We start from the raw sequence: 72089 nt of genomic DNA, 5'->3' as shown, positions 1-72089 counted from the left end.
TACGATAACGTTCGCGCATACACCGCTGTTGTAACTAACATGCTCTACAGAGTGCTGACATCTTGCCTTCGCCTTCGCCCGCATGGGACACTCCAGTTTCGCGCACACAGCATTCATTGTCCCTGTATTGACGGACCGAGTGCAAGAAGCATGTAACTCCGTCCCACAAACTGACATCCGGCACCTGTACAATACAATATATACACGTTCGCATTCTTGGGGTCAACATTATGGCGGTTCACTGGTTATCAACGTCCCAGCACTCCACATTTGCAGTGGCTTATCTCACGCTTATATTAACCTGTGATACTGCGATTTTAATACCTAAATATATTACCTAGACATACGTATTTCGTAAATGTCATCGCTTTACATTAAGCATTTTCTGGTGTTGCTATTCTTTCCGTCAGTGTAATAATTGCATTAGTCTGCTTCCAGGAAGTGTTATACACTGATGTGCACAGACTGTGAGAACGATGGTACGACCTTCCGTGGGGAGGACCGTAACTGAGAAGTGCCCTTATTGTCGGGACAGTCAGTTACTGACGCGAGTATGAGACTGAGCGAACGGTATCTTGCTCCCTAATATTCATACGAATGTCTGTTTTCAGTCCAAGCCGCCAAAGCGTTTTCATCACGAGAACAAGAGTTCCCTAATGATGTCTGTTCCTATCGAACTGAATCACGTCACCATTCTTCTATGGTCACCTGACTGTAGTAATAACTATTTGTAATTTATAACAACTTTTCTGTCAATAAGTTGTGGCAGTCGAAGAGATAAAAACATTTGACGAATTTTTTTTATGACAGAGAAAAGTGATATACAAAGATCAGTGTTGTTTATAACATGCAATCTGACGTGAGAAACACTTTCAGTAGGTGTAAATCTTTTCAATACGTCGATTCGTACAGTTCTCAAGTATTGAAATATTTTTCTATTGTGTAACACCAAATCTGCTATTTGTTTCTTGGCTGACTGTTTTTACGCTTTGCCCATTGCAGAGAACAAAGCTTGTTATGAGTGGGCGTGTCGAATGAGGATAATAAAGGTATCATTGATAATACTTACATATTTTGTATGTGGGGTACACTATGTGCGGACAGTTCTTTTTACGTCATCACACTTAAATGTATCTAAGACCTGCGTTACAGGATGTCATAACTGTAGTTATACTTTATAGTATTATGGTATATGTATGTGCGTAATATATATTTTCTTACTGTGGTATTGCCATGGTGCAGCATGATGTGATCCACGTTACAACGATATTTTATGTGCAGTGACGAATTTGTTCTTATTGGTTATGCTATGTGTCTCACTGACGTATTTATAATGGTTGTTACCGTAATTTTGACAGATGCTGATCGAATAATTTTATTAAAGACCTTGTTTAATCTCTGCTATATTAAATTTCTTGTAAACTGCGATGTGATGGTCCACTGTGCCTCACACAAATAACTTAGGTGGTATTACTACGATGACGAAGTAAACTGAATATCTGAGCAATCATATTGGACCATATAATACACTCCTGGAAATGGAAAAAAGAACACATTGACACCGGTGTGTCAGACCCACCATACTTGCTCCGGACACTGCGAGAGGGCTGTACAAGCAATGATCACACGCACGGCACAGCGGACACACCAGGAACCGCGGTGTTGGCCGTCGAATGGCGCTAGCTGCGCAGCATTTGTGCACCGCCGCCGTCAGTGTCAGCCAGTTTGCCGTGGCATACGGAGCTCCATCGTAGTCTTTAACACTGGGAGCATGCCGCGACAGCGTGGACGTGAACCGTATGTGCAGTTGACGGACTTTGAGCGAGGGCGTATAGTGGGCATGCGGGAGGCCGGGTGGACGTACCGCAGAACTGCTCAACATGTGGGGCGTGAGGTCTCCACAGTACATCGATATTGTCGCCAGTGGTCGGCGGAAGGTGCACGTGCCCGTCGACCTGGGACCGGACCGCAGCGACGCACGGACGCACTCCAAGACCGTAGGATCCTACGCAGTGCCGTAGGGGACCGCACGGCCACTTCCCAGCAAATTAGGGACACTGTTGCTCCTGGGGTATCGGCGAAGACCATTCGCAACCGTCTCCATGAAGCTGGGCTACGGTCCCGCACACCGTTAGGCCGTCTTCCGCTCACGCCCCAACATCAAGCAGCCCACATCCAGTGGTGTCGCGACAGGCGTGAATGGAGGGACGAATGGAGACATATCGTCTTCAGCGATGAGAGTCGCTTCTGCCTTGGTGCCAATGATGGTCGTATGCGTGTTTGGCGCCGTGCAGGTGAGCGCCACAATCAGGACTGCATTCGACCGAGGCACACAGTGCCAACACCCGGCATCATGGTGTGGGGAGCGATCTCCTACACTGGCCGTACACCACTGGTGATCGTCGAGGGGACACTGAATAGTGCACGGTACATCCAAACCGTCATCGAACCCATCGTTCTACCATTCCTAGACCGGCAAGGGAACTTGCTGTTCCAACAGGACAATGCACGTCCGCATGTATCCCGTGCCACCCAACGTGCTCTAGAAGGTGTAAGTCAACTACCCTGGCCAGCAAGATCTCCGGATCTGTCCCCCATTGAGCATGTTTGGGACTGGATGAAGCGTAGTCTCACGCGGTCTGCACGTCCAGCACGAACGCTGGTCCAACTGAGGCGCCAGGTGGAAATGGCATGGCAAGCCGTTCCACAGGACTACATCCAGCATCTCTACGATCGTCTCCATGGGAGAATAGCAGCCTGCATTGCTGCGAAAGGTGGATATACACTGTACTAGTGCCGACATTGTGCATGCTCTGTTGCCTGTGTCTATGTGCCCGTGGTTCTGTCAGTGTGATCATGTGATGTATCTGACCCCAGGAATGTGTCAATAAAGTTTCCCCTTCTTGGGACAATGAATTCACGGTGTTCTGATTTCAATTTCCAGGAGTGTAAAATTCCTTACGTCAAAGTGTGTCAGAATTACGACGAAACCTGCGATAGATAAGTCAACACAGTGTAATGAAGGTACCACAGTAATAACATATATATTATGCACATACACAAACATAATACCGTAGAGTGTAGCTACAATTGTGACATCCTTCAACGCAGGTCTGAGATAAATTTAAGTGTGGTGAGAAAAGAAGAGCTGTTCAGACCAAGTATACTCCAAGTGCGAAACACGAAAGTTATCATATGAACCATACTATCAGTGATAAGTTTCTTAACCTCATTGGACATATCCGCTCATAACAAGCTTTGTTCTCTCTAACAGGTGGCTTGTGAAAATGGGCAAAGTCCATTTATTCGGAATTCCTGAAAGCTTTGGGGGAAATGAGTAGAACCTGTCAGTCTGGAGACATATCACACTTAGCAGATTTCAGGGAAAACATGATCCACACAATCCCGCAGGTAAAAAGGGAAGATAAATTCGAAAAATATGCGTAGTTGGCTTACTGTGTCATGCTTCTAAGTTTCCGACAAGAATAAAATACAAAAGATTGGAAAAGGAAATGGAGGAGCTGTTACATGAGAAACAGTTTGATTTTGGGAAAGGTAAAGGCGTCAGAAGACGTTTCTCACGTTGCGTTTGATAATGGGGGCAAAATGTGACATGTATCAAGACCATTCGATTTGCAGACCTAGAAAAATCTTTCCATTGAGTGAAACAGATGACCAGTTTCGAAATTCTGAGGAAAATTGAACCTCGCTGTAGGGAATGGCGGGTAACGAACAATATGTAATGAACAGAGTGGGAACAATAAACCAAGAACGAAGTGTTAGGATTAAGATGAGGGTAAGACAGGATGCTCGCTTTCGCCCCTACTGTTCAGTATATGCATCGAGGAAGCAATGACGGAAATAAAAAAGGAAGGATGTGGGATAGGTCTTAAACTGAGGCTGAAAGGATGCTCACAATAAGATTCATGCTGCTATTGCTATACTCACTGAAAGTGAAGAATTGCGAGATCTATTGAATGGAATGGCCAGTGTAATGAGTTACGGAACACGGATTAAGAGTGAATCGAAGTACTACGAAAGTGGTGAGAAGCAAAAACGATTTTTTACGATAAACTTAACATCAAAGTTAGGGTCCGCAAAGTATGCGAAGGAAAGGAATTCTGCTGGCTTGGAAGCAAAGTAATACATTTATTTAATGGAAATAAAAAAAAACAGAACTTCATAGGTCTGAGGCAGGTTTATACCTTGCTCTACCGGTTTACTATATTAACCTGTAACTCATTATATATTTTCTTTGCTGGCACCTAGAGGAAGCGGACAAAGAACGGTTGCTAATGTTTCACAGACTGCACGACGTTAATTGTTCCGCACTGAAGCCTTAAGACCATCAGAACGATGCGCGAATAATTCTGCCGAAAAGATATTAGCGAGCAAGTTCTCCGGAGCCGACATACACGCAGTCCGCAGTGTAACTCAACTGCTAGACTGCCACGTCCCGCAAAATCTGTCACTGCCTCGGAAACCATTGTCAGCGAGCAAGTGCTGAACTTGGCTAAGGTAGCTGCAGTAACTAGATACATACGTAATCTACGATGAAGTAATTCGGCATGCTTGAGACCAGACTCTCATTAATATATGAACGTACGAGTGTGTGGGATCTTCACAGATTCATACAAGCACAGGCATATAAATGACTAGCTATACGACCTTGTTTCACAACGGAAGTTACAGAAGGGTCTTTGCATACAGTCGCTTTTTAGGGTTGCGTGCCTCAGTCGGTAAAAACTGAATCATTCTAGGACGTTTTGTCAATAAATTCCTTTTTCCTAGCCAATAATGCAAATACAAATGAAAACAATGGAAAGAAGCAAAAAATTTCCTTAAGTTTTTAATACACAAAGCGACATCAGCAAGTACGTACAGCAAGCCAAATAAATTCAACTAATTAGTTCAGCTACTTTTACTCTCTATGTAATTGCTATCCTTGGAGATAACGAATCGACCTCGTAGCATATTTTTCATATTTCCACTCAATAATGTTTCACGAACGTTTTATGGAATATCCCTCCTTATTAACCTATCAATTCAAAATTATTGACCGCCATCGTGTGACCCTAGTCATAATAATAAGATTTTAAGGAAATAGTTTCTGAAGTGTTTAAGAGAGATTACTGGGAACAAGTGTACAATAAGGTATTCTCAAAAATAATTTTTATATTCTCTGCTTATCTGGATGTTGAAACAGTACAGTCACACACGGTAACATGCAAAATGAAAAGGAGTACCACGAAATTTCGAACAGTCCACAGCAAAATGATATGAAAGAATACGTAAAATAAAATGGTCACCAGTCCAGTTGATCAGTATCTGTTCGTTACGTAACCGATAGTCATAACAGCAATAATTACGTATTTTTTAAATAATTGTGTGCAGACATAAGGTTCACACACATGTAACCAGCGCAAAAACGGTACAAACCAACAGTGAGGAAGTGTTTCCAACCGCTTTAAACTAATAATAAATTCGGAAGTAATAATTTGAAATAATAAAGAAGTGATTGTTACTGAAGTATCTGAATAGAAAAAGCTTTCTATTAGGGCAATAATTATGTAACCTCACAGTGAAACCTTCCCGTCGAATAAATAAAAGAAATAATTCCACTTAATGTGTTAAGAAAGAGAATGGAACTTTTGGTGCCTTGCAGCTCTCCTGTCTGGACTTGCTTTGACAACGTCTCTGATCTGATAGTCTTCAGCGTACACAATGTTGTACGCCTTATGCTTTTATTGGTAGCACTATTAATGTGACTAATCAGAAGGAGATTATTTCGACGTGAACACACAAGCTTACGCCGTGGCACTTAGTACTGGTTATCTATGCAGTGAACCTGAAAATATACATATATATTTCCCTTACCTTTTATTTTATTGGGTCGCCTCTGGATAATGTCATCTGACTGCATGTCTGAATATACTCACTCTGATCTATTGTTGATGATTATTTGGGATGGCATTTACAAATATGTGAGCTAAAACTATACTTTATATTCATTTGCTTTTTTGATTGAAGTTAATAGTGCAAAATTCAATGCCATTATTAAATTAAAAAATTGAGAAATCTCAACAAAAGCTAAATCTTGTGGTTACTGTGTTCAATGGAAAATAATACGATATTGACTGAGATAAAGTGATGTATTTTGAAAATGATTGAATATAAATTTTTAGTTCTTTATAATGATTCAATTTATAAAACTTTAGTTTCAGATAAAACAGATTAAAAATGTAACAACGAGCTTACAATATGCAGTTAGCGTTTAAATACCTTTGATGTCTTCCAGTAATATATAGCTGGTGGCGAACAGGCACACCGCTCTGTCTCTACACACAACTTCACTGCTCAAAGGTTGACTCAAGAGTGTTCTATCGACAATGCTGCTCTCTTCTCGCCACGCTCCGTATGTATAAATGCCCGGGCTGTCCCGCCAACAAAGAGTTTGGTGCAGATACTTCACTGTCATCATCGATAAGCAACGAACTTAAATAAATTTCACAAAACATTTTTCTTACACACTATAATTGTTATTTACATATTTCGTAGCTTATAAATATTTTTCCTGGCCTGTTTAGTTTTCTGTTGACGTATTTCAACAGTAAAGTTTACTTATATGTGCAGAACTCATGGATTTTGCAAAAGCAGCTTGTTGTAATTTTGTATCTTAAATAATTTTGGAGTCACTTGCGTGAATAAATAACAGATGAATTTGAATAATATGTCGAAGATAGAGTAAATTTAAGCACCAGCAAGAGAAATGTGCGAATTTTAATTTGTCACTAATGGACTTACTTTACCTTACTTCTCATTTAAATTGTGATAACGAACATTGTCTCCGATTGTTATGGAATTGAATACTTAACTTACTGTGGCGTCATTACTGTCAGCCTTTAATCATATTTTCAGTAACGAATCAAAGCTGGCAGTATTACTCATTTTTAATGCTGTCCTTCGTTAATGAAGAAAACTCCGATTTTCTACAGCACGAAAGGTACGTGACCGAAGTCAAGCTGCCAAAGACATAGGCCCTGTTCTTCTAAGTCATAGGAGAATGAAGAGATTAGGGGGCGGAAATTTTAACATATAAAAAGTGTTATGCGTCACAACATTCAAGGTCTGAAAGAAAATAAGCAGTGTTTCTGCTCGTTGGAGTCGTTGAGACGATGTCTTCGTTGTCTTGTCATATGCTTTTTTAGCCTATATCTACCAGGCATACTTTATTATGGACCAGGATTTTGATGTTGCTGGATCATTAAACATCTGCCCACGCTTGTCACGCTGGTTGCGCCCCATAATTAATAATATGGTCTCACACTGACTTGACTTTGAACTCTAAACACAACTTGCGCGTCCACACAATCAAGTGTTTAACTATAGTACCACGCATTGACTCTGAAGTCACGCAGCAGCATCCAGATACGACAAAAAGTTTTAGATTTGCTCTTTAAAACAACCATACAGAGTTCTTCTAACATTTCCTATCAGTTATCTAAAGCCATCGAACCACTATAAAATACATTGTTTTACTAAGGTAACTGTAGGGAAAGAAGTAGATTAGAAAACGTCCAGCAAATAATTGCGCAGGTTGGTTGCAATTACTACCTGAGATGGAAAAGGTTAGCAAAGCAAGTTTGAATGTAACCTAAATTCGTTTCTCGTGGACAACTTCGGTCTTATGGACAAGTTTTTATTCAAACACTGGTAGTCCGTAAAACCATTTTTTAAGTGTTGCTGCATAAATAGGACTAACAGGTAATAAGTTTCAGAAAGACTTTTCCCTATAGAGTGCAGGGAGCGCTAGATTAAAACTATGTGCTAGATCGAGACGCGAACTCGGGACTTTTACATATAGCGGGCAAGTACTCTACCACCTAAGCTACCCAAGCACGAGTTACCAGTCCTCACAGATTTACTTCTGCCAGAACCCATCTCCTACCTTCCAAAGTTCACAAAAGATCTTCTTCGAAACTTGCGTGACTAGCACTTCTCGAAGGTACGAGTCTGGGTCGTGTAGGGGCAGCTCAGTTGGTAAAACACTTGTCCTCGAATGCAGTTGTCCCGAGTTGGAGTCTCGTTTCGGCACACAATTTCAATCTGCCAGGATGTTTCACATAATGTGCTCTTTAATGTTAACGCTGCTCATGCATACATATGCTGTAAACTGACTGGTTAGACGTCATTTAGATAAAAGAATTGTTAAAATGATCTGTGGAACCAGTGTCTAAGTGACCTAGTATCATGCATAGGTCTCAATTTGAGGAATGAAATTTTCAGAACGTACGTTTGGAGCATTGCATTGTTTAATAGTGAATCATAGACTCTGTGAGCACTTGAACACAAGAGAATCAAATCATTCCAGATGTGGTACTACAGAAGAATGTTGAAAATTACGTGAACTGATAATGGATGAGGTGGTTATCAACAGAATCCGCCCAGAAAGGATCATATGGTAAACACTGACAAGACTAAGAGACAGGATGATATATGTATGAAAACATCAGAAAATAACTTCCGTGGTACTAGATGGAGCTATAGGTGGTAATAACAGTAGGGGAAAGACAGAGATTGGGATACAGAGAAGAAATAATTGAGAACATAGGGTGCAAGCGCTATTCTGAGAGGAAGATGTTGTCACAATATAGGCATTTATGGATTCGTAGCTGGACGCATGAGGCCATGAATTAAACGCAAAAAGCCATAAGTTGTGACTTTTGACTAACATATTTTACCCGAAGTCTACATCTACAGGTGTATCTCAGGTCATGCTGACGTCTGCATAACATCGTTAACAGTTCAGTTCGTTTTATATTGCAAAATGTAATTATACTTTTTACTGAGGTTCACTCACATAATATCCTTTTTCAGCGTCAAAATATCTGATCACTGTAAAATACCAAATGGGAAATCGAAGGTCAGTTATAATGATCAGAAAGGTAGAGGCAGAAGCGGTCACAAGTTGTGCAGAGCAGGTGATCTAAAAGACGCCCGTGCCGCTGCACGACATCCCCTATGGACCGTCAGATAAGCTGTTCTATATATTATGTAATGCGGCACTGTTTTTCTGTCTTTTCGAGCTCTATCTCTGATGAGATTTACTTCGATAAATTTTTGGAGTGATTTGTTCGGAACTTTGAAATTGGAACGATGAAGGACCGGTGTGCCCTCATTATTGGCTGTCTTCAGTAATACCGTCCGTGTCAAATATCGGGTGGGGCGTGAAGTGATGAACTGAGCTATACTTCGATGGTTGATTTATGATCTCCACTTTTCACGAGCAACTTCTGTGACTCAACTTTATAAGCGGCACTAACAGACAATTTCTTTCGGATTTGTAGAAGACCCCTGTTACGAAGGAATTCTTCTTTCATTCCACTTTTGTAAGAAGTGATCAAATGAAGCCTGCAACAACTAGGGAAATTTGCATTGCCGCAACATTGGGACGGCTGTATTCATAACAGAAGAGAGTGATTTCGTAATAGAGGAAAAACAGAATGACTTCACCGCAGGCCGATCCTTTGTGAATAAAATATTTACCATAAAAGAGAGAGTTAAAAACAGAAGAATAAGCTGAAGATGCACACATCTGATTGTCATAGATTCACAAAGAACATATGACACCGTCCAATTACAAAATCTATATCGATATCTACACAAGAGCATGAAATATAAGATACATGTTATTGCAATCAAAAATGCTTAAGACGGATTAGAAATAAGAATTAAAACATGCAATACTATTGATGCATGTCAAACGCATTTGTGCATGAAAGTTACAATGTCAGATAAGGATTCCAGTATGCAAGAAATAAGGAACGGGACAATGCAAGCAAAATACACAATTCATTAGCTAGATTACATTCTCTGGTCCGATAGAACCAAGAGACGGACAAAACCTAAAGTTGTATTAATTAATAGCACAAAGCATTTGTTTAAATAGTGCAAAATTTTGGAGGAGAAAACAAGATATAAGAAGATTTGAAACTGTCCATATGGATTTTCTGAGAAGTTCTGAAGTTTCAAAGTGAGAGAAAATCCTAAATCAGGAAATAAGGAAGCGAATGAAAACTCTTACACAATACCGAAGAGACGGAAAAACTACGTTTAAAGTGGTATGGAATATGATGAAGTTAGGGGATGAACGATGGCCGAAAAAAGTACTGTGTTGCCAACCTCCATAGAAGAGGAAAACGGGAAGATCCTGTGCAGAACGGAAAAATCAATTAATGCAGAATATGGAGCGAAGGAATTAGAATGGAGATTAATACAGTAATCAAGACACTTCGTTGAAAGGGTGAGAGAATGGCCGCAAGAACTGTAAACAATTCACAAATACCAAAAATATATTAAAATCCCCACCAGCCCATCCCCACATACCTTTCAAAGCGTAGCGTTTTGCGCGCGGCACACAGCAACAACACAACCTCATGAGACGTCTAGCAACGATTACAACAAGGCCACACAATAATATACAACAATGATACACCTAATCATTGCTTCACTGCTTTTGACAAGCGTCACGCAGTATACAACTAAGAGAAGCGTAGCCAGAATCCTGGATGTTTTCATGTTTTGGATTCTTGCTTCCTTATATAGTCTGCATGTAGACTCCTCTTAATGAAAGCAAGAGTAGAAAACATCTGTACTTACTAGAACACTGGCCATACACAATCTACATACGGCTTTGGAACGAAGTGACCTTTGTGTAATCGTTACTAGATTCTCATACACTCGGGCTGCTGCAGGATATCGTGTGCACAATGCTACCTTATGGAAGGTATGTGGGAGTTGATGGGTGGGTGTTTTAATGGTACTAGCCTTTTCCCCCCAGCTTCGTTCCTTCCCTGCCTCTTCCTCAGAAGATGCAATCATCCCACCGCTTCTTTCACTTTATCTCCTCCTCCACTCGATCTATTCATCTTCTCTTCTTCCTCTCTCTTTTGCTATTTTCTCCACCCTCTCTCTCAGTCAATGTTTTCCACCCTCTCCCTTTGAGCAAATCCTCTGCCCCCTCTCTCTTTCATTTCTGCCTCCCGCCTCTGCCTTGCCAATCTCGCCACTGCCCCTTTACATCTTACAGCTGCCTCATGCATACTCCCTCTTTCCCTATCTCTATTTCTTCCCACTTCTCACTCTGTCTATCCTCTCTTCTAGCCGTCTCAATGTATCCACAGCCATACTCATCAGCATGTGTAGCTCCTGAAATTCAGTCAATGAAGTAGGCAGGTCATGCAGGGTAGGCTCTGATACGCAGGCCGCCATGTAAAGCAAGAAATGAGGGCAGCCGACATGTCAGAGGCCAGAAAACCGTTTCTTGTCTCCAACATCTAGTCGGCCCTGCAAGGCAGATTGATTTGCCAGGCCAATACTGTTTTCGCACAGCATGTCTGCTGTGCAGCGCAGCCTACAATAAAGTGACTGGAAAAAACATATTTTTGCTCATATCTCTGTACCTATTTAATTTAGGGGGTTATAAAACCGATTGCATTGATACTCTTGACATCTCCTGTTTCTGTACCAAATTTGGTTCAAATTGATCTTCGGTTTGGGAGGAGATTCCAGACAGCCTGGACAGGCTACAGTGGCTGTTGTGCAGTGACCAATTTTCGTCCAAAGCGCTAGGCGAGTTTGTTCGTTTGTTCGGAATGGGAAACCGACATTCTTTGACTGCCTTTGGCTGTCTGGTGACGACAGAATCTACATCTACGTGATTACTCTGCTATTCACAATAAAGTGCGTGTCAGAGGGTTCAATGAACCACCTTCAAGCTGTCTCTCTACCGTTCCACTCTCGAGCGTCACGCGGGAAAAACGAGCACTTACATTTTTCTGTGCGAGCCCTGATTCCTCTTATTTTATCGTGATGATCATTTCTCCCTATGTAGGTAGGTGCCAACAGAATGTTTTCGCAAACGGAGGAGACAACTAGTGATTGAAATTTCATGGAAGATCCCGTCACAACGAAAAACGCCTTTGTTTTAATGATAGCCACTCCAATTCACGTATCATGTCTGTGCCACTATCTCCCCTATTTCGCGATAATACAAAACGAGCTGCCCTTCTTTGTACTTTTCGATGTTATCCGTCAATCTCACCTGACGCGCATCCCACACCGCACAGCAATACTCCAGAAAAGGCGGATAAGCGTGGTGTAAGCAGTCACCCTAGTAGACCTGTTGAAACGTCCCCTTTGAACAATTCTTCACGACTGTCCTTAACCTGACACACAATACTTTGTTAGCGCAACGCAATCTGACTTTCAAAATTCCCTACAAAAGAATGGCCCTGACTAACATTAAACTATACCTTTCACAAATCACTTACCTCACAAAAATCTTCGTTACTCAAGCTACTGCAATACAGCGAGCGCCACTACTGCCAGCTAAATAAAAGATTCAAACTACTAAAGGCACTAACTACTGATAGGGATAGTTAGCAAATGAAAGATATTAATAGAGAACAAACAATGTATTTACCTTAATATCATCACAAGTCATAATATATATATCAGTTCATGACAAATTGCAAACCTCCGCCATCTCTCTCCCCACATCCACCACTGCTGGCGGCTCACCTCCAACTGCGCAACGCTACGCGCTGTTCACAGCCAGCTGCCTAACACTACAATGGCGAGTATTACAACAATGCAAAGCAGACACAGACTGCCCACAGCACAGCCAGTGATTGTCATACAGAGGTGGCGTTACCAATAAAAAACCTAAACAGCCTACTTACATAGAGAAAACATAAACAGCCTACTTACACTGTTGCACCTTTTAAGTGTTCTGCCAATGAATCGCAGTCCTTGGTTTGCTCTACCCACAATATTATCTATGTGATCGTTCCAATTTAGGTTATTTGTAATTGTAATCCCTGAGTATGTAGTTGAATTTACAGCCCTCAAATTTGTGTGACTTATCGCGTAATCGAAATTTAGCTGATTTCTTTTAGTACTCATGTAAATAACATCGCACTTTTCTTTATTCAGGGTCAATTGCCACTTTTCGCACCATACAGATATCTTATCAAAAACATTTTGCAAGTCGTTTTGATCATCTGATGACTTTACAAGACGGTAAATGACAGCATCTGCAAACAATCTAAGACGGCTACTCAGATTGTCTCCTGTGTCGTTAATATAGATCAGGAACAATAGAGGGCCTATAACACATCCTTGGGGAACGCCGGATATTACTTCTGTTTTACTCGATTTTCGTCTGTTACCAAGAACTGTGACCTTTCTGACAGGAAATCACGAAACCAGTCGCACAACTGAGGCGATACTCCGTAGGCACGCAGTTTAGTTAGAAGACATTTGTGAGGAACGGTGTCGAAAGCCTTCTGGAAATCTAAAAATAGGGAATCAATTTGACATCCCCTGTCGTTAGCACTTATTACTTCATGAGTGTAGAAAGCTAGTTGTGTTTCACAAGAACGATATTTTCTGAATCCGTGCTGACTATGTGTCAATAAATCGTTTCCTTCGAGTTACTTCATAATGTTGGAATACGGTATTTGTTCGAAACCCTACTGCAAATCTACGTTAGTGATATAGGCCTGTAATTCAGCGGATTACTCTTACTTCCCTTGAGCAATTTTCCAGTCTTTAGGTACGTATCTTTCTGTGAGAGAGTGGGTGTTTATAAATACTAAATATGGAGCTATTTTATCAGCATACTCTGAGAGAAACCTGACTGGTATACAATCTGGACCGGAGGCCTTGCCTTTATTAAGTGATTTAAGCTGCTTTGCTACACCGAGGATATTTACTTCTATGTTTCTCATCTTGGCAGTTGTTCCTGATTGGAATTCAGGAATATTTACTTCGTCTTCTTTGGTGAAGCAGTTTCGTAAAACCGTGCTTAATAAATCTGCTTTAGTGGCACTGTCATCAGTGTCTTCACCGTTGTTATCGCACAGTGAAGGTATTGATTGCGTCTTGCCACCGGTGTGCTTTATGTATGACCAGAATCTCTTTGGGTACTCTTCCAGATTTATAGACCGAATTTCGTTGTAGAAATTATTAAAAGCATCTCGCTTTGAAGTACGCGCTATATTTCGAACTTCTGTAAAACTTTGCCAATCTTGGGGATTTTGTGATCTTTAAAATTGGCATGCTTTTTGCGTTGCTTCTGCAACAACGATCTTACCCGTTTTGTATACCACGGGGGATCAGTACCATCACTTATTAATTTATGTGCTATATATCTCTCAACTGCTGTTGATACTATCTCTTTGAAAATGTTCCACAACTTTTCTACACTTACATGATCAGATCGGAAGGAGTGAAGACTTTTTTAAAAAGACGTTAAGGGCATTTTTATCAGCTTTTTTTAAAAATATATATACTTTGCGTTTCTTTTGCCTAGCAGCAACTGCCTTGTGGTCGCTAATCCATGTATTCGTTACAACACTCACTATTTGTCCAGGATTATTTGTTGCTAAAAGGCCAGGTATGTTTTCGCAACCATTTACGCTTCGAGTGGGCTCATGAACTAATCGTTCAAAATAATTTTCTGAGAAAGCATTTGGTACAATTTCGGATGATGTTTTATGCCTGCCGCCGGCTTTAAACGTATAATTTTTCCAGCATATCGAGGGTAGGTTGAAGTCACCACCGACTATAACTGTATGAGCGGGGTACGTATTTGAAATGAGACTCAAGTTTCAGCAACTATGTCTTCTGAGTCGGGGGATCGGTAAAACGGTCAAATTAATAGTTTAGTCCGATTGTCAGGTATAACCTCTACCCATACTATTTTACATGAACTATCTACTTCAATTTCTCTGCAAGGCAAACTACCTCTGACAGCAAATAAATACTCCACCACGAACTTTATTTAATCTATCCTTTCTGAACACTATTCGTTGGCTTGAAAAAATTTCGGCTGAACTCATTTCCGGCTTTAGCCAGCTCTCTGTCCCTACAACTATTTGAGCTTCAGTGTCTTCTATTAGGGATTGGAGCTCTGGTTGTTTCCCAACTCAGCTACGACAATTTACAACTACAATGCCAGTCGTTTCTACAACTACCTTACTGTGTTTTACCTGCCTATTCTTAGACGGACGCCCCTCCTATGGTTCCCTGAGACCATCTAACCTAAAAAACCGCCCAGTCCCTTCCACACAGCCCCCGCTACCCGTGTAGCCGCCTCCTGTGTGTAGTGGACTCCTGACCTATTAAGCGGAACCCGGAAACACACCACCCGATAGCGCAAGTCAAGAAATCTACAGCCTACTCGGTCACAGAACCACCTGAGCCTCTGATACAGACCCTCCACTCGGCTCTGCACCAAAGGACCACAGTCGGCTCTATCGACGCTGCTGCAGATGGTGAACTCCGCCTTAATCTCGGAAGCAAGACTGGCAGTCTTTACTATTTCCGTTTGCCGCCCGAAACCAGACAGAATCTGCTCCCATCCAAAGCGACACACGTCTTTCGTACCGACATGAGCCACCACCTGCAACTGGCTGCACCCTGTACTCTTCATGGCATCCGGAAGCACCCTTTCCACATCTGGAATGACTCCCCCCGGGAATTCCCACGGAGTGCACACTGGCTTCCTTCCCCTCCTTGGCAGCCATGTTCCTAAGGGGCCCCGTTACGCGCCTAACGTTGGAGCTCCCAACTACTAGCAAACCGACCCTCTGTGAATGCCCAGACCTTGCTGGCCGAGAAGCTTCCTCTGGAACAGGGTGGTTGACTGCCTCCGGCTCAGAGACATCGTCAGCCACAGAGAACACCCGAAACCTGTTCGTCAAACGAACCGGGGAGGCCCTACGATCGGCCCCTCGGAAGTTTTTCGCTGCCTGCCAGACTTTGGAATGATCTCCCACTCGACCACGGGTGAGGGGTCAACCTCAGCGCAGGCAGTACCCGTGGTGGTCACAGCAGAGGACCGATCGGAGGACACGTGGGACGTGCTCAATGTCCCTCGAATTGGCGTGTCCGATCCCCCACAGTGACGCTCCTTGGCAGCAGCCTCAAGCTGTGTGACGGAAGCCAACGCAGCCTGAAGCTGTGAGGGAAGGGTCGCCGGCTCAGCTCGCATCTGTACACAACAATCACGTTTCCTATCCATTACTGCAGTCGCTCCTGTTTGAAGCTCGTAAAAATATGTAGTAAAATCGAAATGAACGCCCTGCAGTCTTTCTCAAAAGATTTTATAGAAGCTATCCTGTAAAACAATTTCATGTAGCCAATAGATTTGCAGTCTGCAGGACACTCATGAGGAGAACATCAGTAATGGTGGTAGGGCAAGGCGAAGTAGGGAAAATGCCAAGTACTTGAGCGTAAGTGCCGCTATAAACTGAAGTCAACAGTCTCATTTTTAGTAAATATTATGTGGAGCCTCTCCATGCCCACACTTGCTTGGTGACCATTCAAAAGAATCTACTGTCCCCTCTGCACTGGTTAGTATCCAACCAGAAATTCGCTGAAAATACAACAAAAACAGCAATTTATTTTCTCCTGGTTTGCGAAAGAATTATGAAACGATGATTTATTAGGCTTATTAAGTAATTAAGGGAAAGTAAGGTCAATAGTGGTCCGCCCGGTTAGCCATGCGGTCTAACGCACTGCTTTCCGGGCGAGAAGGCGTGCTTTCCCCTTATTCCGCTTCAGTTACACTATTTCGGCGATTGCTGCGCAAACCCTTTCTCCATGTACGCGTACACCATAATTACTCTACCACGCAAACATTGGGGTTACACTCGTCTGGTGTGACACGTTCCCAGGAGGGGGGGAGGGGGGGGGGGGGTGGGCGGCTGGCCGAATCGCACAATAACCCTGGGTTCAGCTTGGGGCGGTGGTCGGGTGAGTGGACAGCTGTAGCATGTTGTGGGGTTGTGTACCACTGAGGGTTACGGCGGAGACGAAGTCTCCCCGTCGTTTCTAAGTTCCCGGTTCCACACAATACAATACAATAAAAGGTCAGTAGTAGCTTGTGAAAAGGACATCCTCAGTACAAAAATAAACCTTAAATGTCTTCACTTATGTTGTTCTTAAACCAACAGCATCTGTCTTTTCACCAGCTATAGATGGCCTTAAAAATTACATTGTTTCCTCGAAAAAATCATTAGTTAATGGAATAATATAGTGGATAATTAAGTTTTGTATAATAACCATACTGCAAAATACTCTCCTCCTCACGTGATATGATTTGCCAAGCTCTCATTGCAATATCTTTGTTTACGAAATACGAAGAATGTTGTGGATATTTCATTCTGGCTTTAGCGCTTGCGGGTGCGATCGCAAGTGAGTATGCTACATAAGATCATTTTTTTTCCATATCTGTGTACATACGCTCTCTGCTTGTATATATAGACGGTGTAAATGATATAAGTGCAGGTATTGTTATTGATACACAGCTCAGTGAGTTGGTTGTTTCTTCTCTGCGCGATCAGTCTTCCCACAAAAAAGTCAGAAACTTTACGGCGTGATGTATTCTGTATGGTCGCACTGCACCGCTAAGTTGACTAAGCCTGTCATTGTAGACCAACAGTTGTGTGTCCGTGTGTCAACACTTCAACACCTCACCTGCTGCCACATGTACTTGGATGTACCAACCAACCTAAAATGATTCGACTTGGAATGGCTGTAATTATTATTAGTCTGCAGAAGACGTAGATACTGATGCAATGTTGTTATGTATACCGTCCTCAGTCATAAGGATATCTGCACTTAAACCTTCTACCTTGATTTCTGACTGTTCGCTGTACCTGTACCTCAGACGAGAAAGAATCAGAACGGCAGATTTTGAGGTGTGGTGGAAGTAATGGAAGACTAATGTTGTATTCACACTTTTATAATGCCCAGAGAAGTTTTAAGAAGTGTTAATTTTAAATAACCTCCTGGAAGGTCACGGTACCAGAACCTCTTACTTTACAACCCGAGTAGTATGTGTGATATATACACTGAAGTGCCAAAGAAACGCCTGGGCCCGTCAGCACAGACATTGGTCTGTTAATGACTGAAAACATGTTGAGTGGTGGGACGAGTCTCGTTTCAAATTGTACCAGGCGGATGGACATGTACGAGTATGGAGACAACCTCACAAATTCATGGACACTGCATGTCAGTAGGGGACTGTTCAAGCTGGTGGAGGCTCTATAATGGAATGGGGCGTGTGCAGTTGTAGTGTTATGGGACCCCTGATACGTCTAGACACGACTTTAACAGGTGACACGTACGTAAACACCCTGTCTGATCACCTGCATCCATTCATGTCGATTCTGCATTCCGATGGACTTTGACAATTCCAGCAGGACAATGAGGCATCCCGCACGTCCAGAACTGGTACAGACTGGCTCCAGGATGACTATTCTGAGTTTAAATACTTCCGCTGGCCACAAAACTTCGCAGACATGAACATTAGTCAGCATATTTTATGCTCTGCAACGTGCTTTTCAGAAGAGTTTTCCACGCCCTCTTACTCTTACGGATTTATGGACAGCCCTGCTTGATTAATGGTGTCAGTCTCCTCCAGCACTACTACAGATATTAGCCACGTCCATGCCACGTCATGTTGCGGCTCTTCGGCGTGCTTGCGGGGGCCCTGCACGATGCCAGCCGCTGTGGCCGAGCGGTTCTAGGCGCTTCAGTCCGGAGCCTGGCTGCTGCTACGGTCGCAGGTTCGAATCGTGCCTGGGGCATAGATGTGTGTGATGTTCTTAGGTTACTTAGGTTTAAGTAGTTCTAAGTCTAGAGGACTCATGACCTCAGATGTTAAGGCCCATAGTGCTTAGAGCCATTTGAACCCTACACGATATTATGCAGGTGTACCTGTCTCTTTGTCTCTTCAGTGTATACGATATTGTGTGTGTGTGTGTGTGTGTGTGTGTGTGTGTGTGTGTGTGTGTGTGTGTGTGTGTGTAGTGTGTGTGTTAGAGCACATGGTCGTGGTGCAATACATGTGTGTTGAGAGCGTTATAGTTTTTCGTTGCTGGTCTTATCAGATATTAGAGAGCTTCTTTGTTGTTGTAGTTTTCAAACAAGATACTGCATGGGGGCTTAATTAAATAAAATGCAAATATTTTTTAGTTTTTGGTACCTGTATGTCCGATTACGCTGTTTCGTAAACGGTTGGCCCTGACTAGTATTATTACGCAATCTGACTGCATGGAACAACAACAAAGAATGAAATGAAAATTTCTTGTTAACACAATTAATTAATTAAGTCCCCAGCAACTATAAAACCTACGAAATCAAAGCACAAGTGTAATTGTTCTGTGTGTGGGAGTGTGACTCAACGTACACATCTGGCACGGTTCTTCTTCAACAAGGCAAGAAATTTTAAACATCATTTATACTGAAGTAATTAAAAAATAGAAATACTATAATTGCGTAAGGAAAGCAGAATTACACACTAATACAAGAACACAAGCCAGATGCTTTATTGACTGAACCTGTAATGACGCATTATTCAGGACATTGAAATAATGAGAAAAAAAAGAAAAGTAGTTTGTTACCTTAATTGATATTGATGAAAAGCACTCTAATCATTACAATATCTTCACACCGACTCGCTACTACCACATCTCAACCAGAACTCTCCAATATCACATCTCAGCAAGCACTGCCAACTAGCACATCTCAACAAACACTCTTCACTACGACATCTCAGCACCGACTACTTTTCACTAGCACATCTCAAGAAGCACTCTCTGCTACGAGTTCTTAACAAGCACTGACTACTACGACCTCTCGATAGGCACTGTGGAGGCGGCTGAATAATACTCTTTGGCGCAATCTCTGGCGCAGTGGCTCAGTGTAGCCACCTTTCATATGCCCCTCCTCCACGGGCCAGAATTTGACGGCATTTTTGCCAGCATTGGTGGTGAAAATACCACCAAATTCGTCCACAAAATACAGACAAAAATAAAAGATAATATTAATACCTAAATATCACATAATTAGTTAAAATTTTGGCTTTGCACTGACCTTTCAATAACCTAATATATAAAATACAGTAAGCAATACAAATTCTTTTCATACATGTGACTTTACATAATAGTTCACACAATACACAAAAAATCAGTTTTATACAAATGTTCACATAAAATGCTTTCAGTGATTAGTTCCAGTAGTAGCACCCAGCGATGGTCAACAGGTGCAAATACCAACAAGTGACATCATTTTAGTAGAAGCAGTTCCATTAGTGGCACCCAGCAATGTTGAACAGGTACACACAGCAACAAGTGACATCAGTTCAGTAGAAGCAATCCATTAGTGGCACCCAGCAATGTTGAGCAGGTGCAGACACCAACAAGTGACATCATTCAGCAGAAGCAGTTCCATTAGTGGCACCCAGCAATGTTGAACAGGTGCAGACACCAACAAGTGACATCATTTCAGTAGAAGCAGTTCATCAGTGGCACCCAGCAATGTTGAAGAGGTGCAGACACCAACAAGTGACATCATTTCAGTAGAAGCAGTTCATCAGTGGCACCCAGTACTGTTGAACAGGTGCAGACAGCAGTCCATAATATTCACTATTACTGATCACACTGTTCATCAGAGTTTATAAGCAGAAATTAAACATGTCCTAGTGGCACCAATCATGTAGAAAAAGTATAAGTAACAGTCCATAATATTCACTATCCTAATCACACAGTTCATCAGCAGAAATTAAGCATTCCTAAGTGGCACCCATTATGTTGAAAAGTGCAGGTAACAGTTCATAATATTCACCATCACTAATCAGACAGTTCAAGCATGAACAATAGTTTGAATACACATACAAATGCTTTTACAATGCTCTTACACTAAACATACAAATTCTAATAAACACACAAATGATATCAGATAATTGTCATATTAACTATTACAAATACTCAAATATCAGTAAACCTATAATATTTATGGGTGTCAGTGCAAGCCACTACAAACAAATAAAATAATATTTAGGAGATAGGTGGGTAGGATTAGGAAAGGAAAACACACAAAACACACTCACTCATCTTTCATCCACATTAAGTACTACTGTGTAATTGAATAGTGTTAACTGTGTAAATGCAATTCTGTCAAAATTTGATGTTCATCTTGTGTATCAAGTAGTAGTGGCAGCAATGTATACAGTCAATATTAGTTAGTCAACGTCATAGTCATCATGTCAAGACAAATGTTTGCCAAGCCAGATCAAAATGTACGGTTGCTGAACAACTGTCAGTGAGCCAAGATATGCAAATACTTCCTCTTTCCAAAAAAAAAGTTATATACTGCTTAGTGATTTAACAAAGTGTGTGTAGACAATCTTCCTTCCACTTTAGTGTTCTAGTCTGCTATCTTCATCCTCCTTGTCCAATGTAGACCAACAAAAAAAATATACATCTCACTTACTTTACCTCTTATACACCAAAACTCCAATAATCATCAGCATCACATAATCTCAATGCTTCAATAATACCTCTTACGTCGATACATATAAACCTTATCATTAATAGCATTTACCTTACCTCTTATCCACAAAAACTCCAATGATCATCAACTTCATAGAATCTCAATAATACCTCAATAGTACCTCTTCAATATGTCGATACATATAAACCTTATTACCAATATCATTTCACTTCCATAACAACTCTTTCCTCTAGTCAGTCTCCTCGAACAAGTACAGATAAAATCCTAATGCAAACCTCATCATCCCATACAATCCGAAGACACATTGTCAACACACAACCTCTGTGTAATCCATCTGACCCAAATCTTCTACTCATTATGAATTATAAACAAAAGAAATGCATACATGACCTCTAACAGACTTAGTTCGAATAACTCTCAGTAATTAAGTACGATTACGGAGTGTGAATGGTCATAATATTTCACAGTGTGTACACCACTTCAAGTATTATGGCAAACAGAAGCAAACATGTGGAGTATTTCTTATGTCAAGTGTCACTTCCTATTTCAATTGCTCACGAAAAATGCAGTGTAATAACTGTCAATGGTCTAAACCTAGTTTTGGTATGTCATGTCGTTAGCTTCCTTCCTATTAGCATAAATTTATACAGCTTCCATAAAACCTCCAGGTCATGTGACTTCTATGACGTTTCTTGTACTAATGTCGTATGTCGAATTATAGCAGTTCATTTTCCTATCTTAAAAATATAAGGCGCTGAGCGTAAGCAAAACATGCAATAGCGAGTAAATATACCAGTAGTAAACAGAATGTCAACAAGTGGATGCAGCATAATTCTTACAACGAGGCTCTGCCAAGCAAACAATCTATAATTAATACAATAGTGTGACCTAAACTCTCTGTTCGTACACAGTACATCAGCATTTCTATATACCAAATTAAAGAGTAGTTGTGACGACAAACAGAAATGTATAAATATGCAATCCATACGCATAGCAGTAAACATATATCTTACGTAATAAACAGGTCATTAGCATCATATCAGCATAAGCAAATAAATGTTCATATGTAATCTTAATAAGTAAACATGAAGGCGCAAGCAGATAAATCACAAAGTATACCTTACATACCTAACTATATCAGCACAACTAATCAGGTGACAATTATAATTTAAGTAAATAAGCACAGCAGGCACATGATTAAAAAAATATGACATCAGTGAAAAAGCAGTGCAGCCAAGCGATGCATAATATACACAAGTTACAACCCAGTTCATTAATAATCATTGTCAAAATCAGTTAACGTACGCAAGCACGTCGCTTCACAAGTAAATTCATAGAACATGAAATTAGCACAAAGTATGAATCACGTAATTGCGAGCAGCAAATTACGTCTAAAGTACGTACCTAAGTGGAAATATGTTACGTGAAAAATAAACTCAATTAATAGTTACCTTTTTAGTTTATTAGTTTCTTCTTGGAAATTACATTCTTCCTGAAATTTTCTCGATAGCAAGTCGTCTTAACGTCGGACACGCACAGAATTTACCTGAAGTTCTTAAATATTTTATAGAACCGTATCATGAAAAATACTGAATGTTAATAACATATTTCATCAAGTCACTATAGCTTTATACTGAATTTAGTCGGAGAAATTAGACTGTGTATTTGTTTACGGCTGTCAGTGCATTCGCACTGAGCTCTCGATCAGCTGTAGGCGCGTGACGTAGGAAGTAATTGTTTGCGGTCAACGACTGCCTTGTGCGGCGCGCAGACTTGACTGTTGCTTTGAGTATGTGCCGCCGCCAAAACACAGCGCGGTATCCTTGTATTCTCTGCGTGTTTACATGTAGCTGTTAGTTTCTCACAAGTATGTCATTCCACAAAAATTTTAACGTTAGATATATGATGTTTTCCCTTAGAGCGTCGAGATTTAAGAGTTTCTACTTCGACAGCGTTATCATGAATAATTTTGCGAATTCTATATGGACCGTTATAAAGCAGAAAAAAACTTGCGACACAAGCCTTTTCCTTTGTGTGACAAACGATGAGACTTAATTAACACCTTTTGGCCAACTGAAAAAGTTTTTAAACGACTAGGACGCTTAGCTGATTTCTCTCTTCTAGCAGCTGCAGATGCAATATTTTGTAGAGCCATGTTCACAACTTCAGAATGCCGCAGTTTCCGTGAAGGCGGAAAAGGAACGATTTCAGATATGCGATTTGTCGGTGCTTTGTTTTTTAATATCAGTATAGGCGGTAAAGAAGTTGAGTCATTAGGAAGTTCATTCAGAATGTTTTGAAAAATATGAAGATACCGACCCCACGTTCTGTGATTCTGATGACAATAAAGACGACACAATTTATTGATTTCCTTCATCCATCTCTCTGAAGCGTTAGATTGAGGGTGAAAAAGTGAAATGAAGATTTGTTTAATCTTACGACGCTGTAGAGTACGAAGCCAAATTTTGGTTTAATCTTACGACGCTGTAGAGTACGAAGCCAAATTTTAGAGCGAAACTGTGATCCATTATCTGATATAACCTTATCAACATGACCAACTTCTTTAAGAAAATGTTTGATGAAAGCGTTAGATACTGAACGAGCTGTTGCTTTACGTAAAGGTGTAAAACATACATATTTTGACGTCAACTCCACTGCTACGAAAATGTACGCAAAACCATTAGTAGAACGAACCACTGGACCGAACAAATCAACTGCAGCCATGTCCTTTAATTTCGCTGGAATGATAGGAAACAACGGTGCTCTGTGAGAAATTGTTGGCGGCTTAGCCTTTTGACATAATTTGCATTTGGCCAGAACAGATCGAATACGTTTTTCCATATTACTGAAGTAGCAATTTTCCCGTAATTTATGAGAGCATTTTCTGGGACCAAAGTGTGCATAACTGAAATGTGTGTACCAAATCAATTTATTGACCCACTCATCAGGAATACAAATTAACCAAACAGAGTTGTCGAGCGATTTTCGTTTAAAAAGAACTTTCCAGATAGATCGCAAAAACGAGGTGTGGCCAAATCGTCCAATCTAACAAAGCGTCTAAGAAAATTACAGACACCAAGGAAACTACGAACATCACGTTTTGTGGTAGGTACAGCATAATTACGAATAGCGTCTAATTTCTCTGGATCAGGAAGAATACCTTCTGTAGAAATAATGTGACCGAGAAATTTCACCTGAGAACGACCAAATTCAGAATTTTCCAAGTTCACTGTAATGCCAACTCTTGCAAAAATACGTAATAATGAATCCAAAATTTTGTTATGCTCACTCCAAGAACGTTTAGCAACAAGAATATCGTCAACATATGAAGTAATATTGTTATGAAGATAAACAGGTAAAATTTCGTTTAAGCTACGAATGAATGCTGCTGAAGAAACAGTAAGTCCAAACAGTAATTTTCGAAATCTCTTTTGGGTAAAATCGTCATATCTGGTTATTGTCTACTTACTCTCTAGATAGATTGATAGTCAAAGAGTTGTTTTGGCAGATGCAAAGAATAGTAAAAGAGTAGGCAGCGGTGCAGAAAACTAAAAGGGAAATAGCACCACTACAGCTCGGGGCCCTATGCTCGCTACGGCACATATTCACTTAGAGTAGTGAATCCCCTGAGGACTTTAATAGCCGCACATAATTTCTAGTTTGTGACTTAGTGGCAAATTTGGCGGAAGTGCGTACGTAAATTGATCTAACCATGCACATGGATGCTTGTCATTCTTAGAATTGCGGAAGATCTTAAATTTCCAAACAGTCAAAAAGTGTTTATAGCCAAAGTTTTCGCCTCGTGGCGACAAAGACCTACCGCGTCTGTCCCAGTCCCAATGTCTACTATTGTCAAGTTCGCGCGCCTGGCGTTCTCTTATTGTTTCTCGTAAATGAAATAAACTATTTTTTTCAAACCCCTCTGGTATCTGTGATTCTAAATTTCTTTTGCTGTCTTTTCCTACGATTTCGCCTTCAATCTGTTTGACTTGCTTTCGTAATGCCTCAACTTCCCTTTTAACGCGTTCATTATATTTTCCCTGATTTTTAACATGTATATTTATGTTCTGGTACTCTTTGGTTTCTGCAAATGGTAATGGAGCTGTATCATCCGAATCTCTGTCCCCATGTAAACTAAGATTTGTCAATTTATCTGATACCTCCTCAACTCTTTCCGCTAAATCACCAATTTTTTCTTTCTGTTTATTTACGTCTTCCGTAAGTGTCGCGACTCGGGTTTCAGTATTGACACATTTGGTAGTTAACTGTTCATATTGTTGTGTTAGATTATTTATTCTGTCATTTAGTACGGATTCCTCGATTCTCTCAAATATTTCTTTCTTATCGTGTGCACGTTGTAAATTAAACTCTGAAAATTTTTGTACTATCACGCGATCTCTTTCTTCCTGTTCTCTATCCTGTTCCCTTTGTCTAATCTCTACTGCAACTAATCTATTATCGTGAGCATACAAAATCGGTTGTACTTCTTCTCTGATTTCTTTCTTTAATTCATCTTTCATATTTTTGAAACATGTCCCTATTCGTGAATCTAACCGTGTTGCCAAAGTTCCCATCTCTGTTTTTAATTCAGATCGTAACTGTGATCCCAAATTTAATATTGCAACCATCAACTGCTCCATATTAAATGGTTTAGAATTCTTTTCACCCCTAACATATCCCACGAAACCAGTTTCCTTCGTCATAGCTGCAAAGCTATCTGAGTTCGATACTATTCCAGAATCTTCTGTCGTTAATCTCGGATAATGAAAATTTTTTGATTGTGAAAAATTTTGAAATGGTTCCGGACTATTTTCCCTGCTTATTAAATTGTTTTCAACCCCATTATTCATCCTACTGTTATCCTGTGTTGGCGAGTTCGCCATGTCAACATTTTCGTTATTCTGACTATTCATCATTTTTGCCTGTTTCATTGACCGCGTAATCATTTACAAAATATACAAAACTCGTCACTATATGAAAGTTACACACAATGACACTTTATCATCAACAATATCATTCACACGAAATGTTTCCCTCAAACACGATTAACGAACAATTGAAATAATTGCACTAAATTGTCAAACGCGTATACAAGACAACAAATCAAATTCTGAGAAAAAATACCATTAGAAGAATGACAATTACCAAATCTACACATGCAATATAGACTACAATTACTAAACTACAAATTACTACAACAATACTACTGTCTACTATTTTTACAATCAGAAGAATTCCAAGGGACGACCCGGAGCAGTGGTCGCCACGTGCATGGGGGCTTAATTAAATAAAATGCAAATATTTTTTAGTTTTTGGTAGCTATATGTCCGATTACGCTGTTTCGTAAACGGTTGGCCCTGACTAGTATTATTACGCAATCTGACTGCATGGAACAACAACAAAGAATGAAATGAAAATTTCTTGTTAACACAATTAATTAATTAAGTCCCCAGCAACTATAAAACCTACGAAATCAAAGCACAAGTGTAATTGTTCTGTGTGTGGGAGTGTGACTCAACGTACACATCTGGCACGGTTCTTCTTCAACAAGGCAAGAAATTTTAAACATCATTTATACTGAAGTAATTAAAAAATAGAAATACTATAATTGCGTAAGGAAAGCAGAATTACACTCTAATACAAGAACACAAGCCAGATGCTTTGTTGACTGAACCTGTAATGACGCATTATTCAGGACATTGAAATAATGAGAAAAAAAAGGAAAGTAGTTTGTTACCTTAATTTATATTGATGAAAAGCACTCTAATCATTACAATATCTCCACACCGACTCGCTACTACCACATCTCAACCAGAACTCTCCAATATCACATCTCAGCAAGCACTGCCTACTAGCACATCTCAACAAACACTCTTCACTACGACATCTCAGCACCGACTACTTTTCACTAGCACATCTCAAGAAGCACTCTCTGCTACGAGTTCTTAACAAGCACTGACTACTACGACCTCTCGATAGGCACTGTGAAGGCGGCTGAATAATACTCTTTGGCGCAATCTCTGGCGCAGTGGCTCAGTGTAGCCACCTTTCAATACTTGAAAAGAACCTGCAGTGTGTAGGCGTATGGGGTTCGTACTTTTCTCCAGTATTTTTCAGGCATCACTTCTTAACCATACCTGCCAGTGTGGAGTGCGGCAGAAAAAGTAATGCTGGTAATGTTGCACTTGGAACACCGACTGCTCCATTACTATAGGTACAATTGGAAGAGTTGGATGGAGGGCAATGAAACTATCAGAGAACCCCGATAAACACATAGCATTGGTAAATAGCGTTTCGCCAATACCACGGCCTCCCCGGCCCCCTGGCTTGAACCTGTGTTACTTTGCCGTGTGGGTGTATTTAAAAGCTTCAGCGTATTCCAGTCATAACTATACAGGGTGATTTTATTCCACCGTGTACAAACTGTAGGGAGTGATCGATGGGAGGATATTGAACTAAACAGGTCTAATGAACTCATGTCCGAAAATGCATGGTTTCCAAGCTAGAGACCATTATCCAGTCGTACATTGGTCCAGAGACTGCGGTCTAATACGTCCTGTGCCAAGCACTACAGTTAGAGTTGTTGTTGTTGTTGTTGTTGTTGTTGTGGTCTTCAGTCTTGAGAATGGTTTGATGAGGCTCTCCATGCTGCTCTATCCTGTGCAAGCTTCTTCATCTCCCAGTACCTACTGCAACCTACATCCTTCTGAATCTGCTTAGTGTATTCGTCTCATGGTCTTCCTCTACGATTTTTACCCTTCACGCTGCCCTCCAATACTAAATTGGTGATCCTTCGATGTCTCAGATCATGTGCTACCAACCGATCCCTTCTTCTAGTCAAGTTGTGCCACAAGGTCCTCTTCTCCCCAATTCTATTCAATATCTGCTGATTAGTTATGTGATAAACCCTTCTAATCTTCAGCATTCTTCTGCAGCACCACATTTCGAAATCTTCTAGTCTTTTCTTGTCTAAGCTATTTATCGTCCACGTTTCACTTCCATACATGGCTACACTCCATACAAATACTTTCAGAAACGACTTCCTGACACTTAAATCAATACTTGAATTTAACAAATTTCTCTTCTTAAGAAACGCTTTCTCTGTCATTGCCAGTCTACATTTTATATCCTCTCTACTTCGACCATCATCAGTTATTTTGTTCCCCAAATAGCAAAACTCCTTTACTACTTTAAGTGTCTCATTTCCTAATCTAATTCTCTCAGCATCACCCGACTTAATTCGATTACATTCCATTATCCTCGTTTTGCTTTTGTTGATGTTCATCTTATACCCTCCTTTCAACACTCTGTCCATTCCATTCAACTGATCTTCCAAGTCCTTTGCTGTCTCTGACAAAATTGCAATGTCATCGGCAAACCTCAAAGTTTTTATTTCTTCTCCATGGATGTTAATACCTACTCCGAACTTTTTGTTTGCTTTATTGCTTGCCCAACATACAGATTGAATAACATCGGGGATAGGCTACAACCCTGTCTCACTTCTTTCCCAACCACTGCTTCCCTTTCATACCCCTCGACTATTACAACTGCCGTCTGGTTTCTGTACAAATTGTAAATAGCCTTTCGCTCTCTGTATTTTACCACTGCCACCTTCAGAATTTGAAAGAGAGCATTAAAATCAACATAGTCAAAAGCTTTCTCTAAGTCTACAAATGCTGGAAACGTAGGTTTGCTTTCTTTAATCTTTCTTCTAAGATAAGTCGTAGGGTCAGTATTGCCTCACGTGTTCCAACATTTCTACGGAATCCAAACTGATCTTCCCTGAGGTCGGCTTCTATCAGTTTTTGCCATTCGTCTGTAAAGAATTCGCGTTAGTATTTTGCAGCGGTGACTTATTAAACTGATAGTTCGGTAATTTTCACATCTGCTACCTGCTTTCTTTGGGATTGGGATTATTATATTCTTCTTGAAGTCTGAGGGTATTTCGCCTGTCTCTTACTCACCAGACGGTAGAGTTATGTCAGGACTGGCTCTCCCAAGGTTGTCAGTAGTCCTAATGGAATGTTGTCTACTCCCTGCGCCTTGTTTCGACTCAGGTCTTTCAGTGCTCTGTCAAACTCTTCACGCAATATCATATCTCCCATTTCATCTTCATCTACATCCTCTTCCATTTCCATAGTATTGTCCTCAAGTACATCGCCATTGTATAGGCCCTCTAAATACTCCTTCCACCTTTCTGCTTTCCCTTCTTTGCTTAGAACTGGGTTTCCATCAGAGCTCTTGATATTCATGCAAGTGGTTTTCCTTTCTCCAAATCTCTTTAATTTTCCTGTAGGCAGTATCTATCTTACCCCTAGTGAGATAAGCGTCTAAATCCATACATTTGTCCTCTAGCCATCCCTGCTTAGCCATTTTGCACTTCCTGTCGATATCATTTTTCAGACGTTTGTATTCCTTTTTGCATGTTTCATTTACTGCGTTTTTATATTTTCTCCTTTCACCAATTAAATTCAACATTTCTTCTGTTACCCAAAGGTTTCTACTAGCCCTTGTCTTTTTCCCTATTTGATCCTCTGCTGCCTTCACTACTTCATCCCTCAAAGCTACCCATTCTTCTTCTACTGTATTTCTTTCCCCCATTCCTGTCAATTGTTCCCTTATGCTCTCCCTGAAACTCTGTACAATCTCTGGTTCTTTCAGTTTATCCAGGTCCCATCTCCTTAAATTCCCACCTTTTTTCCAGTTTCTTCAGTTTTAATCTACAGTTCATAACCAACAGATTGTGGTCAGTCCACATCTGCCCCTGGAAATGTCTTTCAATTTAAAACCTGATTCCTAAATCTCAGTCTTACCATTATATAATCTATCTGATACCTTTTAGTATCTCCAGGGTTCTTCCATGTATACAACCTTCTTTTATGATTCTTAAACCAAGTATTAGCAGAATTCTACCAGGCGGCTTCCACTTTCATTTCTTAGTCCCAGTCCATATTCACCTACTATGTTTCCTTCTCTCTCTTTTCCTACTGATGAATTTCAGTCACCCATGACTATTAAATTTTCGTCTCTCTTCATTATCTGAATAATTTCTTTTATCTCATCATACATTTCATCAATTTCTTCATCTGCAGAGCTAGTTGGCATATAAACTTGTAGTACTGTAGAAGGTGTGGGCTTCGTGTATATCGTGTCAGTGTATGTGTTGAAAATGGTTTCCACGTGCCTCAACGCATGCGTATACGCGCCATAGCTTGTTCTGTCTCACATGTTCACATAGGGCAGGCTGCATCCGAACAGTGTCAAAGGGAGCCTGAATAAGCTGTCTCCACATCTGGAATGTGCTTTGCATTCACGTACTTTTGAGATGGCCCGGAAGCAGAAATCATGCGGGTTGAGTTCCGATGAACGAGCAGGCTATGCAACTGGACCCCCTCGTGCGATCCGCCTACCAGGAAAGGCACCATTGAGACGCGTTCGGATGTTGACGAGGTACTGGTGTAGAGCAGCATGACCTAGGACCTCCTAACCCTTCGAATCATCAATGGCACATGCTCCAGCAGGGGAGGCCAAATCACCGATAGTTTTGGCCTCTTAGGTAACGTGGAAGGATGACTGGTTCCAAAATACGGTCGCCAATTATCCCGGCCCACACATTCCGGCTGTACCGATGCAGATAATTCGCTCTCACAATGCCATGGGGATTCTGCATACTATCTCCCAGATGACTGTTAAGGTGAAGATACCACTCCGCGGAAAGGTGGCCTCATCTGTGAATAGGATAGATTACAGAAATCCTGGAATTGTGGTTGTTTGGTGAAGAAACCAGTGACAAAACTGATCCCAATGAGGAAAGCTGTCGATAGTAAGCCCTGCACACGCTGTAAATTATACAGGTAGTAACAGTTATCATGGAGAATGTTCCACACGGTTGTCTGGCTTACCCTGTACTGGTGGGCCGACTGCCTGGTACTGAGACGGCTGTCACCTTCCACAGTGTAAATCACATTTCCCTCCAAATTTAGTGTCCCGACACTTCGGGTACGTCCTTCACGATTTCGTGCTTCCTGAAACGACGCTGATTCAGGCAAACGGCGATACGCTGCTGCAAACACTGAATCCTATGGTGGTTATCAGCGGGGATAGGTTTTCCTGATACAACCTTGCTGCTCGCTGCCCGTTGCCATTTGCCTTTCCGTGAGAAAACACCATGCCGGCAAACTCTCGATTCGAATACGGAACCATTGTGTACAAAACGGTATAATATCCACTACAAGGTGAGTCATCAAAAGAAGTGAATCGGACACAACATTACTATGGCAGGAAAGGGAGCAAGGGCATGACGTATGAGGGACCGTACCACCATCTAGGAGCAAACCAAGCATAGTGTAACTCTGCACGGTACAGCGCGTATGAGACAGCAATCTCGAAAACAATGTATGGTTGAATAAATGGTCTCTACCACTGAAACCGTGCAATTCCGGACATAAGTTCATTAGATCTTTTTTGTTCCGCCTACTCCCATCGATCAATCTCTAGAGCTTGGAGGAAAAAATCACCCTGTAGCGTTGATGAACTCTAGGAACGCATTGTGGATAATTGTCATGCCTTTGTATGCCTGAGGTTTTTGAACGTGTATGAGTATGGATGGGCCAACGGCCATGCTGCAATAGTATCACCGGTTCCCGAAGTTCACCACTGATCGGCTTGGCCAGCACGTGGATGGGTGACCGTCTGGTCTACTGAACAGTGTTGGGAGCCGGATGCAGTCAGCCCTTGTGAGGTAAATGAGAGAGCTACTTGACTGAGAATTAGCGGTTTCGATCACAAAAACTGAAAACGGCCAGGAAAGCGATGTGCTGGCCAAAAGCCCCTTCATTTCCGCATCCTGTGAAGCGAGGCTGAGGATGACACTGCAGTCGGTCAGTATGTTAGGGTCTTCCGAGAGCTGTCCGGACGGAATTTAATTTAATTCAATGGATACAGATGAGGAGATGTACGAAGATTGGCTTTATATGAGTGGACATGTGCTTATTAAGAGTATTTGCACGTTTCATTATCCTCTTCACGCCCCCTTTCATTGCCAGCATATAATCCCCCGCCAAAAGTCCTACCGCAGAGCAAATTCCTTCTAGAAGCAGGGGGAGGAAATTAATTGGAAAATATTTCGTCACCAGAAAATTACATGTTGATAGGGAGTAGTAGTTATATTGGCATGGATTCAGCAAACACTCTTTGGGTTGTAAAGTAATACTGTAGTTATTTAAATTAAAACCGGTCGCCAGGCTAATTAGGCAAAGTGATTCCAACTAAATATACTAATTAAGAAAAAACCTCTGTACGAGACTTCATTTGGGACTGAAATTGCTTTGTTAATTGAACGCGAAACAACAGCACAATCTAGTAGGTGTTGGTAAGATAGCTAGTCATGAAGAAGACAGATAAAATTGTTTGTTTTGGCAACAAACTGTGTCCCAACAACGTGCACCGTCTGTACTAAAGCAAGAGAACTGGCGTTCATTGCACATTACCATTCAATTAGCGAGCAGCACAGCTGATTTGGGTTTGAGGCGGCTTCAACACTTTACTATTACAAGATAGTAAAGTAGAAATAATTAGCAACTTGTTAATCTAACTAACATGGTTAATACTCGTTGTCAAATACAGCGTATATGTCATTCTATTATGTAGAGCATAAGCTAAACATGGGGACCATGTGTGTGTTAAGGTTTCTATAAATCGCTGGCAGTTACGTTTAGAGGAACACAAAACAACAATCATTGCATTTAATAAACACTTTCACTGTGAGAATTTCTGAACTACTGACTCAGAATTTAGTGCTGGGAACTGTTTTACCTATTGATTAGGTTTGGGAGAAACACTTCAAACGTAACACAAAAAGGACACACATAAATATGAACATACGAATAGGAGCACTATTAAAAACTTGCAAAGAAAATAATAATTGAGTAGGCCTTTTAACTGTTATGGTCTGGGAATATTTCTTATAATTAAAACTCTATTCTGTTACTTTTAGCTGGCCGGGGTGGCCGAGCGGTTCTAGGCGCTACAGACTGGAACCACACGACCGCTACGGTCACAGGTTTGAATCCTGCCTCGGGCATGGATGTGTATGATGTCCTTAGGTTAGTTATGTTTAAGTAGTTCTTAGTTCTATAGGACTGATGACCTCAGAAGTTAAGTCCCTTAGTGCTCAGAGACATTTGAACCATTTTTTTGTTACTTTTAGTACTGAGCAAGGTTTTTAATAAGAAAGAAAATTAGACACTAGATTTAGCAGTTTACTTTGCTCGCATTTCATTGAAATACTTTAACTGTTCACTTTACTGATCATGTGGAGCATTTCATATAAAAGACTAACTGAAGACCTAACAATCATTACGTGACGAAAGTTAACAAACACTTTTTAGCACAGTAATAATTACGTAGTTGATTAGAATTCGGACACTCGGAATTATTAAACCACTGGGAAAATGAACCTATCCAGATAAATGACTGAGGAAAAAATCAGTGTTTTTAACACAAAGTTGAAATTGGATCACTTTTTATTTGCGCATCAAGAACTTACCAGCCCATGAATATAAATGCAACATTAAACTTCACTTGTAGTGAATATAGTGGCAGTGCCCATCTTCCATGACCCATGTATGAAGTCGTTATACGTGATCATGTCTTTTGAGCTAAAATCGAGCCATATAATTATCTTCCTGCAGAGAGAATTGTATGATTCAGAGCTAAACAATAAGTACCATGATCTAACAGCAAATATACGTCCACATCCGAAGCATAATTAATCCAATCTTGCTGCAATGCTTGCCTCCTTTAGCACTCAAAATGTTAACTGTTTGAGTGCTAGCCACCGTCGTTCTGTGCCACAATAGCTTCTTGCAGTACTTCCCCCAAACCACCTTTTACGCTACTGTCTACAGTTTATTGTTGCGAAGGGACTTCCCCCCCCCCCCCCCCCCCCCCTCCTCACTGGTTTTACATGTTCACAAACCTACGTTCTCTATGCATGAACCATTTTATAAACAATCCTTTAACATTATAAAAGAATGTAGTTTTGAAAATTACATTCACAAATCAATTCGTGTTAAATTATCTTACAGAAAATAACAGCAATTATTTCTACATGTGTTGCATCAAAGAACATAATAACATAGCTACCACATTATGCTCAGAAAAACATAAAAGTTACATGCAAAGGATACAGTCGACTCTTAACATAACTGTTACACTTTCTCAGGACAGTAGATCAGTCACTAATCCCTTGAATTGCCACCGTTCTTCTTCGCATTCTTTTGCATTCTTCTCTGGCAGTAGGCTGCTTTGGAGACGTTTAACAGGTTTTCATCATTGTATCATGATGCTGTTCACTCCAACAATGGCGAGTCCGAACTAGGATAAGCGGTATTATTTTTCTCCTACATTAATTGGAATCCTTAGAAACGTATGTACATTTTCCCACTCTCCTCACATGGATGGTACGGATTTAATCTCCGTACTTTTTCTTGAGCCGAACGTAAAGCATATGACTGTTTATCGTTTTCCTTCGTGTGAACCCTCTTTGGAAAGTCTTAGGTCTTAAACTACGCTGAGAAAAGGTAAACTTCCCTCACTCCGGTGTGATTTCATGTGAGTCACGTAAGTTTCGGGACTGTTCTTCACTGTGCGCACGCCATTAAGGGGCCGTTACAGTGAGTATTAGCAGTGGTTGTTGAATACTGTAGGATCACAGACTTCCCTAAACGATGAATCAACAACTGTAATAAAAAAAAAATTCGTTATCCACAGTAACCTAGCTGTACAGAAGTGCCTTACTCCACAACTGTTACAGACTGACCATGATTGGACCCTAATTTTACAGCCTGTTTCATTCTTACAATTTGACCATGCTCAGGTACCAGTGCAAGAAGGAATCAGAATTTAAAAATTTTCTCTTTACTGTTTTCGGATGTTAGTATACGATAACTTAATTCAGTTTGTCACAAGCCATAATGACTGCTGAGAAAAAGTGCGACATTGTTTAAATTTTCCACTAATACTCCAGCAACTACAATATGGAGTCACAATGCCCGTCATTTGATGCCGATGACTGGAGAATGAAACTGACCGAAACCTGTGTGTGTGTGTGTGTGTGTGTGTGTGTGTGTGTGTGTGTGTTGTTTCCTTCGAATGTAGTAATCCAAGATATACTGGCAATAACTATATATTATTTTCGTTGCCTAGGCCTCTTACAATATTTTATTCATTTCATTCGCTTCTGAGCTCCATAAGAGCTCTTTTCTTTAGTCGTGTTGCGAATTTTCGAATTTTTTCCACTTGTTCATTAGGTGAAGTTGTCAGAGAATGCCGCGCAGGATTAGTCGAGCGGTCTAAAGGCGCTGCAGTCACGGACTGTGCGGCTGGTCCCGGCGGAGGTTTGAGACCCCCCTCGGGCATGGGTGTGTGTGTTTGTCCTTAGGATAATTTAGGTTAAGTAGTGTGTAAACTTAGGGACTGATGACCTTAGCAGTTTAAGTCCCATAAGATTTTTTTTTTGTCAGAGAATCTTGAAACGTTTTTAGTTACCATTATCCATTACCGAGATCCAGGCTAAAAATTTAGCGTACTTATGCACATAAAATATGCACTTAATATCCGAAATGAGGCGCAAATGTAGTTTTAACTGTTGTAGTGAACAAAAAGGAAGGGTTTTAAGGTCATCGATAGGGTTTTGAGGTCACCAACTGCTTTCAGTCAGTATATTTTCACCAGTAAAGCTTTGACAGGCTGTCTCCGTATAATGAGAACTTCACGCGTTTGCAAATATTAGCAAAGTGGTACCACAGTGCCGGACGTGGCCTAAAAGGGTCTTAACATCCCTGGAAAGGAAAGGAATGTAAAACTGTAAAGAACCCAAATTCAATAAAGTTTCACTTGTAAGATTTTTACTCTTTCAAGAAACACCTCATAATCCGGTAGCTTTCGATGATTTGCGATCGATGAGCAAAGTATCCAGAAAAAACAATAACGAAAACGTTTTTTGTTAACATAATATGCGTACTTATTTGTTACTTACATATGTCAAAGAATATAAATCTGTCAAAGTGTATAAGACTGTTAAGACTTGATTGACCTATAGAATTCTTTTCATAGTATATACAGCACGCCCTGCTGTCGCTGGGAAAAAGAGATAACCAGCGGAAATATGCTCTATCAGAGCACACAAAAGGCGAATATGTTCCGCTTTAAATAGTCTGGCAGAAAAGTGGGGAACTAGCTACCTCAATCAACATTTTAATTTCCTAATCAAAAATTTTGGTATGCGATCAAATTCCCGCTTTTTGTGCAAAGACAGAGTTGCAAAGAGAAAGTGACGGCTGGATATAAAGTAACAGCGGTGGAGAAAGCAGACGGCACCAATGTGTGAGGAAGAGAGAGACGAAATTGTGATGGTGCGGGAGAGAAAGTGCCAGTAAAAGAGAAATGTACGAAAACAGTAGCAGAAGGAGCCGAAAGAGAAGAGATACTGGTCAGTGAGATACAGAGACAGAAAAGAGTTGAATGGAGACAGAAGCAGTGGGAGCAAACGAGAGAAGAGACAGTGGGAATAAAGTATACAAACGTATTGAGACCATACATAGGATTGAGCGGTTGGGACTCTTCCAGACAGGGGAACATTAACATGTAGCTATAGGTGGGACGCATTTTGGGCTGAAATTAGGAGAAAACTTTCTTGAACCCCGAGGATTCTCAATTTGGAGACGAGGCAAAGAATGTACTTTGTCAAAGGAGCGTGAATATGTTTGTATGACAAAACTTTCGGTGAGGAATGTGGAAAGAGAATCGAGGCGGCTGGTTCCCCACTTTTTGTCAGAGTCTTTTAAAGTGAAATGTTTCCGCCCTTTGAGTTCTCCGGCAGGAGTCTTTTCTCACTTGTCATATTTTATGAATGACGTTTTGTTGATAGTGGAGGTAAGTGTATCAATTAGCTGTCTGCTGTGCCCTGCTCTTCCATTCACGAAGTGATAGAGATTCGTGTGTTACTCTCTCTCTGTCTCATCAGGAAAAATTAACTCAATATCAGCGTTCTATCACAGGAATTTCTGTTCCTGTAGGAATGCACCAATTGTGTGAAAGGACAGACACCACGGATTAGTGTACTTGGTTCGCATCAAAGGCAACGAATACACGATCTTCACTGTGGATGCACAAATATGTCGGACCTCCTGTTGGTATCTCTGAGTAGGGAGTGTGAAGGGAATGGACAGAGACTGGAGATAGGTGGTGCTAGATGAGAGTGTGGGTCGGCCTAGCATGCCAATATAATCCGTGCAGCTGTAATAAACACTTTGTCAGGGGCTCTGTGCTTAACACAACTGCCTAGTAAGCAGAAGATCCAGGGTTCGAGTCCCGGTCTGGCACAAATATTTCACTCGTCGCCGCTGATTCGGCAGATGTCCCGATGCAGCAGACACCATCCATCCCTTTCCTTTCTCCCCTCTCTACCTTCAACCTACAATTGATGTATGAATTGAATTAATTACTAAGATTACTGAAACAGACTATGTCTATAGTGGGACTTTTAAACTCCGTCTCCTTGTAGCTTCGAACAATAACTCAAAAGCAAGGAACGTTACTCTTGTATAGAGGAAGCGTCCTTCCGTCGTAGAGTTTCTGCAAATACACTTCTCTTCGCAGTTTATTACGCATTCTGCCCACGCACAAAGGCCTCCCGCGTGTAGCATCCTCAAACTTGTTGCCAACTCTTCCTTCCTGTGCGTTCGGACTCACCCCTTTGTCGTGTCCCGCAAACTCTTTCGGAAACTGCGCAAATTACCTGCGCGGGAAGGATACTGAATATCGTATGGGAAGCGGTGGCTGACGCTTGAGGTTGACGCAACTGCCGCCAGATGGCAGGTGAACTCGGTCGCTATATGAGTAGTACGTGTTTTCGCTCACCGCGCGGCAGCACCGTCGCCTGAATCGCTACCTCTCCGAATACGCGTAACTGCGGCTGCAAGAACGCCGAGCCGTAATTAGAATTTCGTCATTGCATGCTGGAAGTGCTACAGGCAGTGGTAAACCCAGAAGCGCTCCTAGCTTAAAAGGATTTTATAATAAACTCGGTGCGGTAACCTGTGCTCATCAACCACGAGCCCCGTCCGCTTAAAGTAATTAAAAAGCGAAATGGGATGCGACGGCAGCAACATTTTACGTTCTTGGACGTCGTATAACAATCCATGCCAAGATGGCGACCTCATCAGGCTGCAGATTTCGCGTTCTCCACAGAGCAGAGCCGAGACGGTTTAAAGTCGCGCAACATGTAATTTCTTGCTCTTTTTTTAAAAAAATGTATTGCCATATTTTACTTCCATATAACAATGAAGGTAGCGTCTAATAAAATTTCGATTTCTGAATAATAACCTGTGCAAAACGTGATGTTCCAAAAAGATCCATCTAATTTAATTTCTAAGGAATGTGGATAGGAGCTTTGACTATAATTTAACTTAAACGTACGACTACAAAGTTTTTACTTTCAAAGAAGCCATCCGGTTTTACGATGGCGTATGCTGTGCATACATGCACACGTAACTTTGAGGTATTCAACGCCCAGAATGAATTCATAGGAGGTTAGGGGCCCCAATGCCGTCCTTACCCATAGTTTCGTTCTAGGAATTTCCCAATTCCACAGTCGATAACAAATATTCAGCTGCACAGAACTGTGAGGTTAGGGGCCCCAGTTAGGTCCCTGCTCGTAAAGTAGTCCTAACAGTTTCTCATTTCCATGGTTGATAACTAATGTTCAGCTGCGCATGCCTACGTGACCATATTCCATTGTCTGCTGTATGCAGCACAATTGACTTCCATGTTCGAGAAAGCTCATTTTTTAGCCTGAGGTGAGTTACTGCAGCAGTCGAATCAATAGTCTGCTATCCCTGGTGTAAGCACTGCATCGCAGTCGTGTATTGTAGTTTCTGGTGTGTAATCGCTACAATCAGGGATTCAACATAGTGGCAATTTCCATCCCCTTCCAGTTCCTATTTTCATCCTGGGGACGAAAGTTGGAACTTCTGATTTTATTTGCATGTTAGAGAGATTATTTCAGTTTTTTTCGCATGGTACGCAAATAGTGGGACACAGAGGTTATGAAGGAGGCTACCGACGTCGTCAAGAAGAAGAGAATAGTTTACAGACGAGCACGTAAACCATCTAATATCCAACGAGCAACGTTGAAAGACTGTCTTAAAAAGATTTAAGTATAAAAACACACACACACACACACACACACACACACACACACACACACGAGGGAGCACTCGAACCTCCGATGGGGGAAGCGCCTTAAATCACACGGCTACCCCGCGCGGCAAGAAAAGTAAGGCAGCACCTGTTCGGCGTAGAGAATTTAGGGACAACAAAAACAACCACGAGAAAACCCGGTAACTTGAGTGAAAGTGAGCACAGTGGTGACATCGTCTATATGTCGACTGAAAACGAAGCCGCTAACGATGCTTTTGCTGAATACCGTGCCTATGGTGAACTTCACTCTTGGAGAAATCACTGCGGGAAATGGATTCGTTGCACTAAATGTTTTGTGTGGTATCACGAAATGTTCTCTTCATCTACAGAGACACAGAAATTCATATGTGATATACGTTTAGAATGCTGAAAATAACGTGAAAGCATCGTAAATTTATAACCTTCGAGCGATTCATAACAGTGAAAGTGTTTGGTAATATTACAATCTAAAGACACGTTTAAATTAAATAGTTCCTCAGCAAGAACAGTGTCACAATTCAGAAATGAACTACTGGAGAAAACTGGAAGTACGTAATTGATTCTATGAAATTGAAATAGTATAAGCTTCAATTAAATTTCAATATGTATTGTCGCCAATAAATTTTGTTATATCTTTCGTGCACGTTGAGGTACTCCACACGTATTTTTGAGTGACATAAGCTAAAGAAGCCATTTTTCGGAGTGGGAAATTTAGTTTTGTGATTTTGTGGGTCGTGTGTTATGATACTTTAATTTACAAATTGCCTACAACTGAAGCATAAATGTAGGAACATATATACCCCATTTTTAGTCTTGTCGATAACCTTTCAGGGCTTATAGAGGTCATAACCAATAAGGTCACGAAATTTGGGCTCCTGCTGTAGATAGCGTCGTTTATCACAATCATGGAGGTTTCGTTGCATCTGGATCTAATATGGTTTGAAACACAGAACACACTGGATAGAATGGGTAATTCGACGCTGCCACCATTGGCCATGGTGGCGTTGCGGGGGGGGGGGGCAAGGGGAGGGGCAAGAGGTGCACTGGCGCTTCTGAAATCTTACTAACTTTCCTCTGGAAATTATGCCTACCCTTTGGCGCATAAGGGAGAGAGGAAGGGGCAGGGGATTTTTCAGCCATGTCATTCATTCGGAGTGAATGTGGAGGTTACAGAAAGTTGCGAAATTGCGGAAGTATAGTCAACAAACTACCCTCTGTCCGTTTCTGATACAGTCATTATCGAGCTTCACAAATAGACTGTTTCAACTCGCTGGGCGCCCATTTCCAGAATAAAATAAACGTGGCTAAGTATCCCTGCACAACATCCGTCCTCTATTTCCACAGGGACACTCCACCCTCCTGCTGCAAATATTGACCTCAACAGCAGTTTACCATTTGTCTGCTGTCGAAGGAGACCCGTCACAGTTTGGTAAGACCGAAATCGGTTTTATAATTACACAGCGATTGTAGCAGACTCCGAAGAATATACTCTTGCTACTCCGTAGGAATGTTCATCTTTACGTCATCTGTGGACCCAGTTGTATTAATCTAAAGAAGAAAATACGATTTTCTGCCCTAACGTAGAGGGAAAAGATATTATAGACGAAGTAGTAGTAAATCTCGACTGTTAATGAAATGTTATATTCTCAAACATCAAGGGGTGCAATACAGAGCAAAAGGCAATCACAGAATTACGATAATCACGTTGAGGTTGAAGCTTTTCAGTATGTTTGCTTACAAATACATTTCTTTCGTAGGGCAAACGCGTAATGCTTTTTATTGCACTTTCCTTTCGCGCTTTGTCACCTGCAACCATATAAACTTAACGTAGATCACCTTTTCCTATCTGGAGGTTCGCAAAACATTTCAAGGGCTTCGCCAAAACTCTTTCCCGTAACGACAGGTTTCGAGGTTAGGCCCCTGTCTCTGCGGCATTGTCACAATAATAATTTACAGTGATGTTACAAAAAGGTGTTCGAATGTGTGTGAAATCTTATTGGACTTAACTGCTAAGGTCATCAGTCCCTAAGCTTACACGCTGCTTAACCTAAATTATCCTAAGGACAAACACACACACCCATGCCCGAGGGAGGACTCGAGCCTCCGCCGGGACAGTTATGTTAAATTTTAGGAAGCGTCCTATCGTGTTAGCTACAGAACTACTAATACTGCAAAACCTACCGCAGTAGCTGAAGATGTAGTGCGACCATGTATAAATAATATACACTTGGAGAATCTTTCACAAAAAAAGACAATACGGTACCACTGTTCGACAATACGATCAATCGTCGGATTAGAGACGTATCAAATTACGTCAAGTATGAAATTTTGGAAAGAGTTTGTGCCAGTCCTTCTTTTGTTACTAAACTTGACGAATCCACTGACGTTGCCAATTTAGCCATTTTGTTACTTTTCGTTAGTTATATTAACGGCGAATCTGTGGAAGAGGTGCTTCTATTCTGTAGACCCTTACAATAGAGAACTACGGGAGGAGATATATTTAATTTAATCGACTAGTAATTTCACGGAAATTCAATTGTCTCGCTGTGTAGAGTGTGTTCAGATGGTGCGAAATGTACGACAGGGTGTTAAGCTGGGCCAAAGTGAAATCAGTAACGCCGAAAGCATCTTGGACACATTATTACATTCATAGACAGGCTCTTGTTTCTAAACTCATGCCCGATGGATTGAAATCTGTGCTGGATGATCCAGTGAAAATTGTGGTATCAGAGTTCGATATCACACTTCTTAGGGGTTGGAGTTATCGACCGCGGTCGTACTAGTATCGCTGTATCAGCGAGGCAAGGCTAGCTACACTCCGCGGCTTGCAACAAGACTCTAGCGTGCGCTCGGCCACTCTTGCCCGGGACGTCAAGTAGGAAAGTAGTATAGCCTTCAGCTGATATGAGGCAACCTCTAACAAGGCGCTTAGTCAAAGTATGGCCTATCTGATGCCGCTATAGCTCTCTGTTTGTAATTATATCGCCCGCATCTCGTGGTCGTGCGGTAGCGTTCTCGCTTCCCACGCCCGGGTTCCCGGGTTCGATTCCCGGCGGGGTCAGGGATTTTCTCTGCCTCGTGATGGCTGGGTGTTGTGTGCTGTCCTTAGATTAGTTAGGTTTAAGTAGTTCTAAGTTCTAGGGGACTTATGACCACAGCAGTTGAGTCCCATAGTGCTCAGAGCCATTTGAACCATTTTTTTTGTAATTATATTCCTCCTGAGTATGAAGACTCCTGTACCACCAGTTAAGTACAACATATTTTTTACGACTTGTAATTATTTTAGTCGTTGTACACCTAGACTAGGCAGCCAGCTCCTTATCGACTTCAATGACAAACCTGCTGTATATGCAAAGAAGAGATTTGTATTTTTCTATTGGCCACCAGTCACTCACATTGGCACCGAAAAAATAACTAATTTTGTTAAGTCTAGGCAACGGCCTTGCCGCAGTGGCTGCACTGGTTCCCTTGAGATCACCGAAGTTAAGCGCTGTTGCCATTTTTCGGGGTGCACTCAGCCTCGTGCTGCCAATTGAGGAGCTACTCGACCGAATAGTAGCGGATTCGGCCAAGAATACCATCATAACGACCGGGAGGGCGATGTGCTGACCCTACGCCCCTCCTATCCGCATCCTCTAGTGAGGATGACACGGCGGTCGAATATTCCCGGTAGGCCACTCGTGGCCTGAAGACGGAGTGCTTTTTTTTAAGTCTCAGCCTACTAATTTCCTCACCTTTGCAGTACTTTTTTGGGGAAGTGGGAAGCATTTGTAAGTGTCTATTGTCCCTCACTGAAGTTCGGTGGCTATGTCGAGGTAGAACTATATCGAAACTGTGTTAGCTTAAAGCCGAAGTTACCGCTTTTCTCACCAGCCATGCCTTTCACAAAGAAAGTGCATGGTAGTTGAAATCAGTCTTCAGACTTTAACTTATTTGCAGACATTTTCTCAAACGGTCAGTTCAAAGTAATCTCTCCAGGTTAACGCCTGGAGAGATCCCATATATTAAATTTTTTAATGAAAGATCCGATACAATATTATCGTTTATATTGACCATATAAAAGTATTGAATCACTTATTAAAACAATTAATTTTTGGGAAACGTGTTTCAATACAGTCAAGCCGAGTGCTTCCTGACTTACTCGTGGAGAATCATCTTTCTTTGGACGAAAATGCAAGATCATGGTTAAAGAACATTTGAAGGAACTTTGAAAAAGTTTCAGAGAATATTCGTCGTATCGCTATTACGTTATGTGAAAACGTCACATTGTTAGGTCAACATAATCTATAGGAGATAATTTCAAATGCCGAGGGAGTTTCTGTTATGTGACGTGTCTGTGACGAATTTTGCCTGAGGATAGTCAGATGGCGTAATAATACACTCTAAGACAAAAACAATGCGCCGCGAAGGAATTATCCGAATGGAACAGGAACCGGTAAATACAATGTACATGTACAGGGACAGAAATGATTATAATTCCAGATGAGCTGGATGATTTATTCAAGAGAAGGAGCTTCACAAATTGAGAGAATCAATAATGCTTTGGTTCCCCTTTGGCCCATATGCAAGCCATTTTTCGGCTTGGCATTAATTAATAGAGTGAATTGTTGGATGTGTTCCTAAGGGATGTCGAGCCAAATTTTGTCCAGTTGGCGCGTTAGAGATGTTCTGAAAGCCCTGCCCATAATGGTCCAAACGTTATGAATTCGGGACAGATTCTGCAACTTTGCCGGCCATGGTAGTGTTTGGCAAGCTCGAAGAAAAGCAATAGAAAACCTTTACTTGTGCGTGCGGGTATTATTTTGCTGAAATTTTAGCCCAGGATGGCTTGTCATGAAGGGAAAAAAACGGGGCTCACGAGGGTAATTCCAAAAGAAAGATCTCCTACTTTATTATAAGTACATAGACCTGTTTACTTCTACAATGGCTTACATCAGTTTACAGCTTGAACATGACGCTACAATTTGCTTGGCAGTGAGTTCTCATAATTCGGTAAACTAATTAATTGCTCCTTGATTCCGCGCTGTGTCGTCTTCGACCAATACGCTGACAGAAAAGCATTCTGAAATTCTTCTACGGAGTAGCATTGTCTCGCGATCGGTCTCATACGATTTGCCGGTTCGCCTTCCAAAAAACTGCAAATAAATTCAAGTTTGTGTGTTACGGGCCAAGTTGGTGGAAAAGCAAAGCTAAATTGTTGTATCTAATCCAAGGGGTGAATCTGTGTTCTGTCATTTTTAAATACCTTAAATTTCCTAACGGATAGAAAGTGCTTATAATCAAAATTATCGTCTCTGTATGTCTGAGCAGGTTCAGGATTGAATGATAATCTGTTTGTCTGTGACTGTTCGGAATCTAAGTCAAGTACTCTCTGTAAATTACCTAAATTATACTGGCTGTGTGAGTGTGAGAAATGTTCGGAATATGGCGTATGCTGTGTCGCGTTAAAGGCTGAAACATTTTTCATCTCCGTCAATTAGTGCTGTAAAGATGACAATTTTCTACGTAATGTATTATTAGACGAACCTATCTCACTGATCGTCTGCTGTAAATTTTGGATTTCGGGTGTTTGATTAAGCGAAACTGGTGACGTATCGTCTGATTTGGTGTCATTATTATTTTCGATAACATCAATACGACTGGCCAATTCATCATATTTTTCAGTCAGTGCTTTTACCTGATCATCGTTTTTAGTATCACAAGCATTAATCTGTTTTTGTATTTTACGTGTGGTTTTGTTCAATTTTTTAACGTCTGCTTTGATGGCATCGGAATCCTATATTAGTTCCAACTTTTCAAGTCTGTTGGTCATTGTCTGAAAGTCTACTGCGTGTGTGTCTGTTTTTGTTTTAAGATCGGAGATTTCATCATACAATTCGGTGTTCAACTGTTTGATTTCGTCTGATACTGTAACAATATTGTTGTCTAGGTATGTTTTTGCTTTCGTAAACAATTTACGCTTATCTTCCTGTCTCTGTGCGGTAATTGTTTCCATGACTTGTTGCTTTACTTTGTTCTGTTCCTGTATAAATTTACGATAACGCGTTTCACTGTTTTGTAGGTGGTGATTAAAACGTTCGTCAATTTGGCAGTTCTGTTGGTCAAATTTCGCGTCTACTTTCGCATCCAGTGTGCGTGAAAGTTCTGCTGACATTAATTTAAACTCGTCGCGTAACAGTTGCGTTTTCAGAACATTGTTTAGCGACTGCACTAATTTCATCTCTAAGTAATTTAGTTGTGGCTGCATGAGTATTACTTAATTCTTGTGCCACAGATCTAATTTCTTCACTACTGTTCCTAGCACAAGCCTTAATTTCCTCACGTAATTGTTCTTTAGTATCATGACATTGCACGGCAACGGCTGTAATCTGTTCATTAATCTGTTTAAAGATCTCATTAATTTGTTCGATCGACCTGTCGTGTTTTTCATTCGACTGTTTGAGATTTTCATTAAGTTGTTGTTTGAGATTTTCATTAATTTGTTGTTTCAGATTTTCATTAAGTTGTTCGTTCGATTCATTGAGTCATTTGTAATTGTTGTCTTGTTTTTCATTGAATTGTAGTAATAATGCTACAACTTGACCCAAGCCAAGATTAGCGACTCTATTTTCTATGTTGTGTGTTGGTGTATCTGCATTTGTCACGTTTTGTGTAACCATTTGGTCATTTTCTGATTCTTGAAAAGGTTCGCCAATCGGATGTGCACTGTTGGCCACTACATCGGAATCAAATAAATCTGACGTATTCTGACTACATTGTTCATCTCCGTGGGAAAAATTTATCCGTTCACAATGCAAATTTTGCAAACCGGGTATGTCAAACTGGGCAGCGTTCATTGTATCAGAACGTGCCGCGTCATCAATTGTTACATTTACTGTGGACATAATTGAATTTGTTTGCTCATCATTAGAATTAAAATTACTGATTATCAGTAATTAGAGGATTATCGCTATTACACTGAGTGTCGCAAGTATTATCGGTCAAATTATTCGAGTCGGCTATTTCACTCATTGCACATCGCGATGTACTGTTAACAGTTTTTCGCGGTATTTTTCACCAATCAAAATTAAGCATAAAATGAAACAAAGACGAAGCAAAAATGGAACAAATAATTACAACAAAGGGCAATTGCCGATGATCTGTGAAAGAAAGAGTGACAAATTAGTAAATGCGTTGCGCCAGAAGCAAACTACATTTAAGCAAATAAGAGCAGATATATGACTACTACTCAGAAATTCACAAAGAAATACGATCCTGGCCGGTTGTCGCCAAGTGTAACCTCCCCACAAAAATCTTTCTCATTTGGTGTAACCTCAAAACAGAAAAATTCCTAAACTTCTCAACAGTAAAAAATATAATTATGTCGTTCACATTCAGTGTAACGTCCCAACAAAAGATAAATTCAGTAACCTGGTGATAATACGATGTAACTAACCTCTCAATTAAATTGTCGCTCACTTATAACTTTTCAATAATTGACTGTGAATTTAACCTGGTAAATTTTGGACGTCAGCAGTGCTGCGTCATGGCCCTGAAAGATCATTCTGAATACGAAAGAAAAATTCCTACCTCAATGAAGTCGCCGGATAACGCATATATATCTGCTCTTACAATAAATTTTCCTGACACAGCCCTGTGTAATGCTGGCCGATAGCTTTGTCATTCATGAAAGGAAACAACTGATTTTTCTTTAGCAATAATCGGGATGATCATGGATTGGAGAAATTAGTAAATTCCTTAAATTGAAATGAATGGTTGTTAAAAGTTACTTTTTATGAGAAAGATTATTATTAGAAGGTTTTTAAAACATTTACATGGGACTTGAGATAACAATAGTACATATGAGCGAGGCTGCTTTTTACCTTCTACGATAATGCTCAGGCTCCGGCATCGCTCACCATGACCGGCCCAGCCAACACGATACACCAGACCAGACCAGAGCAGACAGCTCACTAGCAACAACTTACTGCTACAGCTACACAGTTCCTACTGCAGTCAACACTGCTCTCTGGTCTGAGATTCTCTTATACCTTACATATCGCAGGCAGCGCGTGAGCAATACATCGAAAATACATCTGCTCGGACCTCTTACAACGTCTACTGAAATTTCGAATGATTCGCTAGTGGCGCCACTATGAGTATGAAAATCAGGTTTGCTTGATATACACGCTGTATTGGTCGTCATCGTTAGTTACTTGTGTGATTAGCTGCGGTGAACCGTTAGTCAGGAAAACCTTTAAGACGACGAAGATGCCATTATATTACATCACTCAGTTTGAACAAAGTTGTGTATTGGATCTGTTGGAAGCTTGATGTTCCATCTGGTATATTTCAGAAAGATCTGGCAGCCGTATAGCTACTGTACACGATTGCCGGCAGTGGTGGTCCCGAGGGCTCTGGATGGCCACGTGGCACTACAGAGAGGGAAGACCTTAGTTTTAGTGGTATGGCTCCGTCGCATGGTACTGCATCTGCAGCACGAATTTGAGTAGCAGTTTACCCCACAGTGGCACGACACACTGTATATATGAAGATGGTGTCTGTTCTTTCGGGCCCGCCGGTGTGGCCCACCGGTTCTAGGTAATTCAGTCTGGAACCGCGCGACCGCTACGGTCGCAGTTTCGAATCCTGCCTCGGGCATGGATGTGTGTGATGTCTTAGGTCAGTTGGGTTTAAGTAGTTCTAAGGATCTAGGGGACTGATGACCTCAGACGTTACGTCCCACAGTGCTCAGAGCCATTTGAACCATTTTTGTTCTTTCGGACATGTCTGAAAGAACAGATACGATCTTCATATATATAGTTAAAGCTCACCGGCCATTTCACCATCTTCTGTGCCGATGCACAAACAGTGCCTAAACTGTTACGGGAATCGGTAAAGCCGTGAGTAATGAGTGGAATGGGCAGGGGCACTATGAATATAGTGCAGGACGATAAGCTTGGAATGTGGGTCTCACGGGAGGCGTGCCAGAAATAAATCCCTGCAGTCGCACTATCCTCTGTGTCCCGGGTGGCTCAGATGGATAGTGTGTCTGCCATGTAAGCAGGAAATCCGAGGTTCGAGTCCCAGTCGGGGCACACATTTTCAACTGCCCCCTTGACGTATATAAATGCCTGTATGCACCTAAGGGTATTCATTTTATTGTATTGATTTAATTGTAACGACAAACTGTTACAAATCGATTAGTTGGAGACCAGCTCCAAGCCAGACGCTCTTGCGTGCATTTCCCTGACCACAAACCACCGCCATTTCTAATTTCCGTGGTGTCAAGAGAGAGCTCTTTGAGTTCAGGCTTCACATGTGTTGTGTTAACTGATGTACCACGGTGCCAGTGTTGGTTAGGGGGAGGCGAGCTGAGGACCTGCAACCAAGTTGCCTGCGTTCTAGACAGAACTGCAATTAGAGTGCAATTTCGTATGACAAAAAGGAGCACTCTCGTGGTTATCCCACGTTCCCTGAATACAAATTCGTACGTCAGTCTGGTGAATCGATCTAGTATTCTGCCATTTACTAGCAGCATTCCAGGAGGTATTTTCCAACATGATAACACCCGCTCACATCTCGCTGTTGTAACCCATCATGCTACATGTAGTGTCTACATATTGCGTTCTTGTGCTCGATCAGAAGATCTTCCTCCAGTCGAGCACACATCGGACTTCATCAGCCGACAACTCCAGCGTCATCAACAACGATCATTAACCATTCCTGTATTGATCGACCAAGTTCAGTGGGCATGGAGCTGCTTCCCATACACTGACATCTGCGCGACACAATGAATTCCCACTTGCAAGCTTGCCGTTACAACGGGTATTAATGTACCAGCATTTCATAATGGCAATGCCTTATCTTGCACTTACATTAATCTGTGATTTTGTAATGTTAAATCACTGACATACGTTACCTAGACAAATGTACTCTCAAAATATCATTACTTTACATTTTGACGTTGCGATGTTTCTTCTGTCAGTCTGTACCCAAAATCCTAGACCTTTGAATAACAAACTGGGCTGTTAAGTGTACCTGATGTACATGACTGCAACTTGGGGTAAGACTAGTATAATCGTCACAGATTAATTTTACAAGTATTTCTTTTGTAGTAAATATGAACTTTATTCGCATACGTAAATTTATCACCAGAAGGGTTCGGTGTGGGTTGTGGGGTAGCATGCTATCTTGAATCACCACAGATTGATAAGTAAAACAAGAAACTCCCAACCACGAAACAGATCCAGCTACAACAGAGTCTGTCCACTTCAGTGTTGAGAAACCCTTGAAGTATTTATATGCCCCATCAGTACAGATGTGGAAAGTATAGTCATATTGGTTCATGACAAAGGCCACACAAACCATCGCAAACATTGTAAAATCGCACAAGTAATGACAACATAATGCAAAACAATGATCAAAAACATGAGAGGGCTCATTATGGACTTATTCATTCGGCTGAAGGCCACGTGGTTCTCTGAAGGAGAAAAAATTTAAAATAGTGAACCACAGTATATGTTTTCTCGGATTGCAAATTACATAAGACTACGCTTGAATCTTGTCTGTGGAACAGATTGTGGCATTGATGCGATGATCGACAGGTCACCATTAAACGGCTCGCTGCTCAACAACACGACTCTCTCAGTTCTGACTCACTCGTTCACCAGTTAGGGTACTGAAAGGTCAGTGCCCACTTAGCTCCTCACCGCCTAACAGAAGACTATCTTTGCGGAATTTCTTGCGCTTTACAAAGCCGATAGTGACAATTTTTTGTCGACCATCGTTACAGGCGATGAAACTCGTGTTCATCACTTCAAACCAGAAACAAAATAGATGGCAGTCCACTGAGTGCCGCCACACCGACTCTCTTACGAAGAAATATTTCAAAGCTGCACCTTCAGCCATGAAAGTCATGGGGAAGGTCTTCTGGGACGCTTACGGCGTTATTCTGCTCGATATCCTCCATTGTGGTGCAACGACCAGCTCTGAAGTGTATTGTGCTAACCTCAGGAAAAGGAAATAACGACTTCTGCGTGCTCATTGTTACAAAAATGCAAACGAACTTTAATTTCTCCATGACAACGCAAGGCCTCACGCAAGACAGAGCTCGCGAGAGGAGCCTACAAAACTTCATTGGACTGTTCTTCCTCACGTATCATACAGCCCAGATCTCGCACCTTCCGTCTTCCATCTGTCTGGCCCAATGAAGGATACACTGCGCAGGAAACACTACGTGGATTATGCCGAGGTTATTCATGCAACAAGTCGTTGCTCCCCATGTCGACCACTTGAGTGGCACCACGCGCGGATGGAGGCCGTTTCAGCAAGGTGGTCTAGGGCCGTCGCATTGAACGAACATTATGTTTAAAAATAGGGTTTTGTAGCCAGAAGACTGAGGAATAATAAAGTGTATTGGAATCGTGAACAAAACCAACCGGAGTTCAGGAAAAAAAATGTGCTGCATAATTTATTCAACGCTCCTCGTACAAACCGAAGTAGGCACAAATTGTAAACAAGAGTGCGTGAGGCTTGTTTCAAATGGCTCTGAGCACTATGGGATTTAACTTCTAAGGTCATCAGTCCCCTAGAACTTAGAACTACTTAAACCTAACTAACCTAAGGACACCACACACAACCATGCCCGAGGCAGGATTCGAACCTGCGACCGTAGCGGTCGCACGGTTCCGAACTGTAGCGCCTAGAACCGCTCGGCCACCGCGGCCGGCAGAGTGCGTGAGCTTTAACCACTTATTGACATTGATAGGATACTAATCACTTATTTTCTTGTCAAATGGTCATACGTTTGTTATTTGACATTGTCGAATAGTGAGACAGACGATGTGTTATGTTAAAATGCGCGGGTAAAACTCTTAAGTCAAGATCAAAAAAATTCCTCTATGGATAACTAGTTTCAGTTCATTGACGAGCCAGCTTCAGATCAATAACATAAATAATTCAATATGTAACAGCCACCAGGTATTACAGTAGTTACCAGTCTTAACTTACCATTTTTGCCCACACACTTTTAAAATAGAAATTTGATTAGTGATTGAAAATTGATGATTACTCGTGTGTGGGATCTTACCACCAGATACCTCGATTTAAACAGGACTATCCTTATTTCCTGTTGAAAATTCCACTCACGACTAAACCATGATGGGGTACGTGAAAATTCCGAATACAAAACGGATAAGATTTGTGTATAGATTGGGAGGCAGCTTCGTGAACATAACTGAAATTAAAAACTGTGCTTTTAGTCCGAGGGATCTAAGTTGGCACTCAACAGCTCTTACATCAAACGTATCCGCATTCATCTGCACGTCAGAAGTAGATTAAAGAAATAAGCCGCTGTTACTGCGGATTTTCTATTAGAATACGTTATGAGACAGTGAAACTATTGAAGTGCCAGTGCCGAAAAAGAAGCAAAAAGTATAACAGTAAACCAGATTTAACAACGAATGGTGTATGTTTTACTCGTAACATAACGAAGCTTAAGTTATAGGACGTCATTTGAGCCGTATCAGATATGTAGAAAATCACGACGTTAAAAAGACATGGTTTTGTGCAGTAGAGCGGTGTTATTTTCGAAAAGAATCATAACTTTGTTTAGAAGAAGAAGAAGAAGCTGTAGTAACTCTTTGTCTTCGCATACCATCTTCATATGACCGGGAGAGGAATCTTAGCACCGTATAATGCATCTACCCTGGAGAACAGCAATTCACAATAAAACGCTTTAAAACGAGAAAGGGTCCTCTAGAAGCAATCAATTCAATTAATCTAATCACGTAACTTTCTTACCGACTATAAATGTATCTACAGACTCGTCTGAGGTCATCGTATTAGATAAATGCGAGTTACTAATATTCAAAATACGTTCCGTATTTCAACGGCATTGATTTCGATTAATTAATTAAGTGCATTTCTCGTATGTAACTGTATGTTTAAGTACAATTGTTTCGTGGATGCGTTTTAATTTATGAGCTAGAGTTTCACGCTGCGATTAATTTTGTTGCTCGATACGGGATTAACACCAAAACATATTTAACAAAGCGTAAAATGTGATATGTGAACTTACAGCTATACAAACAGCAGCGAATTCAGTAGCTTCACGCTCGTATTAGTACAATAGCCATTTGTAAACAGCACCTGCTAAAGCACGTCAAACGTGCTAACCGCGTAACGAACCACCGTTTCAGATCGTCACACAGGTACAGTATTACAATACACATAAGGGTCTCCGGTACATGCATACCTTGATTACGAGCAGAACACTTACTGTCACACAACCCGATTTCCCATAAAGATCGCTCAGTGGAAGAGAAATGGAAATAAGCCAATACGTATGTCGGCTTATACGTAGATATTCCACAGTTTCTGAGAAAATGACCATCAAATTTTTCGACGTATATTAGGTGCCTTTTAGTGGGCGGCAAGCTCATCCCAATTGGTGGAGCAGTGGCTGGGGTCGCCGCATCTCACTCTTGCGTCCGTTGTTCGAAACGCGACTGTTTATCCATTTCTTACACAGATATTCCCATATCCAGAGGATACAAGGGCGTTATATTAACTCTAAATTTACAACTAGGTTTCACAATACGTGTCATACATTTATCACGTATGTTTTGATGTTTTCAGGGGTTACAATATCTCTAAATTCCCATATTTTTATTTTCTTTCTTATATCAGTTCGTAATTCTTATATGTTATTCTTATATGTTATTCTTATATTTATTCTTCAGGAAGGTTTGGTGCATTCCCTTGAAATATACCGATCGTAGGAAAATTCGAAACGTAGAAATTGCGAACAATATGAGCTTCGTATGAATGCAAGTTTGCGACAGCGACATTCCTTCATTTTGTTTTACTCGGCAACGAAACGTCGTTAACATTACAAATTTCATGCATTGGCAATAATTTCGTGATAAACCACGAATAACGAATCAAATCACCGAAATTTGTCGCTTGAAACTGGTCAAGATACGTCACAGGAAATCCACCGACACCAATTTCAAGTTTTCCATTCATTTATTGATCTTTCGTAATTCATTCACCACACAATTAGAAGACGAATAGGAAACATGTCATTTCATTGCACATTGGAAAGAAAGTCATGTCGTTGCCTTTTATGGAGAAGGCTAGAAAAATGAAGATAATAAAATAATAACATTAATAATCTAGTTTCTGAAACGGAGTGTAGGAGGATTAACCCGTGATGATAGCCACTATGCCACCGCTTCGTTCGAAGAGCGTACACGCTAAAGCACGAGTAATGTGTGTCGAAAACATTGACTACCGTTTTTCCAGAAACGGTGTAGTATCTACGTAGAAGCCGAGACACGTGTTCGCTTATTTTGACCCCTTTTACACTGAACAAAGTTTCTGGGAAATCGGGTTATGGCACTTGCCGTTTACTCCTCGTTAGTGTTTCAGCATTTATTAATTATAAATTAAATTTATTGTGATAATAATGGCGTGCAGTAGTCTGGGGCATTATATGTGTTTTTCGTTGCGACAAAAATGTGGGATAAAAAAGGGGCAACCACGTTTAGTTCTTCTTGAAAGTGGAGAGCTATAGTTCAGGTTGTTGTTGTTGTGGTCTTCAGTCCTGAGGCTGGTTTGATGCAGCTCTCCATGCTACTCTATCCTGTGCAAGCTTCTTCATCTCCCAGTACTTACTGCAACCTACATCCTTCTGAATCTGTTTAGTGTATTCAGCTCTTGGTCGCCCTCTACGATTTTTACCCTCCACGCTGCCCTCCAATGCTAAATTTGTGATCCCTTGATGCCTCAGAACATGTCCTACCAACCGGTCCCTCCTTCTTGTCAACTTGTGCCACAACTCCTCTTCTCCCCAATTCTATTCAATACCTCCTCATTAGTTATGTGATCTACCCATCTTATCTTCAGCATTATTCTGTAGCACCACATTTCGAAAGCTTCTATTCTCTTCTTGTCCAAACTATTAATCATGCATGTTTCACTTCCATACATGACTACACTCCATACAAATACTTTCAGAAACGACTTCCTGACCGTTAAATCTACACTCGATGTTAACAAATTTCTCTTCTTCAGAAACGCTTTCCTTGCCATTGCCAGTCTACATTATATATCCTCTCTACTTCGACCACCATCAGTTATTTTGCTCCCCAAATAGCAAAACTCCTTTACTACTTCAAGTGTCTTATTTCCTAATCTAATTCCCTCAGCATCACCCGACTTAATTTGACTACATTCCATTATCCTCGTTTTGCTTTTGTTGATGTTCATCTTATATCCTCCTTTCAAGACACTGTCAATTCCGTTCAACTGCTCTTCCAAGTCCTTTGCTGTCACTGACAGAATTACAATGTCATCGGCGAACCTCAAAGTTTTTATTTCTTCTCCATGGATTTTAATACCTACTCCGAAATTTTCTTTTGTTTCGTTTACTTCTCTTTCATGTCCCTCTACTCTTGGAACTGCCATCTGGTTTCTGTACAAATTGTAAATAGCCTTTCGCTCCCTGTATTTTACCCCTGCCACCTTCAGAAATTGAAAGAGAGTATTCCAGTCAACATTGTCAAAAGCTTTCTCTAAGTCTACAAATGCTAGAAACGTAGGTTTGCCTTTCCTTAATCTTTCTTCTAAGATAAGTCGTAGGGTCAGTATTGCCTCACGTGTTCCAACAGTTCTACGGAATCCAAATTGATCTTCGACGAGGTCGGCTTCTATCAGTTTTTCCATTCGTCTGCAAAGAATTCGCGTTAGTATTTAGCAGCTGTGACTTATTAAAGTTATCAGTTCGGTAATTTTCACATTTGTCAACACCTGCTTTCTTTGGGGTTGGAATTACTATATTCTTCTTGAGGTCTGAGGGTATTTCGCCTGTCTCATGCATCTTGCTCACCAGATGGTAGAGTTTGGTCAGGACTGGCTCTCCCAAGGCTGTCAGTAGTTCCAATGGAATGTTGTCTACTCCGGGGGCCTTGCTTCAGTGCTCTGTCAAACTCTTTACGCAATATCGTATCTCCCATTTCATCTTCATCTACATCTTCTTCCATTACCATAATATTGTCCAGAAGTACATCGCCCTTGTATAGACCCTCTATATACTCCTCCCACCTTTCTGCTTTCCCATCTTTGCTAGAAACTGGGTTTCCATCTGAGTTCTTGATACTCATACTAGTGGCTCTCTTTTCTCCAAAGGTCTCTTTAATTTTCCTGTAGGCAGTATCTATCTTGCCCTAGTAAGATAAGCCTCTACATCCATACATTTGTCCTCTAGCCATCCCTGCTTAGCCATTTTGCACTTCCTGTCGATCTCATTTTTGAGACGTTTGTATTCCTTTTCGCCTGCCTCATTTACTGCGTTTTTATATTTTCTCCTTTCATCAATTAAATTCAGTATTTCTTCTGTTAACCAAGGATTTCTACTAGCTCTCGTCTTTTTACCTACTTGATCCTCTGCTGCCTTCACTACTTCATCCCTCAGAGCTACCCATTCTTCTTCTACTGTATTTCTTTCCCCCATTCCTGTCAATTGTTCCCTTATGCTCTCCCTGTAACTCTGTACAATCTCTGGTTTCGTCAGTTTATCCAGGTCCCATCTCCTTAAATTCCCACCTTTTTGCAGTTTCTTCAGTTTTAATCTACAGTTCATAACCAATAGATTGTTGTCAGAGTCCAAATCTGCCCCTGGCAATGCCTTACAACTTAAAAACCTTGTTCCTAAATCTCTGCCTTACCATTATATAATCTATCTGATACCTTCTAGTATCTCCAGGATTCTTCCATGTATACAACCTTCTTTTATGATTCTTGAACCAAGTGTTAGCTATGATTAAGTTATGCTCTCTGCAAAATTCTACCAGACGGCTTCCTCTTCAATTTCTTCGTCATCTGCAGAGCTAGTTGGCATATAAACTTGTACTACTGTAGTAGGCATGGGCTTCGTGTCTATCTTGGCCACAATAATGCGTTCACTATGCTGTTTGTAGTAGCTTATCCGCACTCCTATTTTGTTTATTCATTATTAAACCTACCCCTGCATTACCCCTGTTTGATTTTGTACTTATATCCCTGTATTCACCTGACCAAAAGTCTTGTTCCTCCTGCCACCGAACTTCACTAATTCCCACTATATCTAGCTTTAACCTATCCATTTCCATTTTTAAGTTTTCTAACCTACCTGCCCGATTAAGGGATCTGACATTCCACGCTCAGATCCGTAGAACGCTAGTTTTCTTTCTCCTGATAACGACGTCCACTTGAGTATTCCCCGCCCGGAGATCTGAATGGGTGACTATTTTACCTCCGGAATATTTTACCCAAGAGGACGCCATGATGATTTAACCATACAGTAAAGCTGCATGCCTTCGGGAAAAATTACGGCTGTAGTTTCCCCTTTCTTTCAGCCGTTCTCAGTACCAGCACAGCAAAGCCATTTTGGTTAGTGTTACAAGGCCAGATCAGTCAATCATCCAGACTGTTGCCCCTGCAACCACTGAAAAGGCTGCGCTCCTCTTCAGGAACCACACGCTTGTCTGGCCTCTCAACAGATACCCCTCCGTTGTGGTTGCACCTACGGTACGGCCATCTGTATCGCTGAGGCATGCAAGCCTCCCCACCAACGACAAGGTTCATGGTTCATGGGGGGGGGGGGGGTTAGAAGAAATAAAGATTTTAGAGTTTGCCGATGGCATTGTATTTCTGCCAGAGACAGCAAAATACTTAGAAGATAACTTAAACAGAATGAGTAATATGTTGATAATAGATTAAGACGAAAACTCAACATAAGCAAATCAAAAGTAATTGGATGTAATAGAATTAAATGAGATGAGGCTTATAGAATCGTACTAGGAAATGACACAGTAGAAGCAGTCTGTAACTTTCACTACTTCGGCAGCAGTTTAGCTGACGACGGCTGGCGAAAATTTAAAATGCAGAGTGACAATAGCGAAAACATCCTTTTTGGAAAAAGATAAATTTGTTAACTTAGAATATAAATTTAAATTTCAGATACTGATTTCATAATGTATTTCAGCGGTGTGCAGCCTTGTTCCGGATCTAAACATGGACGATGCACAGTTCAGGCAAGAGACAATTGAGCTGTGGTTGAAACATCCCCTTAGAATATGTATGAATGACTGTGCTGGTGAACTTCTACATTATTTTATTTTCAGACAGCTGTGCAAAACTCAAAGTACTCAAACAGTTTTCTCTTTACTTATTTTGATCATCACTAATCTGACACACAGTATTTTTTTAGCGCAACGCAATCCGACTTTCACAAATCCCTGCAAAAGAATGGCCCTGACTAAAAATAACCAGTACCTTCATGAATCACTTACCTCACAATAATCTTCGTTACTCGAACTACTGCAAAACAGCAAGCGCCAATACTGCCAACTAAATAAAATATGCTAACTACTGAAGGCACTAACTACTTGATAGTCGTAGTTAGTAAATGAAAGATTTTGATAGAGAACCAGCAATGTATTTACCTTAATAATTTTCTAAAGTCATCATATACAGGGTGTTACAAAAAGGTACGGCCAAACTTTCAGGAAAAATTCCTCACACACAAACAAACAAAAGATGTTATGTGGACATGTGTCCGGAAACGCTTAATTTCCATGTTAGAGCTCATTTTAGTTTCGTCAGTGTGTACTGTACTTCCTCGATTCACCGCCAGTTGGCCCAATTGAAGGAAGGTAATGTTGACTTCGGTGCTTGTGTTGACATGCGACTCATTTCTCTACAGTACTAGCATCAAGAACATCAGTACGTAGCATCAACAGGTTAGTGTTCATCACGAACGTGGTTTTGCAGTCAGTGCAATGTTTACAAATGCGGAGTTGGCAGATGGCCATTTGATGTATGGATTAACACAGGGCAATAGCCGTGGCGCGGTACGTTTGTACCGAGACAGATTTCCAGAACGAGGGTATCCTGACAGGAAGACGTTCGAAGCAATTTATCGGCGTCTTAGAGAGCACAGAACATTCCAGTCTGTGACTCGCGACTGGGGAAGACCTAGATAGACGAGGACACCTGCAATGGACGAGGCAATTCTTCGTGCAGTTGACGATAACCATAATGTCAGCGTCAAAGAAGTTGCTGCTGTACAAGGTAACGTTGACCACGTCACTGTATGGAGAGCGCTACGGGAGAACCAGTTTTCCGTACCATGTACAGCGCGTGCAGGCACTATCAGCAGCTGATTGGCCTCCACGGGTACACTTCTGCGAATGGTTCATCCAACAATGTGTCAATCCTCATTTCAGTGCAAATGTTCTCTTTACGGATGAGGCTTCATTCCAACGTGATCAAATTGTAAATTTTCACAATCAACATGTGTGGGCTGACGAGAATCCGCACGCAATTGTGCAATAACGTCATCAACACAGATTTTCTGGGAACGTTTGGGCAGGCATTGTTGGTGACGTCTTGATTGGGCCCCATGTTCTTCCACCTACGCTCAATGGAGCACGTTATCATGATTTCATACGAGATACTCTACCTGTGCTGCCAGAACATGTGCCTTTACAAGTACGACACAACGTGTGGTTCATGCACGATGGAGCTCCTGCACATTTCAGTCGAAGTGTTCGTACGCTTCTCAACAACAGATTCGGTGACCGATGGATTGGTAGAGGCGGACCAATTCCATGGCCCCCACGCCCTCCTGATCTCAACCCTCTTGACTTTCATTCATGGGGGCATTTGAACTCTTTTCCACGCAACCCCGGTACCAAAAGTAGAGACTCTTCGTGCTAGTATTGTGGACGGCTATGATACAATACGCCATTCTCCAGGGCTGCATCAGCGCATCAGGGATTCCATGCGACGGAGAGTGGATGCATGTATCCTCGCTAACGAGGACAATTTTGAACATTTCCTGTAACAAAATGTTTGAAGTCACGCTGGTACGTTCTGTTGCTGTGTGTTTCCATTCCATGATTAATGCGATTTGAAGAGAAGTAATAAAATGAGCTCTAACATGGAAAGTAAGCGTTTCCGGACACATGTCCACGTAACATATTTTATTTCTTTGTGTGTGAGGAATGTTTCCTGAAAGTTTGGCCGTACATTTTTGTAACACACACACACACACACACACACACACACACACATATATATATATATATATAAATTTCATTTTTCTGGCGGACACGTCCAGATCGTCCGCTTATAGTAACCTCTCAAAACTCTCGCATCTCTCTCTCTCTCTCTCTCTCTCTCTCTCTCTCTCTCTCTCTCTCTCTCTCTCTGCACATCCACCACTGCTGGCGGCTCACCTCCAACTGCACAACGCTGCGCTGTTCACATCCAACTACCCAACGCTAAAATAGCGAATATTCCAAAAATGAGTCCAACCAGCTACAGACTGCACACAGCACTGTCAGTGATTTTCATACAGAGCGTTGCGTGGCGTTACCAACATAGAAACCTAAACAGCCTACGTCTATGGTGCTGTAAAGTACGCTAAAGATTAGATGCATAGATCGAACCAGTCTTGTGAACGAAGACCACAACAAGTGTCGAAGGAAAGTAATTTATTGTTCGTTACTGCAATATTGTTCTAAATAAAAAACTAACACGCTAGTAAATTAGACTAAATTCACTGAAATAATGTTTCTCGTAGGAAATAACACATTTCCGAATTTAGTGGTGTCCACCCTCATGGTTCTGTAAGTGCATGTGCTCTGCGGTTAGTAACGTCTGTCTATTCTGTGGACAGATCAAGCAAAACTTAGACTTATTCATGAGTCAAGATAGAACTCAGAATTATTTTCATTATCTTTACAGGCAATGACAGTATTTCAGGGAAAGCCGTTGTATATATTTACTGGTAATAGTACCATCTTCAAAACGTTAGTCAGAGATGCACCCAGATGGCTACTACGGTTATAACATGGTAGCTCATAGGGGAGTTGGGAGCTATTCAGTGGATATTTCATCGAATACAATTACTTCGATCTTTAACTTAAAATTAATTTAACGTGTCTCTCTAACGTCTAATATCCTCACAGTGAGGGGAACAAAAAGATGATTAGCAGCATCTGATGTACATGGAAACACGTAATAGAGTTGAAATCTGCAGTCAGTGTTATGATATCAAATACTTTGAAGTCTCTAGCAGTTGTAGGCTTCAGTAGACAAAATACACCATTCTCCATAAGTTTGGAAAGAGCAGGTGATTATGGACAATATGATGGAAAGACAGTACAAAATTGCATTTTATTGTTGTATGAATTTTTATTCAGATCAAACAATACCATAGGTAAATGCAGCTATTAATCTCATTTTCCTTAAAATAGCCACTTTTCGCTTTAATCACTGCCTTGGATATTCCCGGCATGCAATTTTGCCATGGTTTCAGTTGGAATGACTCATCATTCTTGCTTAAGGACTTCTCACAAATGTGTCCCACTCATTGTTCCACGTTTTCATATCCTCTTGTCCGATTCATCCTACAAATGTAGACCAGGCTACAACAGAGGACTAGGGAAGTAATTCCATGTTTCTGAAGAACGTAGAAAGAAATATGCATACAGCTTATGAACGTCTAGCTTCTGCAAATAAATTTAACTCATTCTTGGCTTCTTATACGTCATTACGTTTCTTTGCCTCTACCAGAAGAACAGTACAGAATGATTGCACAAATTTTTTTGCAGTTTACAGTGCTGCTAGTAGAATTATTTTGTTTGTTAGTTACTTATTAAGTTCTTGATATTCTGGCTGCATGGATATTGCTGATGATATCTCGCTGTGATGTGAAACGTGTCCACTGGTTTAATAGGCTGATGAACTTCCTCAGAGGAAATTCTAACCATTATGCAAATGAGAATTTGATATGATATACAGGAGTAATTCAATCCATGTTAATGCTAATTACTAGACAGACGACTGTTCACACACACACACACACACACACACACACACACACACACACACACACACACACACACACACACAAAATAGCATATGCTCAACAACTTTTCAGTGAAACAGTCTGTTCAGGCTGATCTCAGTATTAATCAGTACATTAATTACGTTTGTGAATGTGTTTACTGCTACGCAATGCATATCTCGCTGCTTAACAGCGAGCTTACGTCTTGAGAAGTGCGATAACTTTCGTGCCTAGCTTTCTCTTATGAGCTCCACTGTCGCTTTCAAATTCTGGGGGATTGCTATCAACCAATTTTACAAGGAAATTAATGTACTGTGGAGTGTTTATTTATATACCTACTTTCGTGAACAATTGTCTAAGGGACACTTCAAGCTACAGGTTTAATCCATAATGCATTCTTTTTTTCGATGCTCAAAATCGTTGTAATGTGGCAGTTACCGCAGCTAGATACTGACGCAGAGATCGTGGTGTCGATTCCCAGCAACGATCTAGAATGCCTTTGACGCCATTATCAGATTTTTACATTGTAGCAACGTTTCATTATTTTTAACAATATAAACAACACACATCAAGAAGTACTGTGTTAAGTTGTATGTTTTGTAAATAATAGCATAAACTGTATTAACATAACGTAAAAGAGTTCTTTACTAATATGATTTTAAAAAATCGTCCCTAATTTCATGGTACTTTAATATTTGGAAACTTTTCAGAACTAATTATTTCAGGATAATTTTTTGTGAAAAATATGTATTTCAGTATCTTGTCCGTTACCGATACTATTTAGTCACTTCCGTCAAACGCTGAACCATACTGCTAATTATCTTTATTAGTCAGTACGTAGTTCTTCCCATCCTTATTTAAATCGACACTCTAGTTCACCCGATACAGTCGGGTCCGAGTGGTGGTTGTAAGGCTTATAACAAATATTACAGCACAATGCGAGCTCTGTTTTTCGGGTTGTTGTCCTGATAAACCAAGTTGTGATATTCCTTTCAGCACTTTGGCGTTAGTTGTAATTTTTTATTTGTTAAAATAGGCATATTTCTCCAAATACTGTCGATGACCACTAACTAGTCCGGTGCAAATGTGGATACACACCCCCAGACAAGTACACTGGCACCTCCATGCTTTGCCGGCCGTGGTGGCCAAGCGGTTCTAGGCGCTGCAGTCTGGAACCACGCGACCGCTACGGTCGCAGGTTCGAATCCTGCCTCGGGCATGGATGTGTGTGATGTCCTTAGGTTAGTTAGGTTTAAGTAGTTCTAAGTTATAGGGGACTGATGACCTCAGATGTTAAGTCCCATAGTGCTCAGAGCCATTTGAACCAATTTGAACCTCCATGCTTTACGGTCAGCTTAACACATGTGACTTCAGATGCTTCACTCTTCTTCCGCCACACCATCCTTCGTTCATCCTCCCAAAAAAATATTAAACTTTCGTCGGAAAAAATTACATCTTTCCACAATATTTCTATTTAATAAGTTCTTTAGTAAAGGCAATTCTGACCTATCGATTCCGCTCATTCACATATGGTTTTTTCCTAGCCACTATCTTTCAATGCTGTGAGCATCGTTTGAGGATGTACCACCCTTCCAGTATCGTTCAGAAGCTCACTTGATAATTTTTTGAGTGTACTGAGTGTAGCATCCTTTATTTTTCGTATTAGATTCCTCTTGTCACGTGCATCCACCTTCTTTACTTGGTGCTTTTGAGGTATAGAGTCTACACGGCCGCCGTTTCTGAATCGTTTGACTGTATCTACCACAGTACTCTTACTCCCATTGAGGATGGCAACAAATGCCTACATGTTTTAACTTGCGCGTTACGATAAAAATCACAAGTTCTTCATCAAAACTGCCACAATATCGATTTTGCGTTGCATTTTACAGACTGGACAGTCGACAGTGCTGGTAAACAAACACTGCCTTCTACATCAAAGTAAGTAATTTTGCGTTAACGATCAAAACAAACCCTGCGCTCCCAACCGTCCGAATATTAAGGTAACCCGAAAATCTAACAGTGCTTTATTTAAATCGCATTATTTAACAGCTGTTACAAGTTGTGGAAAAATTCATAGTTATTTTCTGGGCAGCTACCTTAATATGATAGGCGGATACATCGGCACCTCACAAAATGCCCCTGAAGCACTAAGTGAGGGACTAGTCCTTGGGGGAGGGAGAACTTCATTCACCATTTATTGCATACAAAGTTTTATTAATGAAAACAATCAATTCAAAAAACAATTACAACGGAGAATTTTGCCAAATGAATGGGTAAGACAATATTTCTGATATAATCAGTAAAAGCACTTAACTAGAATTATAACAATTCCCTGAACAGCTTCTCGTAACAGTGATTGCTAGTTGCACATTATAGTGTCCCTTTCCATATGTTGGACAGAACAATATAAATGAACTATACATGCGAAATGCTGTGTGAACTTTAATGCCTAATTGTGATACGGACAAAGTGACGAAATAACTTTAAAGACAATTCTGATAATAGAAAAAAGACATTATTCTCCCTGCTATAAGATCATACGTGTAAACTAAAGAACTGAACACTATAATCTTTGTTATGTTATAAAAGGACTGGAAGGCAATGAATTTAGTCGTCTTCTGATGTTTTCTTGTGTCTTAGCTATTGTTTGAGTGCAGAAGGTACGATTGTATTGCGATAGCTTTATCTTGCTCTCGTTTAATTACTGGAACATAACTGATGGGTAAAAGAGTTACGAAAATATAAAAAGCTAATCTGGAGTGCAGAATAATCATTTAAGAAACTTACACCACATTTGTTATAACGGAAGAGTTTGTGTAGCATTTTTTGCAGCTGCTGCGGAGCTAGCTGCGATCATCTTTAACTGAGAAAGTTGGCCGCCATGACGCGGCGCATTTTAACTTTTTATTTCCACAGGGAATACCACGAAGCCGGAGCAAAAGAACTTATTTTTAATTACTATCAAAATTAATTAGCATCAAATCACAAGATTTATTTTATCATAAAGTGACTATTTTCAGTGATACAATTTATTATAAGTCCGGTGCCTCTTTGCATAAATTTCGTTACGCTAACGCATCTGATATTATTTTTAGAGAGCCTGGCGCTCGTTATCAATCAGAATTTAAAGTTCAATTTGGCAACCTGCAAATATAGTATTCCTTATTTGTAATTGTTTCTTACGAGGTTTTATGAAAGATAACTTTACGAAATTTAACTTCGCGAACTTAATAGAATTCTCATACAACTTGTAGCATAAAGAGACATTAAAACATCAGAAGGCAGCATCCAATTTACGCTAAAGCAACTTTCATGGTATTATTGTACCATGAATAACAGTAGAATGATAGGGATGAGTCGTTGCATATCAAACGGAGAAGCCAGATTTCGTTAATACAAATTTCGCAGGATTCTAGTAATGCGATTAAAATAAAATGCTTTCGATGTTAAGTATCCAAAGGACTAGACTGAAGACAAACTGAGCGGTGAGGAAATTGACTTAGTAAATAACACTCTTGACAAACGCATTCATAACTGAATAAATAGAATAAGTGACTTGAACCATGCCGGTCTTCCCTGTGAAATACAACTTAGCTAACTCCTGAAAAGGATGGGTGATATTACGCATCCAAAATTTTTTTTTACATTTGTGAGTCTTCGACCAATATCTGAGTTCCAGACGCCATCGAGGTCTAGACATGAACGTCGTACACAACAGGCAGCGTGGGCAACGGTCATTTGTCCCGCTCGACACAAATTGTCGGCCCGACCAACAGTGCGAGGTATTCAAGCCGACTTAGCCTCACATATACTCCCTTAAACAGTGCTGACTTCAGATCAGGGTGTACCTGGATCAAAAACGGAACGTTAGAATCTACTAAGACAGACACGCAAGGTCGAGAAGGCTTTGGTCAAACTCAGAAGCCGGGCTCAGAGATACGACAAATCGTAAGAAATTATGATCCCATAAATCATGCGCCCCAATACTAAAACGAAAACGCTACAACTTAAACACCTTAAATAAATAATCCTGCCCTCATGAACGCAAGGCAGTGCGCTTGGAACAATATTACATAAAACATCAAATTAGTACCAAAAAGCGTTAGACAAATTGTCACTGCCTCCAGACAGAAACCGAATGACACCCAAACCACGTTATTTAAAACAAGCAAATCATATCATAGTGACATAGGATTATTTCAAGGAAAGATATCAAATGATAAATTAACTTTACAATAATTACACGTCCCTGATGGACCGAAACATTTAAGACTCGCTGAAAGTTCTGGCGGAGTGATTATACCTTGGCGCATCGATCTGTTCTGTTCAATGATACCCCGGCCGGTGTGGCCGTGCGGTTAAAGGCGCTTCAGTCTGGAACCGCGTGACCGCTACGGTCGCAGGTTCGAATCCTGCCTCGGGCATGGATGTGTGTGATGTCCTTAGGTTAGTTAGGTTTAAGTAGTTCTAAGTTCTACAGGACTGATGACCTTAGAAGTTAAGTCCCATAGTGTTCAGAGCTTTTTTACGTCCGTGTCCAACAGCATCGGAAATGTAGGTGACGAATCAAGACCCCTAAGAACGTGTATCGGATAACGACCACCACAAATTTCTTCACCTCGCAGTCCATCACGACATTATTCACCGCCGAGATTGTCCCTCGTATCCACTACCAACCATACGCTTTTACTAGCTGCCTCTCATTCCGCACGTTTGCTCGGCTGATCCTCTCACGTGTGCGCTACGTCGCGACTGCATCACGAGTGCCGAAAGGGTACAACCACTGGAGGAACATCGATAGGACGAAAGCCGGGACGGCTCAGATAATATACTTGATCTTGTTTTAATTTATTTTGTTAAGAATAAAGTTATGGGGCTACAAAGTAAAAATTACGTAGTGTCCTAATTAACTAACGTATCCACTGCAAATCAACAAGTGTTGTAAGTGACGTAAGGCACATCACGTATCTCATTTACGTACAACACTTCCCATGGTTTGTTCTGCTTGTCGAGCCGGTCTCGCCGTTCACATTCGCCATCTACACTCAATGGTGTTCGCTATCCATTCCCTTTCTACGCCAGACGCCAGCCGTGCCTCGAAAGCTTTCGCCGTTGTGAGCTTTAAAGTTCGGGCAGCTATCGCTGGGCGGCGCGCAGGTCGCCGCCGGCCCCCTTCAAAGCATTCCGCGCCTGATTGAGCAGGCCGCACACATGAGAGGGCGGCGCTGGCTGCAGGGGGATTGGCCGCAGCACATTCCGGGCACCGCCGCCTGCAGACTCCCTCCCTTCGGAACGGCCGTTCATCTGCCAACTGTGTAATAGCCCCGTGGTGTCACTGCCTCGAAACAAGGACTCGTACAGGGAGGAAATCCAGCAGCATTTCGGTGCATATTTTTGAGCATATTATTAGTCAGACTACAATAAATATCCTTCAAACGGAAAAGCTGGTACCTACTAATCAACAACGGATGTAGAATTCATCGCTCGGGTGAAACTTAGTGACCTTTTTGAAACGTCACGTATCCGGCTGCGGCTTAATCAAGATCAGACACGTGAAAGGACTGGAGAATGGTTTTATCTTCATATCATTCACCATTTGACAAACTTTATTGCCATTAAAATTATTATATATTCTAAGACGAACAGTGTCGGAGGTCAGCAACAAGTACTTTAAACAGCAGTTAAAAAGAGGACAACAGTTTTAACACGAAACAGGGCCTTTTATCGAATTGTAACTCCTTACACTCAAGCCCACAAACTGGAACCTTTAACGTAAAATTACGACCAAATGCCATTGTCATTTAAATCACAGACTGTATATATTTTAAGAAAGAGTGCAGATTTGGGGGACTGGGGACGCAGCTAAGTTAAAGACAATTTTCCATTACCTCTGACAAGAACGTTGCAAACTTGCCTCATTGTTAACCTTAGGATTCAATGAGTGAAGGAACAAATTTTGTGTTAGTCACTGAGACATTTTCTTCTCCCCTGCTCCTTAAAAAGTAGATTGTAAATAAACAACAAAAAATCAAAAGGCATTCAGTATGGAGGAACTCCACACTTCGCAAGACCGGCCACAGTCGACAACACTCGGCCAGGATGTTGAGGAGAGATAAATCCCTTAATCACGAGTCTTAAGCCCCGCTGTGCAGGTTATATGCTTTTCCTCTTACAAGATTTTGCTGGTAAAATCAAACACAATAAACGGAATCCAGCAGGCGATGACCTGACAAAATAAGGAACGAATAAAATCAATCTCTTTGCATCTAAGCACCGCGCCTGCAAAACACAGTCATCTCTGCGAGGTCTCCAAAGCCAGTGCCGTTACAGTCCTCCAAATTAAAATAAAGGGAGCTTCCGCATTAAATAAACAACTAAATCAAGAAAGTGTGTGCAACAGGGGTAGTCTCCCATAGTAATTAAAAACTTCGGCATGGTTGAAAACGTGTTAAACTGTTGAAACAAGGGGTACCAAACTGCCGTTTGGCCCTTAGAATGAGAAAAACACAGCAGTTACGTGAAAGAGATACTAGATTACAGTTACGTAAGTTAGCGCGTAGCGATCTCCACTGACTGCTTAGGCCTTTAGAATAAGAAAAACAACAGCTGCATGAAAGTTAATGTATTTCAATCACATAACTTGGCGAGCGGTGGCCTCCTAGACGAACGATTTCAAGTGGAATGATCATATAAAATTAATTGTTGGTAACGTGGGTGCCAGGTTGAGATTCATTGGGAAAGTCCTTAGAAAATGTAGTCCATCAAAAAAGAAGGCGGCTTACAAAACACTCGTTCGACCTATACTTGAGTATTGCTCATCAGTGTGGGATCCGTACCATGTCGGGTTGACGGAGGAGATAGAGAAGATCCAAAGAAGAGCGGGCGTTTCGTCACAGGGTTATTTTGTAAGCGTGATAGCGTTACGGTGATGTACAGAAAACTCAAGTGTAAGACTCTGCAAGAGAGGCGCTCTGCATCGCGGTGTAGCTTGCTGGCCAGGTTTCGAGAGGGTGTGTTTCTGGATGAGGTATCGAATATATTGCTTCCCACTACTTATACCTCTCGAGGAGATCACGAATGTAGAATTAGAGAGATTCGAGAGCGCACGGAGGCTTTCCGGCAGTCGTTTTTCCCGCGAATCATAAGCGACTGGAACAGGAAACGGAGGTAATGTCAGTGTCACGTAAAGTGCCCTCCGCCACACACCGTTGGGTGGCTTGCGGAGTATGAATGTAGATGTAGATGTAGATGATGGTGCATGCCGGCGGGGCGTGTAGAAGCACCGTTGCGAAGGCACTACAGTCCAGGAGTCACATAGGCGTCATACCACGCTGGACGTAATGCTGAAACAGATCGGCTCCCATCCGATTTACGAAGGTACCGGGAACGAGACAGGCGGAGCAGTGAGACTCTCACCCTCTCACTTACAGAAGTTCGATCTACCCTTTCACATCAAAAGTGGATTCTCGAAGCAAAAAATCACATAAGGCGAACAAGCAACAAAGCGCCATAATTCGGCTGCTACTAATTAGCTGCCATGTGCAACTAGGCTACCAAAAGGCAAATAAATCAGTTCCGGAAGACATAAGCGAGCTCTACATTAAGAAGGCAGTTGTACACACACAAATTTCCCAATCTCCAAAGTCGGTGTGCCTCACCACAAATTGGAACCACAAGACCCCTCGACATCGAGAGAGGACAACGTCCCTATGTAAGCACCAGCTCAATACTGCCTGCGACAGTACCTCGCTTGCCGCACTACGACACCCACCACTACTACTCTTGGGTGAGCAGCGCACTCTATACCACTGCTGCAAACGTATACGGAAGAGGCAGGCAATTTGTAAAAAGAAAGGAAGCCGGCACAGCTCTCTTTCTCACTAGGCATGGATTAAGTAACACGCATGGTCGATATTCTTACATTTCTGGTGTTGTGACGTAGTAAGACAGCCACGCCACTCGGAAGTAGCCGAAAGGCACGCGTTACGCTCACGCAGATTGGCGTGAGGTCTGAAACAGGATACGTAATGAATGCTGTAAAGAAAAGTACGTAGCTGCTGGAATACTTAACTTTAATCCATCATTTGTATACATCGTTCTTGATGAGACATGCTTCATACGATAACTATCAATTGCTATGGCGCCTTGGTAGGTCGTAGCCATTGACTTAGCTGAAGGCTATTCTAACGATCTGCTCTGCAAATGAGCGAGGCTTCGACAGTGTGCATCGCTAGCTACGTCGTCCGTACAACTGGGGCGAGTGCTAGTAAGTCTCTCGAGACCTGCCGTGTGGTGGCGCTCGGTCTGCGATCACTGACAGTGGCGACACGCGGGTCCGACATGTACTAATGGACCGCGGCCGATTTAAAGCTACCACCTAGCAAGTGTGGTGTCTGGCGGTGACACCAGATCTGGAAATCATTTTATGCGTAAATCCTGCTATTAAACTTAGAACTCCTGCGTCGACAGTATATTTCCTCTTATATACTGTCGGAAAAAAGTCGCAACATCAAGCCAATAATGGCCGTCGTAGGGCATAAAAGGAAGTTGGTAGACGCCTTTATACATCTGAAACGATGTTTCTTCAAATTTCGCGCCAGTCACATAATAGCGGCACCAGCAGCGCAGCTATGACCACGCATATCAAGTTTGCTCTAAACACAGGCTGCAACGGTCGTGAGCGTTAGTTGCCACTTAGATTGAACTCAGAGAGTTGATGTTAGTCAAAACTGCGTTTGAGGAGGCAAAGACGCCATTATCAACACATCACTGAGTTTGAACCGGGCCGTGTAATAGTGCTTCGAGAAGCTATATGTTCCTTCTGCGATAATACAAAAAGTCTTGCCAGTAATGTAGTTGCCGTGTATGTTTGTTGGCAGCGAGAATGTATGGTCGCAAATAGTCCGGACTCCGGACAGCTGGGCCAAATGGCACTACGGAGAGGCAAGACCATAGTGTTCAGCGTATGACTCTGGTGAATCGTACTGCATATGCAGTAGCAATGTGATCAGCACTTGATACCACAGTGACGCAACGAGCTGTTGTAAGTGGGTTACTTCAAGAACATCTCCGAACCAGACGCCCTGTGGCGTGCTTTCCATTGACCCCAAACCACCGCCATTTGTGGTTTCATTTGTCTAAAGCGAGAGCTCGTTAGAGGGCAGAGTTGAAGACTGTTCTGTTTACTGATGACTGTTGATTCTGCCTTGGTGCTAATGATGGCCTCGTATTGGTTAGGAGGAGGCCAGTTGAGGACCTGTGTGTGCTAGACTCGCTGGACCTGAACATGGAGTTATGGTCTCGGGTTCTCTTTGGTATGACAGCAGGAGCAGTCTCGCGGTTATCCCTCGCACCCTGACTGCAATTCTGTACCTCAGTCTAGTGATTCGACCTATTACGCTGCAATCCATGAACAGCATTCCAACGGGTGGTTCCAACAGAATGGCGCTCGCCCACAAACGTGCCCTGCAGAGACTGACGTGTGTCCTTACCCTGCTCGATAACCTGATCTGTCTACAATGGAGCACATATGGGACAGCATCGGACGACAACTCCAGTGTAATCCACAAACAGCTTTGTAAGTAGGCTGTTTGCGTTTTCTTATTGGCAGCGTTGCGTGGCGCTCTGTGTGAGGATCGCTGGCTGTGCTGTGTGCGGTCTGTGGCTGGTTTGCATTGATGTCTGCCATTGCAGTGTTGGGCAGCTGGATGTTAACAGCGCATAGCGTTTGGCAGTTGGAGGTGATCCGCCAGCAGTGGTGGATGTGGGGAGAGAGATGGCGGAGTTTTGAAATGTGTAAGACTGGATGCCATGAACTGCTATATATATTATGACTATTAAGGTAAATACATCATTTGTTCTCTATCAAAATCTTTCATTTGCTAACTATGCCTATCAGTAGTTAGTGCCTTCCGTAGTTTGATTCTTTTATTTAGCTGGCAGTAGTAGCGCTCGCTGTACGACGTGCGGCTAGAAAAAAACCGGACTGATGCTGGAAAAAACATTTATTTACAATTATTTACAATTTCATGTTATCTCCTTCAATGTACTCTTCTCCTCGGTCTCTACACCGCTCCATACGAATTTTCCACTGTTCATAGCAATGCTGCAGATCATTTTCGGTAAGTCCATACATTACTTCTGTCGCTTTTTCTTTTACTGCTTCAACAGTCTCAAATCTAGTTCCTTTCAAAGCTGACTTGACTTTAGGGAAAAGAAAAAAGTCACAGGGGGCCAAATCAGGTGAGTAGGGTGGATGACCTAAGATGGGAATGTTGTGTTTTGCCAAAAACGTCTTCACTGACAACGCACTGTGAGCTGGGGCATTGTCTTGGTGAAGGATCCATGACCTTTTTCTCCACAAATCGTTCCGTTTTCTCCGTACTCGCTCACGTAAGGTAGCCAGGACGCTAATGTAGTAATGCTGATTCACTGTTTGTCCCTCTGGTACCCAATCAATGTACACAATCCCTTTGATGCCAAAAAAAACAATCATCATTGCCTTGAATTTCGATTTTGTCATTCGTGCTTTTTTTGTCGTCCAGAACCAGGAGTTTTCCAATGCATCGATTGGCGTTTAGTTTCGGGATCGTAA

This window comes from Schistocerca americana, chromosome 6 (genome assembly GCF_021461395.2).
Source record: "Schistocerca americana isolate TAMUIC-IGC-003095 chromosome 6, iqSchAmer2.1, whole genome shotgun sequence".
NCBI lineage: Eukaryota > Metazoa > Arthropoda > Insecta > Orthoptera > Acrididae > Schistocerca > Schistocerca americana.
The sequence above is the reverse complement of the archived record's forward strand: the minus strand, read 5'-3'. Positions refer to the sequence as shown.